The following is a 69,685-nucleotide window of genomic DNA, read 5'->3' on the forward strand; positions in this document are numbered from 1 at the left end:
CTATCCCACCTCACCTCCCTCTTGTGTCTGTCTGTTTGTTGACAACAGGATAAGTAAATGTCCTCTACACACCAAGATCGAGTGTAAAATTAATGCTTTCCTTTTCATCAAAAATGTGGTTCTGAAAATAAATAATAATATATGGAGATATACCATATCTCATAGAGCTGGAAGGGACCTTGAAAGGTCAGTGAGACGGCCCATCCAGCTCGGCCTGGCCTGAGAATGACCAGTGAAGGAGAGGGACAGGACCAAACAAACCACATGATGACCCCGTTCAAGGAGGTGAGCCAGGGACCAAAGCAACCGCTGTCATGGCTGACCTGCCAGCCCAAAGTGTCTGGCCAGGACTGATGAGCCGCCCTGTATCCTGAGAACCCCAACAAAAGCCGCGTTTCCCAATCTTCACGATCCCATCTTGTCTCCCCCTTCTGTGTCTCCCTTTCTGTGTCTGACTGTCCTTCCCAACTCAGAATGGCACAACAGAACTAACCCTTTCTTCCCACCAAGACAGACTGTTTGAAAGAATATGAGACGTTCACCAATATTCACCCCATTCTAAACGAGACTCCTGTAGGTTTTGATTGTATGCTTTAGACAATCACTCAATTCCAGTTTCAATGTTTTGTGCCTTGTTTTGATTCTTTTGCTTTTGTGTGTTTCAGTTAATACATTTCTCACCTTTGGCATGACTTTGACACTGTTTGCCATGGCACTAAGCGGGCTGAGGGCTCTGGACACCAAACCCTGAACCTGGTATAACAATGTTTAATGTTGTACAGTGACTGGGTCAGGTAACACCTTTGACTCTTTGGGTCCATTTATTCAATCTAAAATAATACAGCCCCTCCCCCTTCTTTTCCCCCTCCACTTCTCCCTCCCCAGACAGGGGTGGGGGGCAAATGTGAGCAATGGAGGGACTGGGTGGCCCACAGAACAGGGGCTGGGTTTGTATTCTATACAGAAGCAGGGAGCAGGTCCCAGTGCTTCTTTATGGCTGGGCAGGGTGGGTTGAGCCTGGCTGGGGAGGAGATGCTGGTCCCTGGCTCCATCGTCCTGCTTGGGAGAATCCCCCAGTTTACTCCAATGCAGGCACCGATCCAGAGCCCCGAAGTGCTCACTCTGTGATGCCCCCCATGTGTCACTGGGGCAGGTAAGGGAGGGGCCAGTGTGGAGGGGCCCCACGGCGGAGCTGACTGGACGCAGCCCAGATACCTAGGAAATGTGCCACGGTGCCATTTATTGGGGAGTTTCCCAGTTTTTCCCTCCCTCCCCCAAACCCTCACAAACTAAAAGCAAGAGCTGATGTTGTGAATTACAAGGGAGAAGCCAGGAAACACAGAGCTCAGTGCTGCGGGAGCGAGCTCATCACAGTGCTGTGGGGCAGTGCAGATGGTGCTCCCCTTTGCCCTGTGATCTCCCCTGCCCGGCCGCCCCCTCCTGTGTCTGCAACAGCATCTGAGGGCGAGGTGGCTGGCAGGATCCCAGGGCCTGGCTTCACTTTTGGATGCTGTGGTAGAAGCGCCCAACGCCGGTCCCCTCTGCTCCATTGATACTTGCTCTGCTGGGTTAGGCATGAAAGGGCATCTCTGCCTTTATCTGATCTGTGGTGTTTACTTAGCACCTGCCACTCCCAGGCCTTGCCACAAACACTGCGAATTTCCTGAAAACGGAAACTGAAAATTAAATTCTTTGAGTGTGATGAGGACCCTGCGCAGGGGGCAGAGGGAGAACGGTTGGAGCGGGGAACTGGCAGAATAAAGCCAAGGCCAGGGAGGACTGGTTAATGGAGGGTGACTGGACTGGGCCTTGGCAGTTCTGGGGTCAGTTCCTGGCTCTGCCGGAGTCTCCCTGTGTCACCTCAGCCACATCACTTGGGCCAGATTTTCAAAGCTCCTTAGGCAGGGCAGAGCTTAACCCCTAGCTGCCCTGTTGCCTGGCGGAGTCCTCAGCCCTGAGTTCGGTGCCCAGGCTCCCCTACAAGGCAGGGGAGATTTAGTAGGGTTACCATATTTAGTGCCTCCAAAAGGAGGACACTTTAAAGGGGCCCCAGCCCCGCCCCCAGCCCCGCCCCAACCCCGCCCCCTCCCCAAAGTTTCCGCCCCCTCCCCTGCTTCCCGCGAACATTTGAGTCGCGGGAAGCCTGAAGCAGGTAAGGGGGGGTGTGTGTGTGAGGGGGTGTGTGTGTGTGGGGGGGGGGAGGAGGCGCGGCCCACCCCCGGCACCGCAGGTCCCCAGCCCGTCCCCCGAGCCCCCGGCCCGGCCCGGCACCGCCGGCCGAGCTCCCGGCCCGGCACCCGGCCCCCCCGAGCACCGCCGGCACCCGGCCCAGCACCCGAGCCGCTGGCCGAGCCCCCCGGCCCGGCCCGGCACCGGGCCCCCCCGAGCACCGCCGGCACCCGGCCCGGCACCCGAGCCGCCGGCCGAGCCCCCCGGCCCGGTCCGGCACCGGGCCCCCCCAGCACCGCCGGCCGAGCCCCCGGCCTGGCACCCGGCACCCGAGCCGCCGGCCGAGCCGCCCGGCCCCGGGCCCCCCCCCGAGCACCGCCGGCCGAGCCGCCCGGCCCCGGGCCCCCCCCCGAGCACCGCCGGCCGAGCCCCCGGCCCGGCACCCGGCACCCGAGCCACCGGCCGAGCCGCCCGGCCCCGGGCCCCCCCCCGAGCACCGCCGGCCGAGCCCCCGGCCCGGCACCCGGCACCCGAGCTGCCGGCCGAGCCGCCCGGCCCCGGGCCCCCCCCCCGAGCACCGCCGGCCGAGCCGCCCGGCCCCGGACCCCCCCCGAGCACCGCCGGCCGAGCCGCCCGGCCCCGGGCCCCCCCCCCGGCACCGCCGGCCGAGCCGCCCGGCCCCGGGCCCCCCCCCCCCGGCACCGCCGGCCGAGCCGCCCGGCCCCGGCCCCCCCCCAAGCACCGCCGGCCGAGCCGCCCGGCCCCGGGCCCCCCCCGAGCACCGCCGGCCGAGCTGCCCGGCCCCGGCCCCCCCCCCGAGCACCGCCGGCCGAGCCGCCCGGCCCCGGGCCCCCCCCGAGCACCGCCGGCCGAGCCCCTGGCCCGGCACCTGGCACCCGAGCCACCGACCGCATGTCCGATTTTCCCGGACATGTCCGGCTTTTTGGGATTTCCCCCCGGATGGGGATTTGGAGTCCAAAAAGCCGGACATGTCCGGGAAAATCCGGACGTATGGTAACCCTAGATTTAGGTGCCTAGAAAGGGATTCTCAGAAACCAGCAAGCTGAGCAGGGAGCTGCCCAAGCCAGCCAGGAGTGAAATGCAGAGCAGAGAGACAGGGCTTAGGGCCCAGATCCACAAAAGCACTGAGGCACCTAATTCCCATTGATCTCGGCCTTAGGTGCTGGGCTGGAGGAGGCACATGTCTCTGTTTGAGATGCTCAGATGTGAACGCTCTCTTGGGGGGGTTCGGGGCCTAAGCCAGGTCAGCTTGTTCTGAGAGCGTAAAGCCTCTGTGAGAGCCCATAGCCTGGGGGGTTGGACACTAACCAGGGTGAGGGGAGACCCCTGTTGGAAACTCCACATGGCCTGATTTGGAACAGGACCTAGGCTCTGGGCTGCACTGGAGACCCCCTCCCCCCACGCTGCCTCTTGTGTGGGGCACCACCCTGCTGAGAACACCGGAGGCCCAGGCCTGGCTGATGAGCTATGTGCTGGGGAACACGTAGCTGGAGAATGGCACCAGGGCTGTGACTTGTGCTGGGGCTCTGAGCCGCTCGCTAGCAGTGAGGCGGTGTCAGGACTTCGGCAGCTTTGTGCGTGCCCAGCAGCAGGGACTTAGGCACCAGTGGGGCTAGTTGGCAGCTGAGGCTTTGAGGATTTTGGGGGTGCCTAATGCTAGACTGAGGTGCCTAAAGAGATAGTTAGGTGCCTAAATCTCTTTGTGAGTGTGGCCCTCAATCTCTGGGTGACTCAGTTCCCCAGACAGTAGATTGGGGGCAGCACTGGGCTACCTCGCAGGGGTTCTGGGAGGATAAAATCCATTGAGGTCTGTGAGGTGCTCAGACACTATGGTGGGTGAGGGCCGTGTAAGGCCCCGGACAGATCCACTCACCTGTCCTTTGCTGCCCACCCACCCCTGGGCAGGATGCTCAGATGAGGGAGACAAGAAAATCTTCACTCCAATGGCAGTAGCATGTGATCCAGCTAGAAACTGGCTGAACAGCCGATCAGGGCCTGGTTTGGGTGAATAGTTTCTCAGTAACATAAGTTTGGAGCTCACAAGAGGAGAGGAGGGGACTCGTGACACAGTTTTGACAAAGTCCTGAGTCACACAGAGTGAACCAATCAGCAACATGACCAACAGCCATAGAGCTCCCAAAGCACAGTGTAACAAACCTGTGTCCTGCAGCTACTCCATGGCCCACATGTACTTGTGGGGAGCTAGGACAAGAAACTCAGCTCCTTCAGCTCCAAACCACAGGTCTGTAGCACCTGTGCTAAGGGAAAACTCCCTTAACAAGCAGCAGCATCAGGCCCGTTATCCTGGCACTATGAGCTCTCTTACACGCACGCACAGCTGGTACATTACAGGAGCCTGGCGCCAGTTTGTTCTGCTCCCGTGGATTCCACTCATCACTAGCACAGCCTGGTTCTTTGCCCAGCAAAGTCTGATCAGTCTATTCTGTTCACCAGCCCCCGATACGAGAACAAGGGGTCAGTGAAATTAAGCTGGGACATTGAGAAGGAACAGAAGAAAATGCTTCACACAGGTCCAAAGTCAGGCCGAGGATGAGCAGAGGCAACTCCCATTGCTCTGGAGCCGTTTCATCCAGCACCTTGTGCAGAGTCTCCAGTCCTCAACCACTTATCCCAGTGAGCTCGTGTGTCTCCAGTCACTAACCTCTGTGGCCCTGGTCAGGAAATTAGAGCAGTTAGAGGAAAAGAGCAACGGCTGGTGACAAGCATCGCACTTAGTGCTGGACATGTAAATGTGAAAGAAGTCATTAGAACCACTGTTCGGTGGTGCACATTTTCGATGCTCTTCATTGAAAGGGAAGAGAACAGACTGGCATCTGGACGAGGGGCAGAGTTAAAGAGATTCAGTACCTTGCTTCTGAAATACAACCTTCCTTCTCCATTGACAGGCCTCCCTAGTGTTCAGGAGGTATTTTGATGTCTCTCTCTGTTGGAGCAAGGACTGCTAAGTATTTGAATAAAATCGAAGGCTGGGTGCCCCGCAGTCATTTGACACCCTGCACTAAGGGCATCAGAACCAGTGACCCACCGTAGCAGCATAAATTCCAAAGCTAGGAACGCTGGGAATTAGACTTTAACTAACTGATCTTGGGTGCTGAGGACATACTTGCATTGGGTATGTGACACCCAAAAATGCAGATAGGTGCCTGGGGGATTTTCAAAGCACCTGGCAGGTTAGGTGCCTAACTCCCAATGGGAAAATCCCACCAGGCACCTGTCTGCTTCTCCAGTGCCTAAATACCTTGGGGAAATCTGTCACTGGCCCAGGAGCATGCAGGGTACAAAGCTGAACTCAGTCACCGGGCCCCAAGGCTCACAGCCAAACCACTGGAACAGCTTTCTGCCCAGTTTTGACTGGCTCTCTCTTTTTTCGCTAAAAAGTGCTAAAAACACCCCACCCCCTCCAATAACAGAAGTTTTTACCTCTGCTGAACCCCTCTCTTTTCTAGTGTGTTGTCACTCAGGATCCCTTTGTCAGATTCATTTAAAATTCTATTGTAATTTTCTACCTTAAGCCCAGATGCAACATACCAGTTTTGAGAGACAAGGTGGGTGAGGTGATATATTTTATTGGACCAACTTCTGGTGATGGAAGAGACCAGCTTTCCCGCTGCACAGAGCTCTTCTGCAGGTCAGGGGTAGTTTTTAGGGCGATGTGACTTGTTGTCCCTTATTCACCCCAATGTTACCCCAGTTTTACATTGGAAGGGCTCACACTGGCCTAAAACTGGACTAACACAATTGTTATCAGGCCTTTTGTGTGCGTTTTAGAAGGGGTCAAAGTCAGGCTTGTAATGGAAATTCAGCCAGAACCTTAACAATGGGATTGTTCCATAGCTAGGAGCCCCACCAGCAGGGGGCGCTTGCCAGGGGAGGTGCACACATTTATCTCCGTTTGCTCCCAGGCACTGATACCCTTGTTATCTAGGTAGAGCTACAGGTTCAACTCTGTTAATAAGCGGTCAGATACCCAGGATCAATCAGGTTACTAATCAGAGATTATTGGTCGAAGATGAATCAGCACGATACAGGAGTGTAAATACATCACGGATGCGGGGAAGTAGTACTGCAGCCTGAACCATTCCAGCTACCTGCCAGAAAATCCCCCCTTGACCAAGGGGCGCTGAAAAGGCTGAGAGGCACCGAATCACACGTGACAGACGTCAGTCACCTCATTTAACACCCGACCAGAAAGTGCTCGGATCCCCTGGGGCCGAAGTCAGGATCAGAACTTGGAGAGAATCCAGCCTGGTCTGGGAATCACAGAAACCTGCCTGGGTCTCAGGGGAAGAATCTCCCAGTCACGTACTCAGGTTTGTTCTTAAATCATAAGACAAAACTCCACTTCAGCTGTCCCTGTGAGGCTCCACTCTGCTAGCTGCTCTGCCAGCCGCTTAGCAATATAGCTTCAGGCTCCCCCACTAATTAACACAGTCTCAGTGACCTCAACTTTTAATAACTTTAGCTCTTTCATGATTTCAGCTCTTAGCAATAGTAGGGGAGCCCTAGTGCTAGTGCACCATTGGCCCAAAGTGAATTCAGTTCAGCACTCAGTAACTAGACTTCTAATGGAATCAAAGTTAGCTCTGATATTCAATAGCAAAGAGAGGAAGTAGTGCAATTGGTGTTTCAAACCCTCAAAGAGGTCCCATACAATCCAATATAAATTAGAGAATTTTTTCACTTCAAGGTCCCAGAAGCAAAGGCAAGGTTTTCATCCCGAGGCCAAAAGACCAAAAACATCAAGACACTTGACCACAGCCTTGGATAGACCAAGAGACTACTAACACTTGGACCACAGCTCAACTGGGTTTTGGAACCCATGCCCCTTGTCAAGCAAGTGCTACTTAGGTAATGGTGAATGACTCACTCAGTCCTTCTGTCATACAACAGTTCCACTGGCCTTGATTCACAGAATCAGGGTAACAAAACTTTATTCTTCCTGCCCCAATAATAGAGAAACTGGGGATCCCACACCAGCCAAAGTAACCACTTTGAGTTGCTGTGGTTTCATGCCAGGCGAGTGGGTGTGCCTATGCAAACCAGATCAGCCCCTGGAGTTCTTTTCCACACTCGCCATAATTCACCACCAGATGTCAGGGTAGAGCTCATCCGGACTCTGTTTACAGACATAATTAGGGGGCTGGGGCACATGACTTACAAGGAGAGGCTGAGGGAACTGGGGTTATTTAGTGTGCAGAAGAGAAGAGTGAGGGGCGATTTGATAGCAGCCTTCAACTACCTGAAGGGGGGTTCCAAAGAGGATGGAGCTCGGCTGTTCTCAGTGGTGGCAGATGACAGAACAAGGAGCAATGGTCTCAAGTTGCAGTGGGGGAGCTCTAGGCTGGATATTAGGAAAAACTTTTTCATTGGGAGGGTGGTGAAGCACTGGAATGGGTTCCCTAGGGAGGTGGTGGAATCTTCATCCTTAGAGGTTTTTAAGGCCCAGCTTGACAAAGCCCTGGCTGGGATGATTTAGTTGGTGTTGGTCCTGCTTTGAGCAGGGGGTTGGAGTAGATACCTCCTAAGGTCCCTTCCAACCCTGATATTCTATGATACATTCATCCAGAATCCCAGAACGCACTGGTTGTCGGGGACGCTGTACATCTGTGTCCGTGCTGCTGAGTGCGACTGTCCCAGGCACAAGGCAGGGAACGAGCTGGTCCATCCAGCTACGAGCTGAGACGAGCCCCTCGCTGGGGGCAGATGCTCTGAGAGGGGAGGACTCAGCCCAGCGTCACAGTGCACAGCAGGGAACACGTTCAGCCGCTGGGGCGGCCACACCATGCTCACGAAACACATAATTCTCACTGGATTTTCCAAACCACCCGGCATCCAGCAGCTCCCCTTGTTCCCCAGGGGGGACGGAGAAATCCTCATTGTTCCTGTTGTGCGCTGTACACCTCTGGAAATCTGGCTTTGCCCAGCTGGTTCCCACCAGGGAACTCTCCAGAGAATCAGCCCCAACTACGAAACTTTTAACCCCGATGTCCCCAAACCATCACCAGTTGATATGTAAATGAGCTCCAGCCTCATCCTTTTGCCCTCCAGCAGATGCCAGCAGAGAGCTCCCTCTGGTACCGTCCTTCTCTCATGGACTTCAGGGCCCAGGGCTCCCACTCCTCTCTCCTGGCTCTGCCCCAACTGAGTCCCCCTCCCTTGTATCCTCTTTTCCTGGCCCAGGCCCAGCTGGGGTCAAAAGTATCATTAAGTTGCCCTATCACGCCCAGCGGGGAGCGAGCTGCTAGCTCCCAGGCCAGGCTGAGTTTGCCTGTGACACCTCCCACAACCAACCACCCCACTGCACACACAGTGCAAAGAGAGGCTGAGAGGCACCGAATCACACGTGACAGACGTCAGTCACCTCATTTAACACCCGACCGGAAAGTGCTCGGATCCCCTGGGGCCGAGGTCAGGATCAGAACTTGGAGAGAATCCAGGCTGGTCTGGGAATCACAGAAACCTGCCTGGGTCTCAGGGGAAGAATCTCCCAGTCACGTACGCAGGTTTGTTCTTAAACCATGAGACAAAATTAATGTCCCTTCTCCTCTCACGCCCGATTTCTCACTGTCTTGTGAACTGTTCGTCTTGCTCCCTGTAGCGGGGTGGTCGCCCCGCTCCTGCCTGAAGGGGAGAAAGCTGGGCTGATTGGGGAAGGAGCTGTGGTCAGCTCAATCGGGGGGCCCTGCTGGCCCTTACAAGAGGGCTGGGGCCAGAAGCTGAGGAGACTCTCTCTCTTGCTCTGAGAGAGAAGGAGCTGGCTGCCTGGGAGCTGAGGAGGGGACCTGAGGTGGAGCAGTGCTGGGGAAGGGCAGAAGGAGTGGGGGAGCTCCAGCCTAGCTAAGACCCAGGCTGGAGGCCGAGTTAAGGGCCCACAAAAAGGGAACTGGGGCTGCAGAGGGGCAGCCCAGAGATAGGCAGAGGCAGCAGGTCCAACCCCCCTTGCCGGTGATGAGTGGTTAACAGACGGCGTCTGCCCCAGGGAGCAGGGGCTAGATGGAGACTGGCAGTAGCCACTGAGGCAAGGTGGGGATAGGGGGTTGGGGCTCCCCTGGGAGGGAAGAGACGGAGGGGTTACTGCTGGGGGCAGAACCCTGGTATACAAGGGCACCAGGGTCCGGGAGGGATACGGGGGCCAATGGCAGGCGAGGCATCAGCCGGCAGAGGATGCTCCGGAGCTGAAAAAGAGCTAATTCCCTGGACAGCCAGCAGGAGGCGCCGTGCCGGTGAGTCATTGCCCCACCACACTCCCACAGCCCTATAATTACTGCCTAATAATGAACTATTCTCTCCTAAGCCTTTCACCACAGAGCTGGTTTAAATTTTATTAGAGAATATTTAAAAGAAATAAACGATACAGAAAATTTGAAGCGTTAGTTATTGGTCATTGGGGGTAACATGCAGAGTATGGGGGTATGTTGGTGTTTTGGGGCTGGGCAGCACACATAGTATATACACACTGCAATGTCCCCAATGAGGGGTGGGCAACCGGTGGGCGGGATCAGGAGACAGTCGATAAACGGTGAGGGTCTATCACCCATACGGGAGGTAGAGACAGTCATGGGTATAAGTAAGCGGGCTGGGTAATGGGGATGGGGTGACCCTCACGTGGCGGGATTCAGCTAGGTTTGGTGGGTTTAGGGCTCAGGGGATAGGGTCCAGCAGGGGGTGTGTGTGGGTGCACGGGGTCTCCCCGGCTCACTCTTGGTATTGGCGGTGGCCGGTGATGTGCTCGATGTAAATGTCCCGGGACCAACGGATAGTGTCCGAGACCATGAGGCGTCTCATGAGCCGCGCGTAATGACGGCCCACCCCACAGGTCCTCAGCACGCGTTCGTTACACGGGTCCCAGGCACCCAGGGCCCCAACGAGCAGAGCGTCGACGTGCACCTCGTAGCCCTTAGTCCGCAGGGTGTCAGCCAGGGGGGCGTATTTTTCGATCTTGCGGGCTCGGGCTTCGCGGAAGGCCAGGGTCCTGTTCTCGAACGGAATCGTTACGTCGATCAGGATGATCTTTTTCCCCACCTCGTCCGTGACGACGATGTCCGGGCGCAGCGGGCTGTCGGTGCCGGGGACGGCGCGGTTGACGGTGATCTCTCCCAGACGCGGATTGATGGCCTTCACCAGACGGTCCTGGACGGCGTTGTGGCGTAGCTGCCAGGCTCTGGCGTGGGGCTTGCAGCAGCATAGGACGTGGGGCAGGGTTTCGTTGACGTACCCGCACTTCCTGCAGCGTTTGTCCCGGTTCCCGTGGCGGATGGCACCGTTGAGCGGGACGCAATTCGGCCGGGCGCGGTGAATGAACCGCCAGTCGGCGAACCGGGTGAAGCTGCCTGTGGGGAGGAAGTGGTTGCTGGAGTCCCACTTGCTGGTTACTTCAAAGACTTTACCCTGGTCCGGCTTTTTCTTCAGGGTGTCCACGTAGAGCGCGTGGACGGCGGCCTTCAGTGATCTCTCCAGCACGCCTCTGGCTCCGGGGGTGACGATGATGTTGTCCTCCGTTCCGATCCGCGGTATCAGGACTCCCAGCTCCTGCCGTTCCTCGTTCCATTCCCAGCGGCAGCCCAGGCGCTTTCCCAGCCGGCGCGTGGCAATGCGGGCGCGGGTCCAGAGCGAGGCGAAGTCTCCCCTGTCCCGGGCGAAGTCGCCATCCAGGGAGCCGCTCATGAAGGTGGCCACATCTTGGTCGGAGGGAGGTCTGCCGATTCGTTTCTCGGTGGCGGCGTGGAGGGCGGCCATTGCAACGTTCTTCACTTTGGCGTCCGGGCACGTCAGGAGGCGGAAGGCGTGCGTGAGGACCGCAACGTCACGGAGGTCTCCCATGCGGGGGACGCCGGCACCACCGTGTCTGTGCTTGATGTATATGAGTTCGTTGCTGGCTTCCCGGGGCAGGGACATCCAGTTTTTGACCAGCTTCCGGATGGCGTTGTCTGCCTTGTTGAGGGGCACCTTTGCCACGGCAGATCCCCTCAGGACGAAGGCGATGCGGGGGATCAGGAAGGTGTTGAGGGCGTTGATCTTCTGCCACGGCGCCAGTAGGGATGTGTCGATTTTGGCGACGTCCTGCAGGATCCCCCCGATGGTGTCTTCTGGGGTCTGCTGGACGCGGAAGCCTGTCGGTGTGCCGAGGTGTTGGTACGCCTGCCCCTCCGCCAGAGGAATGACGGACTCGCCCTGGATGAGGAACTCCGTCATCAGTACCGAGTCCCTCTTGCTCCCGTCAACGTGGAGGGACGCGCACTTCTTGGCGTTGAAGCGGAGTCCCGTCCAGTCCGCGGCTCTCCCGATGGTGTCGAGCATGCCCTGGAGCCTCTCGGGGTCGTCCGCGATCAGGACCAGGTCATCCGCGTAGGCCAGGACGCTCACCCTCTCGCCGTGCAGGTCGAAGCCGTCGCCGCCGTCGGAGATCGCCCGCAGGAGCGGCTCCATGGCGAGGTTAAAGACGATGGGGCTGAGGGGGCAACCCTGCTTCACGCCGCTGTGGATCGGTATCTCTGCGGTCTCCCCTTCTACCGATCGGATGGTGGTGCTGCAGCCCTCATACAGCTCCCGGATCAGGTGGAGAAAGGTCTCTGGCATCCCAAACTCCTGTAGGGTGTCGAATATGTGATGGTGGGGGATGGACCCGAAGGCGTTGGCCAGGTCGAGCCACGCTATCGAGCACTGCCTCCGCGTTCTCCTGGTCGTCTGGATGACGGTCTGGAGAAGGAAGTTGTGCTCGTAGCACCCCTCCGATGGCATGAAGCCCTTCTGGGCGGGGCTGATGGCTCCCCCGGTCGTCGCCCACTCCGTGATCCTGGCTGCCAGGCAGCTGGCGTACAGTTTGTACATGGTGGAGCAGAGGGAGATGGGTCTCCAGTTGCTGGGGTCATCCCGCTCGCCCTTCTTGGGAATCAAGACGGTCATGGCCTTCTTCCAGGAGGTGGGGGATCGGCCGAAGCGCTTGCACAAGTTAAAGATGTTGGAGAGCAGGAGGCAGCCGGGGTCTCGCTTCTTGAGGAGGCTGTAGGGGATGCTGTCTTTTCCGGGTGCAGTGTTCTTGGTTCTGGAGAGCCTGGCCGTCACCTCTTTAGGGGTGAAGTCGGCCTCCAGGCTATCCGTGTCAGGAATGCGGGGCAGGGGACGGAGGCACTCCGGGCGCTGCGCGTCGTTCCTGGGCACGCCGCCGAACACTCCGAGGAAGTAGTTGTAGAGGCGCTCGGGCGGGATCGTGCAGTACGATGGGGGCCCGTCAAGGATCTCTCTCACGGCCTTGAGGCGGTTTGTACGGTACATCTTCTGGATCCTTGACGCGGCTGCTGGGTCGAAGCGGCGGCCGGTGTTCCTCCTTCCAGCTCCCCTGGTGTTGTTGTCACGGTGTGGGGCGGGCCGTCTCGGGGCAGGCCGGGTGGTCTCCTGGTTCGGTGTCCTCCTGAAGGCAATCTCCGCGGCCAGCTCGCGGGTGAGCCTGTCGACGAGTGAGTCAAATTCCGCGAAGGAAGCTGTCGCTTGGAGCTCCTCGATCCAGGCGGCCTGCCAAGGCGTGGCTGGCCTAGTCTTTGGCCGCTGGTCCTCGGGCTCCTCAGTCGGCGTGGGTCGCGAGTTTGCCGTGTGGTCAAGGGGTTGTCTCACTTGTGGGTCGGGGGACTCCTTGGTTGGGTCCCGGGGCGTAGTCGCTGGTGGGGTAGGATCGTCACTGGTTGTTGGCGGAATCTGGACCGGGTCAAGGGGGGCGGGGGTGACGCCAGGTCTTCCGTGTGCGGCTGCTGTCTGGGGGGTTGTCACGGGAACGTGCGATCTTCTGGCAGCAGGGACCGGCCTGGTGGCCTCTGGGGCCGTGCCGGTCCGCCGGACGATGGGGGTCTGGTGCCGCGGCCCGGTTGTGGCGTTGGCTCCTCTGGCAGCAGTAGTTTGTGGAGCGGGCTGGGGGGTGGACCCCGTTCCCTCGGCAGGCGGGGTTCGCGGTGCAGGTTGAGAGGTCGCATTAGCTCTTCCTGCGGTTGGCGCCCGTAGGGTGGCCTGGGGACCGGCGTCGGGTCCGCGGGGGGCGGGATTCCGGGCGGCCACGCGTGGCGGGGCGCTGACCCTTCTTGGGATGGGGTTGCGCTGGTTGGGCGACGGGAGGGCGCTGAGACGCCTCAGCTCAGAGAGCTTACGGGCTACCTGGGTGGATGTGAAAGGTGTCCAGCTGGCAGGGGCTCGGTTAACGTTGCCTGCTGTGGGAGGTGCCGTCTCGATGGTGGGGCCCTGGTCCAACGGCTCGGAGGTTGGAGTGGGTTGTAAGGTGGCGGTTGGCGGGGGTGCCCCGTTTCCACGCGGCGCGGGAGCAGCGGGCCGGGGCGCAGGGGGGCGAGAGGCCGGAACCGGAGCTGTCGCTGAACGGGCTCTCTTGCAGCTGGCCTGGTGTGCCTTGCATCTCTTCTGAGTTTCGAAGGGCAGGTTGCAGAGGGCGCAGCTGAAGGTGGTGGATTTGCCATGGCACCTCTTCAAGTGCCTGGTGACTCCTCCGAGGAGGCGGAAACGCCGGGGCGGCGAGCAGATGGGGCAGGTGAGCGCATCAGCGGCAAGGGGGTATGTGAGGTAGATGGTGTCCTCGTCACCCCCCTGTGGAGCGGGGGTCTCAGTGGTAGTAGAGGTTTCTCCAGTAAGGGTGTCCCGCTGGGGGTCGGGCGGGGACTGTTGGGGACCAGGGGGTGTGACTGGTGCCCGCCGGGGGACAGGGGAGCCATCTCGTGGTGGCTGGAGCTGCTGGGGAGCAGGGGGCGTGTCTGGGTACCGCAGGAGAACCGGGGAGGCGTCTCGTGGTGACTGGGGCATGTGGCAGAGTTCCCTTGACAGCCGGGGGACGTGGGGTGGGGAGTTCAGCGGTTGCGGCTGTTGTGGGGCGGTGTGGGGGTCTCCCGTTGGCTGGAGCAGCAGGAGCGTGGAGGATGTCCCTGGCGGTTGGGGTGGCAGGGGAGTGGTTGGGGGGTCCCCCGGTGGCTGGAGCAGCTGGTGGACAGCGGGGGAGTCGCTCTGCAGCTGGAGTGCCAGGTGATGGGGGGGCAGGTCTCCCAGGTTCTGCGGCAGTCGGCGGGCAGCGGGTCGGGGTCCTGTCTGCCGGGGCGCATCAGTGGGCTCCTCGGGCACTGTGAGCGGCGGCGGCTGGAGCGCAGGGTGGGAGGCCCCCTGTAGCTCGGGCGGTGGCGGCTGGGGCAGGTGGTGGGGATCCCCTGGCTGCATAGGCGGCAGCTGCGCGGGGCAGGAGACCCCCGGGGGCTCAGACAGCGGCGGCCGGGGCGGGTGGTGGGGATCCCCCGGCTGCATAGGCGGCAGCAGCGCGGAGCAGGAGATCCCCAGGGGCCAAGGCAGCGGTGACTGGGCCACGTGGCGGGGCTCCTCGTGTTGCCCGAGCAGCTGCAGCTGGGGAGCGGAGCAGGAGTCCCCTGGCAGTGGGACCAGCGGCGGCTGCGGGGCTCCGCGGGGCTCCCCGGGCTGCCCAGGCAGCGGCAGCTGGGGAGCGGGGAAGGAGTCCCCTAGCGGCCCGGGGCGCGGCGGCTGCGGCACGCCGCGGGGCTCCCCGGGCTGTGGAGGCAGCGGCAATCGGGGCACGGGGCAGGGAACCCCTGGCGGCGGTTCGGGCAGCGGCGGTCGGGACACGCGGTGGGGCTCCCCGAGCTGCCCAAGCAGAGGTGGCCAGGGCGTGGGGCAGGAGTCCCCCACCGGTGGCTGGGGTAGGAGCAGCTGGAGCACGTGGCCCGGCTCCCCAAGGTGGACACGCGGCAGGGGCTGGGGCTCGGGGCAGAGATCCCCCGGCGGCCGGAGCAGCAGCGGCTGAGGCGCGTGGCGGGGGTCCCCAGGCTGCGCCAGGGGGGGCGGAGAGGGCGTGGGGCACGGGTCCCCCGGTGGCATGGGCGGCCGCTTTGGGGAGGGGGGGCAACCCCCCGGCGGCATGGGCGGTGGGGGAGCCGCGGGAGAGTCCCCTGGAGGGGGTAGGTGCTGGGGCTCAGTGAGAAGGATACCTGGCCCCAGGGGCAGCAGATGGCCAGTGGGGCTCCTCTCCGGCAGCTGGGACACATGGGGACGGACTCCTGGCGGCAGCAGCAGCAACCGGGCAGCAGTGGACGTCTCGGGCAGCAGGGGCGTGGGGAGGCTGTCTCTCCGCGGCTGCGGCTCTTCCCGCGGCAGGAGCGAGGTGGGGCAGACTCCCGGTGGTTGCAGCTGCTGGCGGTCGGCTGCAGGATCTTCCAGCGGTTGGAGCACTGCAGGGCGGCCTCCCGGCGGTCGGAGACTGGGGTGTACGCTCTCGGTGGTGTTCCTGCAGGCTGGTCCTCGGATGGAAGAGCTTTCTGCAGCAGCATCTTGGGGGCGATTCTCCTTGTCTTCGCACTTCCCTCTGGGTCTGCTGGTTTGCCATGGCTCTGAGGCACCGAGAGTCTTCTTTCGGGTAGTGGTCTGAGAAGATCTCCGGGGAGGACCAGGCGTAACAGCCGGGAGCCTGTGTCGAGCAACAGGCTGTGCTGGGACAGTGGTCAGAGCTTTAGGTTGCGTGTTAGGGGTTGCAGGATGCATCCCAGGGCACCATGAGCTCTTCAGGATGGCTGATACAGTGTATCAGTAGAGATTCAGATTAAACTGATATAGATCTAGGTAGTAGCTTATCATGTTCAATTAATAAAGATTAAACTGATAAGAACAGGTACTACGCTTGATCTTAGCTCATACAGCCAGCAGGAGGCGCCGTGCCGGTGAGTCATTGCCCCACCACACTCCCACAGCCCTATAATTACTGCCTAATAATGAACTATTCTCTCCTAAGCCTTTCACCACAGAGCTTTCTACATATGAATTAACCCTGTGATCCCTCTCGGGGCACAGCACTGCTCCCAGTGGAGCTAGTGGGATTTGTGCCACAGACCTCAAAGGAGCAGGATTCCCCCTTTCACAGCGGGGAAAGTGCAGCACAGAGAAAATAAGTGACTTGCTCAAGATTGCACAACAGCTATAGACATCGAGCTCACAATAGCAACCAGGAGTCCTGGCTCCCAGTGCAACTGCTCTAAATTCAGATTTTATTACTTAATGAAGCAGCAGTAACATGCAATGCACAGTCACTGCTGTTCTACTTACAAAATACACTCTGTGCATTACCCTACTTCGCCACTGGATGTCACTGCTGTGCTAAGGAGGGAAACGTTACCCAGACTGGCCACCAGGTGCCACTGTTGCTCCATCAAAAATACCCACTGCCCCATCTCCTGGGGAAGGGCAGCCAATCAGAGCTGCTGCAGGAGACAGGCAGGACTCTCCCCCTCCCCCCAGGAGGCAGAGGAGTGTTTGGGTAGGGGAGGGGGAGAGGGGTGAAGAGCCCCCCCAGAGCCACAGAAGGAGAAGCAGTGGGACTTGGGGGGCAGAGCTGATGTGGGGCTGGGAGTGTGCAATTAATGGCTGGGCTGGGGGATGGGCAGATGTGGGGCTGGGCAGGGGACAGAAAATGAATGAATTATAATGTGGGGGTCTGGGGAGAAGCTAGAAGCTCCTTTCTACCCAGCAACCAGGAGAGCCAGAGTCACCTGCTCTGTGTGTCTGGGAGAGCCGGGCACAGCCATTGTCTCTGACACACACGCCGGGGCAGGGGGAGTTCAGAAACCAGAGCACCAAACCCCTCAGTATCATCCTCTCCAAAATATCTTATGATTTTGGGGCCAAACCTGTGTTTTTTTGGAAAAAATCTCATGATTTCTTGTGTCTGATTTGCAATTTCTGAACGTTGTGGGCTGGTATCCTGCTCCCAGCACCTGGCATCCCCACACTGCAGCTGTCACAGGCTGGTCACAGGATTGGTAGCGACACATGGGATGGGGTCTCCAGCGTAGGCCCAGCACCCCCAAGGCCGGGCCCTGTAAGCTGGTTCCCAGGATGGGTGAGGAGCCACCGGCTTTGGGGCAGTCATGGTTCAGCCCGTCCTACTGACTGACTCCTTCCCACAAGGCAGTGCTCTGCACAAGACCCTGCTCCCAGTGATGGTGCTGGGCTCTCAGAGATTGGAGCGAGTCCAGCGGAGGGCAATGGACATAATTAGGGGGCTGGGGCACATGACTTACGAGGAGAGGCTGAGGGAACTGGGGTTATTTAGTCTGCAGAAGAGAAGAGTGAGGGGCGATTTGATAGCAGCCTTCAACTACCTGAAGGAGGGTTCCAAAGAGGATGGAGCTCGGCTGTTCTCAGTGGTGGCAGATGACAGAACAAGGAGCAATGGTCTCAAGTTGCAGTGGGGGAGGTCTAGGCTGGATATTAGGAAAAACTTTTTCACTAGGAGGGTGGTGAAGCACTGGGATGGGTTATCTAGGGAGGTGGTGAAATCTCCTTCCTTAGAGGTTTTTAAGGCCCGGCTTGACAAAGCCCTGGCTGGGATGATTTAGTTGGGAATTGGTCCTGCTTTGAGCAGGGGGTTGGAGTAGATACCTTCTGAGATCCCTTCCAACCCTGAGATTCTATGATACATTCGTCCAGAGTCCCAGAACGCACTGGTTGTCGGGGACGCTGTACATCTGTTTCCGTGCTGCTGAGTGCGACTGTCCCAGGCACAAGGCAGGGAACGAGCTGGTCCATCCAGCTACCAGCTGAGACGAGCCCCTCGCTGGGGGCAGATGCTCTGAGAGGGGAGGACTCAGCCCAGTGTCACAGTGCACAGCAGGGAACACGTTCAGCCGCTGGGGCGGCCACACCACGCTCACGAAACACATAATTCTCACTGGATTTTCCAAACCTCCCGGCACCCAGCAGCTCCCCTTGTTCCCCAGGGGGGACGGAGAAATCCTCATTGTTCCTGTTGGGCGCTGTACACCTCTGGAAATCTGACCCTGAGAACTGACCCTGCCCCGTTTCACACCATCCTGCAGTGTGTCAGCCTTGGAGCAGCAGCGACACCTGGTGGCCAGTCCAGGTAATGCACAGAATGTGTCCTCCCCCCCTCTACCCATCCCTAGGATGGGAGCAGCAGTGACAGCTCGTGGCTAGTTGGGGGGATGCACAGAGCGTATTTCCCATGGAGCAGCAGTGACTGGTGGGAACACGTCCCTGCTCTTCCTCCAGGCTTCCTGCTGTCCTGACGCCCCCAACCACCTCTCTCCTAAAGCCAGCAGGAACAGAGCTCTCGTCCTACCACCCTCACCTATAACGCGGTGAGATTTTTTGGCTCCAGGTCCAGACCACCCGTACTCAATCCGCCGGGTGAGCATGGGACAGGCCCCGGGGGACAATTGCCACATCATCCCCATTGAGGGGTTCTGGGACATGGGCGCAGAGGTAACACTGGCACGGCCCGAGGTGGTGGACCCAGACCAGCTAGTGCCCGATGCCTACATTTCCCTGAGGGGAGTGTTCGGGTCCCCCGTCAAGGTGCCTGTAGCGAGGCTACACCTGAAATGGGGGGCTAAGGCACCTGCCAACGCTGCGGCTACGTGGCCAGCCAGCCCCTGAGCAAGGCCTGTGTCCAGCTGGAGGGGCTCGACCGCGGCCTGCCCAAGCTGGGCATCGGCAAGCACCGGCGCCTGCGGGACCAGCTGCAGGATGGGGAGCCCCTCACCCAGGAGGAGCGCAGGCGTCTGGGGGCCCCAGCCGGGGGGGAGCTGCCGGAGCAGCAGGCGCCCCAGGGAGAGCCGGGGGCGCGGGGTGCAGAGCTGGGGGCAGATGAGGAGCCATGGGGCAGATGGGAGCTGACGGGGCCCTGGGACCTGGACTTCTGAAGTGATGTGGGGCCTGTCCATGGCCACGTGCTCCTCCCCCACCCCACCATGGCAACGTGCTTTCCCCACCCTGATCCCCCCCCATTCTCTTCCCCCAGCCTGCTCTCCTCCCATTCTCCCACCACGGCCTGGGCTTCCCCCTGTTCTCCCCGGCCTGCACTCCCGCCTCCCTCCCCCAAAGGTCCCTGCCCCATCCTCACCGGCCTGTGCTCCCCAGCTGCTGGGATCCCCCCACCCCCTCACCTATTCTCTCCACCCTGCCGGCCCCCCCTGCTGCCAGATCCCCTGCCTGTTTCCCCCACTGCCAGCATTGCGCTCCCCACCCTGTCGTGTCTGGCTTACAACACTCCTGCTAACACATCCCAGAATGAGGTTTGCTTGTTTTGCAACACTGCTAACTCATCTGTTCCTTCCTAAGTGGAGGACTTTCATAGAATCATAGAATCTCAGGGTTGGAAGGGACCTCAGGAGGTCATCTAGTCCAACCCCCTGCTCAAAGCAGGACCAATTCCCAACTAAATCATCCCAGCCAGGGCTTTGTCAAGCCGGGCCTTAAAAACCTCTAAAGAAGGAGATTCCACCACCTCCCTAGGGAACCCATTCCAGTGCTTCACCACCCTCCTAGTGAAAAAGTTTTTCCTAATATCCAACCTAAACCTCCCCCACTGCAACTTGAGACCATTGCTCCTTGTTCTTTCATCTGCTACCACTGAGAACAGTCTAGATCCATCCTCTTTGGAACCCCCCTTCAGGTAGTTGAAAGCAGCTATCAAATCCCCCCTCATTCTTCTCTTCTGGAGACTAAACAAACCCAGTTCCCTCAGCCTCTCCTCATAAGTCATGTGCTCCAGCCCCCTAATCATTTTTGTTGCCCTCCGCTGGACTCTTTCCAAGTTTTCCCCATCCTTCTTGTAGTGTGGGGCCCAAAACTGGACACAGTATTCCAGATGAGGCCTCACCAATGTCGAATAGAAGGGAACGATCCCATCCATCGATCTGCTGGCAATGCTCCTACTTATACAGCCCAAAATGCCGTTAGCCTTCTTGGCAACAAGAGCACACTGATTCATATCCAGCTTCTTGTCCACTGTAACCCCTAGGTCCTTTTCTGCAGAACTGCTGCCTAGCCATTCGGTCCCTAGTCTGTAACGAGAATGGGATTCTTCCGTCCTAAGTGATCTCCAAAGCTTCATTTTTTTTCTCCAGTTAAAACAACTTTTAGGTTAGAAATTTGAGCCAATTCACACGTCGAAGGGGCAAAGGTCCAAACTTGAGATGAGACATTTCTAAACGATTGAAAGGAAACGGTTTGAGGGATTGGAACTGAAGAAAAAGTTCGGCTCATGGAAACATTGGAGAGTTTCGACTTTTCAGTCCAACTTGAGACTGGGACAATTTTTTCCAAAAATGTTGGGGCCAGGGGAACCTACAGCAATTCTGGACTGATTGGGCTGCCCCAGGTTTTGCTGGGTCACAGATTGCCTGGTTCAAACCCCCGGGGTCGGAGGTGATGAGAAGAGTTTTACAGAAATGATTCCTAGTAAATCCACCTGTAGAATGGAATGGCCAATAGGAACCTTTCGTGGCAATTCCCTCCCCGTTCCCTAGCGGGGATGCAATTTCTGTTTATTCTCTAGAACAGCGTTTCTCAACCTGGGGCTCCCGAGCTAAGTTCCCTCAAAGCTGCCCAGCCGCGCAGCAGGTGATCAGGGGCCGCGCAGGCAGGGAGAGGCGCCTTTCCCCCAGGTGCGGAGCTGCCGCAGCCAGGGAAAGGCACCTCTCCTCTGGCCCCAGAGCTGCCCTGATGGGAGAGGCGCTTCTCCCCCGGCCCTGGGCGGCTGTGGCGAGAGAGGGCTGGGGGAGTCCTCTCTTCCCATTGCAGCGCTGTGGGAGCCTGCACCCCAAACCTCTCATTCCCAGCCCCACCCCAGAGCCTGCACCCCTAGCCAGAGCCCTCACCCCCTGCACTCCAACCCTCTGCCCCAGCCCTGAGCCCCGTCTCACACTCCAAACCCCTCGGCCCCATTCCTGCCACAGATCACCTCCATATTGGGGCACATAATAAAATTCATTCTGCACATGGACATAAAAAATTAGAGGGAACATTGGTCATGTCCCAAACGGGGGTGGCGAGGCTATCGTAGGGGGGTTGTGAGATCTAGGGGTACCATATTTCAAGGACACTGCCGGGGGGGTATAGCTCATTTTATTACAACTCAGCAGCAACAAGCGCGATGAAGGGAGGACAGTTTACAGCCAGGCCAGAGAGAGACGAGGACAGAGCTGAAGCCAATGCTGGCTCCTACCAACCCAGGTCAAGTGACCAGCTAGGCACCGGGGTGGAGTGCGCCAGCGAGGCCCAGACAGATGCGGCTGAGTGAGCTGATCTCCTGCCTGGGCAGCGTAGGGAAGCCACTGGGGGCTTCAGAGCCATTGACTGCAGGGATAACGCCGACACGCTTTACTTAGCCTTCTCTGAGCAGAGCCGGCCTTAGGATTTATGGGGCCTAACGCCGTATGATTCAACTGGTGCCCCTGGGCCCGACTTGCTCTTAGCAACACAAACAGAAGCTCACAGTACTGGAAAACTTGCCAAGTGCACTTCATTCAAAACAGTTTCATTGTGCCGCCTTCACCCCAACCCCTGCACTTCCCTCCCACCTGCGCCCCCAACCCCAGCCCTGCACTGCCAGCGTGCCCCGCCACACTGCCCCCTGCTCAGTGCCCCCACCCCCTTATGCCCAGCAACCCCTGTGACGTTGCACTCAACGTGATTTTATGAGAAGATGCTAATGAGTGTGAATATAACGTAACTGGAATATGCTTCATGCGAATGCTCTCGATTGCTGCTTTTCTGCTCCAGGGCCATCCCCCTCCTCCCATTGGTTTAGTGCCAATTTCCTCCTGTTGACACTGGAATATTGCGGTTGGGCAGGAAAAGCAAACGCCACCTGCTTTTATTTTCCTTTAACTTTCCCTCCTCCCAGCCCGGTTGTGTGTGCGCCTCTCCCTCCTCCCAGCCGGCTGCTCCTGATCCCTGCTGGGGAAGGGAGGAGAGGAAAAGGTGATGGTCCAAAGGCGACCCTGGTGGCTGGGCTCAAACTTCAGAGAGGAGGGCGGTGGAGTGAAAAGGAGACTGGAGAGAGATTGCAGGGAGTTGCCGGCGGGGCAGGGCACGTGGGCAGAAGAGGGGAGGGGCAGGTACACTGGGGGGCTGCTCAGAACAGCTGCTCTCCCCTGGGGCCACCAGCCTGCTCCCCAGGAGGCCCTAGCAAGTTCGCTGCTCGCTCACTGAACCAGACAAAGACACCCCCCACCCCGCTCTTTTCCCTTCCCAGCCAGGCTCCCCACAGCCATCCCCAGCCCGGTTCCTCCTTCACCCGCCGCTCCCTGAAGTCCTGTGCCCAGCTCTACCCCCAAGCTTGGCTCCCCCCCTCTCTTCCCAGCCTCTGGTTATCCCCCCCGCTCTGTTCCCAGCCTTCCTGGCCCCCCAGCCCAGCTCCCCCCAGCCTGGCTTCTCCTCTGCTCCCCACTTCCTGAAGTCCTGTGCCCGGCTCTACCCCCGAAGCTTGGCTCCCCAACTCTCTTCCCAGCCTCCGGGTACCCTCCCCCCCACTCTGTTCTCAGACTTGCCCGGCTCCCCCTGCTCACTCACATGCAAACTTTTGCTCCTAGCCCCGTGATGCCCAGCCCGAGCCAGAGCCCGCAGGCCGGCTGAGGAGTGAGTGGGCAGAGGGGAGGGGCCAGGGCGTCCGGTCGGGTCGGGGAGAAGCCTGCCGGCCCAATGTGGGGGAGCGGCCGGAGAGGAGCCTGAGTCGCAGCCAGCGAGGGGGGTGCCCCACATTTTCAGGTGCCCCACGCAGCCGCGTATGCTGTGTATGCCTAAGGACGGCCCTGCCTCTGAGTATGTCCAGTGATTTGCTGTCACTTTGTGGGGGTGGGAGTGGGGTTGTCACAGCCTGAAATATTTTCAAAGTGGGGCCCACCCAAAAACAGTTGGAGACCCCTGCTCTAGAGTGGGTTTACTGCCCTTTAGGACAGTAACATTTTCCATCTGGTTCCCTAGGCCGGAGTGGCTCAGCTCACCACTGTCCCAGAGTCCCCCCTGCTATCTAGTCTCGGATTCAGAGAAGAGGCCCTGCATTTAAACACCTGACAGACTCTAGCAAAGGCTGGGGAAGTGACTGTCTTTGAGCTCCGCTCTAGCTCAACTCCCAGATCTGGGCTGGAGCAGAAAACCCTGAGGTAGGTTCTCCAGCCGGGGCCGGGCACAGAGTTGGCCAGAAAGCTTTCGATAGAACAGTTTTCCATTGGAAAAGGCCGTTTTGTCAAAAGTAAAATGTTTCAGGGGGGACGTGTCGGTTTTGGTAGGGAAACATCTCAATGAATTATTTTGACATTCTCATTCTGGGCGCTATTCCTGGCCTTCTGGCTGAGTCCCTTTCTGTGACTCAGTTTCCCCCTGTGTATAGTCAGCTTATTGATACTGACCTTTCTGAGGCACTTTGAGATCTACAGATGAAAAACACCAGCTAGAGGGGAAGGATGGCCCAGTGGTTGTTGGGCACTAGTCTGTGACTTGGGAAACTCAGGCAAGTCTCTGCTACACTACAGAATTCCTGTATGAGCTGGGGCAAGTCACTTTAGGCACCTAGCTTCCCTTGAAACCAGTGATGTTGCCTGAGTCTGCAGAGAGCCTGAGCCAATTGCTCTGAAATCAATGGAAGTTACGTGCTTCAATACCTGTGAATTTCTAGGCTTCAGTTTCCCCATCTGTAGAATGGGGATAATAGCACGGGCCTAGCCCGAGATGTGGTGGGAGGATAAAGACATTAATGAAGCCTGAAGTGCTTTGAGCTCTACTAATGAAAAGCACTGTGTAAGAGCCAGAGATCATTTATTGTGCTGGCTTTAATGACGCTGGGCTAAGTCACGCTAGATGGGAGCTGATCCCCACGGCCTTATTTTTACAAGTAATGGTAACTTGCAGCTTGGTCTGGAGTCGTCTGAGCGGCTGATTCTCCTCCGGCTATGGCAGCGTGCAGCTGATCTTTATGATGGTTTTGTAATACTCATGGGAGGCTGGCTTGAACTCGTCCACCAGCGGCTGAAGCTCCCGAATCACTGTCTCCAGTTGGTCTCTCTCTATGCCGCCCAGGATCGCGCTGAGAATCAAGTCGACACCCGCACCCAGTAACACGCCAGCCATGAGGCCTATCACAGAGGCACTGATCCTGGCCAAGATGGTGCTCATTTGGCTCAGGACTCTGCTCACCACCGGCGACGCCAGGTTGTAGAAGATCCTTATGGCCACGATCCCACCAAGGAAGCTCACCCCCTTGGCCACATTGCGCAGAATCTGCATCTTCTTGGCATCAGGCTCCTGGAAATCGTGAAGCTTTCGGTAGAGATCTGGCTCCAGTTCGCTCTTCAACCTTGCATCGATGGCCTGCAGCGTGTCTTGGATGGACTGTATGGCTGCGAGGAGTACGTCGCAGTTCTCCCGGACGGTGCCGTTCCTGTTCATCTTAATGGGGTGCAACTTGAACTGACAGTGTGTGTTTAAGGCTCCAATCAGCTCATTGGTGGCATCAAAATTGAGCTCTATGCAGTTGATCAGGTCCTGGTGTAACCGCACCACCTTTTCCCGCCTCGCTGGGTTGCCAGGGTACAGGATATCGCTCAAGGCCATTCTTGAGAGAGCTGCCAGGAGAGGAAGAGGAAGGAGGCGTTAGCCAGCACTCCCCACTGCACCCCCCTCCCCCCCGCAAATCACAGACTTGGCCAGTGCAGAGTCTCACCTTCCATTAAAACAAAAAAGTCTCCCGGGCTCCGATCCCCAAAGGTCTTTAGGTGCCTAATTCCCGTCAGGCCGTGGGAGTTCTGCGCCTAAACACCTTGGAGGTTCTAGGGCGGAAGGACTCGGCCAGTGGGTCCCGCACCCCCGAAAGCGTCACACCCCCAAACCACGTGGTCTTCTCCCCCCACGTTACCTCCCCACATTCCCCCGATCTCTGTCCCAGCATCCACCCCCTGCACCCCAACACCTTCCAGCACCCCGAATCCATCCACCCCAGGAGCGCGGCAGCATCCCCCATCTACCCGGCCACCTCCTGCCCCAGCCGCGGAGCTGCCCAGTTCCCGGCAGTTGCATGACTTGCTCCCTCCCCCCTGCTGCCCGGGGGACCCAGCTGTGGGGCAGAAGCTGCCGTTTCTGGCTGTCTGCAAATTAGCCCATGAAGTAATTTGCTCAAAACGCCAGGCCTGGAGCTGGTCGCAGCTGGGCAGCTTTGTTCTGGCTTCAAGGGGCACCTGGGGATAGTTTCATTTTTCGCCTCCTCCCCAGAGCTGGGCGCAGTCTCCAGTCAGGGTCTCCCGCTATCCGGAGGGGATCCCACCTCCCGGCTCCCACTCGCTATTCACCCGTTTCCCCAGCCCAGGGTCGCGCTCACCCGCTTGGCCACAGCATCCCCTGGGGGGCTCACGGGCAGCTGGTTCCACAGGACACCTGGGTCCTTCCCAGAGCTGCAGCTCGCCAGGGTCCCCCTTTGGAAAGCAGAACTCCCTCCCCCGCATCGGTTACAGACAGGGCAGCTCCCCCCTCTCACAGCGACCCCCCGCCTGTGGGTGACCGATGTTCTTTGTCCCTAGACATGGCACCTTGCCAGGGGCTGCATGAAACCCCCGTTGTTGGAGGAGCCCAGTTCGCCAAGCGATCTGGGGGCTCTCACTGCACGACCCCTGCTCCGATTCGTGCCTCCTCCGATGGGGCAAGTTACCTGCTCGCTGGGCGGGGGGGAAGCCGAGGGGCCGTTCGCCTGGGCAGAGGTCAGCTCGGGTCCGCGGGCAGCAGCCTGGGCTCTCCGGAGAGGATCCCTTTGCTGTGACGCTCCCCGCACGCCGGAGCGGGGACTCTCGCCTTTATAGGAGGCTGGTCCTTGCTGTCACTTTCCAGTCAGCCGCCGAGATCCCATTGGCAGACCCGGAGCCAGCTGTGGTCAGGAGCGCGGTGCCAGTGGATGTCACATGGGCCTTCAAGTGGCTGCTTCGTCCTGCGGCTTCCAGTTCCCCGCGTGGTTTCCAGGAACTCGAGTCTGGCTGGTTTCCAAGCCCCGGTTTGCGCCTCAGTCACGAGGGGCAGAAAGATCCAGGATCGAATCAATCCATGAGCCCGGCCGGGCCCCCGCTGCGAACGCCTGCTGCTGGCAGTGCCCGGGGGAATTACTACCCCGCCCTTTGGCTTGTGCCAACTTCCCCTTTCTCCCCTAACGGGAGCTTTATAAGGAGAGGCGGAGAGCCGGTGTCGTCCGCTCCTTCGCCCGCCGGGACAGCAACCGCGCCGAGGAGCTACAGGTGAGAGCCCCCGTCCCCTCCCCCTCCCCCTCCCAGTCCGAGCTGGCGGCGGAGAGCCGGGACACCCCCCCCCCCCCAGTCTGAGCTGTTGGAGTGAGCATGCTCAGTACCCCCAAAGTAGCAAACCGGGAGCGAGAGCTGTTTGTGCCGCTACAAGTTTCCGAAATAATCTTCTTCAGCGGGCACAGATCACTTCCACCCGGCGTCATCACTGATCCACACCCACGCATCCAGCTGCTGCCCCAGTCTTGGGGACCCTGGGGACCCTCTCCGGGTGCAGCCCTGCCGAGAGCTGGAACCCCCAGCCAGCCGCCGGCCCCCGGGGTGCAATGCAGCCCTTGAGGGTATGTCTGCACTGCAACTAAACCCCTGTGGCTGGCCTGCCGGGCTGCAGACTAGCAGTGTAGACGTGCAGGCTTGGACTGGAGCCCAGGTGGTGGGACTGTGCCTGGGGGGACGGTCCCAGAGCCCGGGCTCCAGCCTGAACCCAGATGTCTGCATGGCAATTTTTAGCCCCCCAGCCTGAGTCACACCAGATGAGGCTGTTCCACGGGGCTTTTAGTCCAGTGTCGACGGACCTGAGACTCCCCCGTCACTTCGACACTCCCTGTCCCCGGGCTCCACCCCAATGGCGGGCTGCCTCCGGTTCGCAGTGTCGCTCTCTTGGGGCCCGCAGCAGCTACGAAGTGGGTAACGGACTGACGTGCTTTGCACGCCCCATCTAGCACAGCAGTGCCCCTGTACCTCACCACTGCCGCAGGGACAGTTCCTGCCTGACAGCTGTTAGTTAGAGAGGGGGTCATGCCCTGGAGCATGAGAGTGTTTAATCTTATCAAACTTAACAAAAAAGAAATTCTTTTCTAATGTCATTCTGGCTCTCCTCATTAGCCATATAAACGTCAGATCCCTTTCTGGGTCTTTCAGGGCTCTCTGCATCAGCAAGATCATGAGGCAGTGAGTTCCACAGGCAATTCCCAGGATTGTTGTGAAACAGCATTCCCTCTACTCCATTTCATAGGGGCTCCCTGTCGGTTCCATTGCACATCCCCTTGGCCTTGCGCTGGGGATCCTGGAGGGGAAACTCTTTAAGCCCCTCACCTGTGCTCTCTGCTTTGTTTCCCAGCCTCGTGATGCTGTCCCTGTTCTCCGGCACAGAGAGCGAAAGAGAGAGGCTCGTGCGCGCCAGCCAGTCCCTGCTCAACTCCCTGGAAGGATGCATCTCGGGCACCCACGCTCTGCTCCGCATCCTCAACCAGCACCTTGACACCAGCGTGTCCCTGGAACCAGTGGGGGGCAGCGTCGGCGTGGGGGAGAACCTGGAGCGCCTGCTGCGGGCGGCATGGGAGATGCACGTCACAGCAGAGCAGACGGACAGACACGTGCGGAAGAACACCAGCCGGGACCTGTACGCCCGCATGGCCTCCCCTCACACCTCACTGCAGGAGAAGGGGGCCATCGTCCGGGACTTCCACCAGGCCACCATGGGGATCTTCGGCAGCGTGGGTGGCCCCATGGTGGCCGTGCTACTGCAAAACGCCGGCCTCCCGGAGCGGCTGGAGGCGGCTCTGCGAAAGTTGCAGGCCTCCCCAGTCCTGCACCTGCCGATGGACGCCCTGCGCCAGAGCAGCGAAGAGATCGCCAGGGCTGTGTCCGCTTGTGCCACCCTTGGGGGCCCAACTGTGGAAACGGCTGCAGAGCCCCCCGAGAATGGCCCCTTCTCTGGGACCGGCGTGGTGCAGAGTCTGGGCGAATACCTGCCCGATGTCCTCACGGGGCGTCGTGCTAGGAACGCCCTGGCAGCGGCCGCTGGGCACCTGGAGGAGGCGCTTCGGGCACTGGCACCGGCCTGCAAGTCTTTCCAGTTGGCAGCTGCCGCGGCTGAGGTCTACATGGCCCTGATCACGGACCAGCAGCCGGGAACGGGAGAGGGGCCGGGCCAGAATCCTGCCGGCATCGCCCATTGACCTGAGCAGGCAGTGCCGTGACAGCGCCCCCTCACCACAGCTCACGCACGGGCAGGCTTTGCCCCGGGCTCTGTGCTGGTTAACGAGCCCGGCAGAGCCCAGCATGTGGGGCTGGCAGCCGGGAACTGCAGCTAATAAAGGGAACTGAGCAAAACCCCAGGCCTGAGTCTTACTGGTTTGTCCCGGCTGGTGTGCTGGCCCAACGGCCTTAGAACCAGACTCCCCGCCCGGCCCCTGGGGAAAATCAGGAGTGACTTGGGGAGAGGGGGGAGCAATGGGGCCAATTCCCCTCTCTGATGTAAATCAGGAGTAACTCCATTGATGTCAAAGGGCCAATTCCCTTTCACTCTAGTGTAAATCAGGAGTAACCCGGGGGAGGGGGGTGGTCAATAACCTGAACCACAAACGAACTGGTTACGGTTATTTTTCCTGCAATTTTTTTGTGTGGGGGCGTTTGCTGAAAAAACAAAATAATAAAAAAATCCATTTTCAAAACCCCTTTCTGGTAAAAATAAAAACCCAGGTGGTGGTTTGGGTTGAAAGTTTGTGGTTTCGGTTTTTTAAAAACTTCCTTTTTTAAAAAAAAAAAAAGAATTGAAAACCTGATTTTTCTTTGTTACTTCAAAACTGACACTTTGGTCCCAGCTTTGGTTCCAGGGTTTTCCCGGGTTTTGCAAACTGCCTCATTTCATGTGCAAACAGGGAGCCCAGATCCCCCGAGATCAGGGGCTTTGTCTGGGACCCCCCAGACCGGGCAGGACGGGGGGTGGCCAGGGCTGGGTGTGAGTCAGAGCTCATTCCCCAGTGGGGGCTCCCAGCCCCTGGGGGGGCGGGGGTCAGGTCTGGGCGTTGACCCGGCCCGTGGTACTTTGGGTTGGGCTGGGCCAGAACCCACCCGCCCGCAGGGCCCCAGGGTGCAGCAGGGGGCTCCGGAGTCGCACTGCAATGGAACCAGCAGCAGGGAACAGATGCTGGGGTCAGGGAGCCACAGGTCCAGTGCTCTGGGACAGTCGCTGGGGGGCTGTACAGGGGCCAGCCCCCCCTTAGGGTCTCACTCTGTCGCCAGGGGAAGCCACTTGGCTTCACCACCTCCTGGGACCCTACCTCGGTGCTTGCAGCCCCCTCCCTCCAGCGACTCCACCTGAGATGGACTTCTAAGGGAGACGTGTACCCCCAAAGGGGGCACTGCCCCCAGCATCTGCTGGGGCTCCCAGCCGGTGGGGGAAGGGCAGGCGGGTTTGTTAGGTGGCTGCACCCAGCATGGCCAGTCCTCGGTCAGCCCAGAGAGCCGGAAGCTACAGCCTGGGCCATGGGCAGCTCCGGGCCCCAGCCAAGTATGTCCGACCTTGGCTCCCGCTCTTCTAGCTGACTTCTTGCAAGGGGTGTGTGGGGGGGTCACCCTGGGTGTTAGTTGCTAGATAGGCAATGTCCCAGCAGGTTGGCTTTGCCATTGTCTTCATGGACTCGCCAGCGACACGGGCCCCAAATCAAGACAGCCAGGATCAGCCGCCCCTGGGTGGTAGCTTGTCCGAGAGAAAACAGCCCTTTCCAGCCCCTAGGGGCCAACGTGGCACATAGGGGAAACTGAGGCACAGACAGTCTTCATACAAAATAATGCGGACACTTCCCACTGCGCTACTCTGTGCAGGTGCAACCTGAGACTCACAGGAAACGCATGTGAGCAGAGCTCCCACGACTGCCAGCTGGCATGGACACAGCCACGGGACTGAGTAACTCCCCTGCCCCCATGTATCTTGGGTGTGGAGCAACATGCACACACACACACACACACACACACAGAGCAGGGCTCGTCCCCTCCAGCAGACACACATGCACACACACACACACAGCACCTCTATGTCCAAGGGGTTGCTATGTGCATCAGATAAGCCGCCAACCCCCCCTCCCTCCCAAAGATTCCCTCATGTGATTGGGGTATATGCCCCAGCCTGCTGGGTGAAGTGGTGTCTAATGGTTAGAGCAGTGGGGCTGGGAACCAGGACACCTGGGTTCTGTCCCGGCTCTGGGAGGGGAATGGGGTCTAGTGGTTAGAGCAGGGGACCGTGTTCCAGGACTCACTGCAGCCGGAGGGTTTTGGGCAGTTCTGCCAGGGTCATTACACGTTTGCGGGCCCATCTTCCAGTCCCTGCCCGGCCCACTCGCCCTATCGGGTGGCAATGAGGAGGCACCGGGCACCTGATGGTTGGGGGAGAGGAGAGGGGAGGAGATCTGAGGCCCAGGATCAGGACCCAAGCCCATGTGTCCACCTCTGGCTTGTTGGCTCTGGGCCATGGCCCAGCCCCTCACCCACGTTCCCTGCCATTCCCCTGCGCTGGGCCCACAGCTTGAAGTCTTGGGATTCCCCAGCCTGGCCCCAGGTGCTCCGTACACTGGCTGGAGTCACCCTGGGGTAAATCACGAGTAATGCCATGGGGACCAATTCCCCTCTCCCTCACCTGGGGGTAAATCATTTCTGTAGCTCTTCTCAGAACCCTCCCCAAATGTCCAATGTCCTGTTTGACGTGTGGCTCCCCACCAGAGCTGGACGCAGTCTCCAGTCAGGGTCTCCCCCATGCTGTATCCCGAGGGGACCCTACCTCCCAGCTCCTACTCTCTAATCCCCTGCTTTTCCAGCCCAGGGCCGTGCTCCTCCTCTCACCCAGGGAGCTCTGTCCCAGTCGGTTCCACCAGGATCTCTGGGTCCTTCCCGCATTGCTGCTTTCCAAGGTACAGCCCCCCCACCATGTAACTCCTACCAATATCAGTTGTGTCCCTCTCTTAGCCAGTGCACTGGGCGCTTGTGGTGGGTTGATTCTCCTTCAAAATCTTGTGATTTGTCCCAGGTCACAAGAGGAGTTGGTGGTAGATTCGAACCCAGATATCCTGGATCTCTGAACACAAGGCTGGCCGTTATCAAAGAATCTGTAGCAAATTAGGGATGTTAGCGACTTACTTTCATGGGCAGTGCTATGGCCAGTGGGAGATGCCCCCCCTTAGACTGCACAATCATTGGGAGACGCCAACTCTCAGAGTGCTCTGCCGTTGGGTAGAGCGCTTGGCCGTTGGGGGAGACGTCACAGCTCTCTGATGCTCCTTTCATCAACCGTGAGTGTCAAGAAGAGTTGATTTGGCACCAACCATTGGGGATCTGCCAAGCGACACGTCTAAGCCTCGCTCCTGTACCCGATGTGACCCCCACGCGACGGGAACGGCGCCGGGCGAAATGAGGACAACCCACCAATAGCAGGTAGTTAGGCCGGGGAAGGAAGGACACTTTCTACAGCCCAGAAACCCTGATCCCCGGCTGGGAGGGGGTTAAATGCCAGAGGACGTTGGGAGAAGGACGAGGTGGGGAAGGATCGGTCTGGATGTGCCATTAACGTGGGCGGAGATTGGGGGAGAGCCTGGGGGCCACGGCCCCCCAAACTGGATACGACCCACAGGCGACGTGTGGGCAGGCACCTAGATTTCTCCCTGGCAGTTGGTCCTGCTCCCTCCCCCCAGAGGAACATTGGGAGGGGTGGTGGGGAGGTGACGCCAGGAGCTCTGTCCCTGCTGGTCAGTTCCCCCCTGGGCTGGGAACAGGGAGGGCAGCAGACCAGTGACCCGCGGCAGAGCTCCACTTTGTATGGACCCATCTTCTGTTGTGGAGGGAGAGAAGCTTTCGCGCGGCTGTTGGATGGACACCAGGCTAAACAACTCCAAATGCCGGTCCCTCACCTGTGCTGTCATGCACAAATTAAGGTCTCCCAGGGTTTGGTTTGCTGACTGAGAGCCAGGCCCGCCTCCTGACTATCTCCCATTTCTGGGAAAGGGGCAGCTCAGACCGTTACTTTCGGTTTCCATCAGAGTCAGATGGAAATGCAGGCTCCAAACTGGCTCTTGGGACTGTCACAAGCTCCCTGTCAATCAGACGGGGCTGTCTGAGCAATTTAAGATTCTCCATTGCTTGCACTTGCAAACGCAGGCCTTGCCTACACTAGAGTTTTGTTGACAAAAATATTATCCATGACCAAAAAGCATTATAACAACATCGGTAGTGTATGTTCACACTACGCTCTGTGTGCTGACAGAGCTAGGGCCAGATTAACTTTTCGTGGGCCCGGTGCCAAACATATTGTGGTTGTGATGGGCCCCTTCCAAGTGTGGGCCCAGCATGACAGCACCACTGATGCCACAGTAAATGTGATATTGCCGGGATGGGGATGAAAACATTTATTCAAAAACAAAATAAGATATTTGAAGCCACACTGAGACCTCCACACACCCCAGAGAGAACAAACTGAGCTAACATCAATGTACCCAGAATACCATCCCAGGTGAAGTGGTTGGAGTGGACCAAAAAGAAACCCCAAGCAAGGAAATGGTCTGGTGCCAAAACCCCGAACTCTCTGCCCCCACCCCCTGCCTGGTGCACAAAGAGAAACATGGGAAATTGGTCCCTTCCAATCTGTCTCCTGCTTTGGAAGACCTGAGGAGATCAGGCACTGGGCTGATTCTCAGCCATAGAATCACAGAATCGTAGGACTGAAGGGACCTTGAGAGGTCACCTAGTCCAGTGCCCTGCACTCATGGCAGGACTAAGTATTATCTAGACCATTCCTGGCAGGGGTTTGTTTAACCTTGAAAATGTCCAATAATGGAAATTCCACAGCATTCCTGGGCAATTTATTCCAGTGATTAACCACCCTGACAGGAAGGTTTTCCTAAGGTTCACTCTAAACCGTCTTTGCTGCAATTTAAGCCCATTGCTTCTTGTCCTATCCTCAGAGGTTACGAAGAACAATTTTTCTCCCTCCTCCTTGTAACAACCTTTTATGTACTTGAAAACTATTATCATATCCCCTCTCAATCTTCTCATCCCAGTGTTTTCAATCTTCCCTCATACGTCATGTTTTCTAGACCTTTAATCATTTTTCTTGCTCTTCTCTTGACTTGCTCCAGTTTCTCCACATCTTTCCTGAAATGTGGGGCCCAGAATTGGACAAAATATCCAGTTGAGGCCTAATCAGCGCGGAGTAGGGCAGAAGAATTACTTCTTGTGTCTTGCTTACAACACTCCTGCTAACACAACCCAGAATGAGGTTTGCTTGTTTTGCAACACTGTTGACTCATCTTTAACTTGTGATCCACTAGGACCCCCAGATCCCTTTCCGCAGGACTCCTTCCTAGGCCGTCATTTCCCATTTTGTGTGTGTGCAACTGATTGTTCCTTCCTAAGTGGACTATTTTGCATTGTTCTATATTGAATTTCATCCTATTGACTTCAGACCATTTCTCCACTTTGTCCAGATCATTTTGAATTTTAATCCTATCCTCCAAAGCACTTTCAACCCTCCCAGCTGGGTATCCTGTAGAGAGCACACAAGCATTATACGTGTACTCACTATGCCGTTATCGAAACCATTGTTGCAGATATTGAGCGCAGGGAACAGAACCACGTTGTGTCGTCATTTGCACCAGTGCAGATACGGTCTAGAATGCTGCTCTTCTGCCTCAGTCGAGTTGTCCACCCGCGTTGGACTGGTGTGAATGACTTTGCGATGTGCAGGCAATGGAGAATCTTTCATCCCTCAGACAGTCCCGTCTGATTGGCTGGGAGCCTGTGACTGTCTCAGGAGCCAGTCTGGAGCCTGCATTTCCATCTGTCTCTGACGGAAACCGAAAGCAACAGGCTGAGCTGCCCCTTTCCCCGAAATGGGAGAAAGCCGGGAAGCCACCCTGGCTCTCAGTCAGCAAACAAAACCCTGGCAGACCTTAATACTGGCACAGAAACACAGCTGAGGGACCGGCATTTGGAGCTGTTTAGTCTGGCATCCATCCAAGAGCCGCGCGAAAGCTTCTCTCCCTCCACAACAGAAGATGGGTCCATACAAAATATTCCCTCACTGTGATGAGGTCCCCGGGGTGCAACATGAAGTGTGGGGCTGCTGAGCCCCTATTTCCCACCAGCCTCGGCTGCCTCTCACACTGTGCTGCTGATGTCAAGCCACACACCTCTGATAGGCCCTGCACTTACACAGCCATCCACAGGCAGGGAAATACCCAACTGGGTTACATGAATGCTTCTCCCACCCACTCATGAACCAACAATAGAGAGGTTCCAGCAACTCCCCCTTCCCACCCACCCCCCTGCAGCTTCCCAGCCTTGCACCTCACAACGGTAGCGTCTTGCCCTGGTCAGAAGCCTGGCGAGTGTGAGTTCATTGCCCAGTTCACCACGTCTACAAAGGAAAGTGGACGTGCCCCACCCTTTGTGACCTGAGTAGATTTTCCAAGCACTTCAACCAAAACACACTGGTTTAGGTAAAATAGAGAAGAGATTTATTACCACACAAAGATAGATTTTGAATTATTATAATTGGCAAGTGTAGAGATCAGAGCTGGTTACTTAAGAAACAGTTTACACTGAACAAACTAAACAGGATTTGAATCGAGCAGTGTCTCACCCTGACAGATGGTACAAACAGGTCACAGATCCTCAGTACGTAGGCTGGGACTCTCCTCCAGCTTGGGACCACCTCCCCCAGTTCAAAACCTTTGTCCACCAGACGTGTTTCCAGGTGTTGAGTAGTGGGGGGAGTGAGGCCAAGTGATGATGTCACTTCCCCTCTTTATAGTTTCTTCCAGCTTGCTGAAAAGATCTGTGCTGCACATGGGGGTCAGTCAGTCCCCATTGGTCAAGCAGTCTCCATGGCTTACGTGATCTCTCTGAGAAGTCTCCTCTGCACACACTCTCTGGGACAGTGGATTCTTTCCTTGGTGGGTGTTGATGAGCCATGAACTGCTATCTGGCTACTCCATTGTTGTACCCGAAAGGTTGGTTGTGGGGGTTCCCAACCTCACAGTATATTTCAGTAACACATCCAGCAAAACTTCATAACTTCCCATGCAATGCTAGCACATACCAGCCAACAGGATATTAATGTTCAACAGAGCAAGAGTTTTAAAAATGATACCTCACAAGGCAGACTGAGTACAAAACCGATCCTAATGACATGTCAGTGGTGAATAAAGGGGTTCCAGGGTACTGCTTTGAGGTACACTTGTCATTAACATAAATCCCCTTTGGACCTCACTGTGTGTCTGTGCAACACCCAGCAAGGACCTTGATCTAAGTCAAGGTCTGTGCAAAGACTGCTTAGCCAACCCTCTGTCCCTCCAGCTCCAGCGAAGGGAGGGGAATGGAGCTGGGTAGACCACCTGGCCCGGACTGGGGAAGCTTGAACAGCTGCTGCCTCATCACGCTGGGGCTGGCTAAGAGCCCCAGGGGAAGGGAGCCGGGGGGAGCTGGAAAGAGGGAAGCTGCACTAGAGGAACGGCAGTGAGGGGAAGCAGAGAGAGAGCTTGGCCCCTCTCTCCTGCCGGGGGACTGCACGAAGGGGACTTGTCTGGTGGAAAGGGGGTGGGAGCACAGCCTATAAATAAAAGCACCAGGTGGGCACTGCACCTAAAGGTCTCTGTGTGACATTCTCAGCCCAGCGGGACAGGAGCCAAGGGGGGTCCTGCAGGGACGCTGTTACACTAGCACAATGGGGTTGGGTCCCTGATCTCAGCCGGCGCTGCCCTGGTGCACATACTAGTAAAGTTGTTCTCGGGGAGGGTTTGGAAGCGTCTGGCTGTTAAACCCCAAACAGAGACTGAATTCTAACATTGCTCCTGTCGGATTTTTGTTTTATTCCCGAGCTGCAGCTTGAGCTCCTGCTGCTGAGTTTAGACACTGACTCGCGTGTTGAGGCTGGGCTGAGGGTTGGCCAGGTGTCTGGGAATCACGGGCACGGCTTAGACTGACCTGGGGCGTGCAGACTGGAGTGGGATTGTTTAGGGCTCTGATAGTGCTTGGTTCAAATGATGCTATGAACCAATTTGTTGCCACAGATTTGCTCTGTATTCTGCAATCAGGACCCAGCGTGCGTTCTGTCTCACTGCTCTGTACTCATTGCCCGTGGTTTATTATTCTGACTCTTGCAGACACACTCTTACACTTTAAGAAACTGATGGGACCTGGCACTTTGTGCATCTGATCTTCGAAAAACACAGATTAAGGGGCATCGGCTGCACCCCAGCAGGTTGAGTATTTCTACATTGGGAAGGGAGCAGATATTCAACTGGACACCAGGAATATCCAGAGTTGTCATAATTAATCATTGCAAAAATGTGGGAAGGGACGTTGAACCTCAGCTGCAGGGCTTCAACTGCTCTTAATGATAGTGGGGGGGGGGCAAGGAATACTATGGGGAGAGGTTCTCCCACATCTGCTACTGTGAGGTTATTACATCTTCCTCTGGATCTCCAGTGCTGGCCTCTGCCAGAGACAGGAGACTGATGTAGACGGACCTCAGCTCTGACCCCATCTGGCAATGGCTACATTCCAGTGATGAATTTGAGGACCAGATGACTTTATTTGTTACACTTTCAGGGCCATGGCTTGGGATCTAACCTTCCTCCAGACTGCCAGTCCTGCCCAGTGCCTGGCTAACACATTGGCACTCATGGCACTTGGGCACCGATCTGTGTTACTGGAAGGTGTTAACGGCTCCCCCGTTTACTAAATAAAAACCTTGTGTGATTTTAGGGGTAGGCTTTTCTGGAGACCCCTTTTGATGAATTGTCTGAGGGATCCAACCCATGGGGGTGGCAGGCAGAGGTAGAATATAGTGAGAAAGAGGGTTTCCCTAATTTTGCTTTTGTTTTTTCACCTGGGAAAATGTGACAAAAGTAAATGATGCTAGAGTTTCTGAGTGAGCCAAGGTGGGTGAGGGAATGTCTTTCATTGGACCAACTTCTGTTGGGGAGAGAGACAAGCTTTGGAGCTGCTGTTTGAAGAACGGTAAGCAGCTCCACGGGGTGTTCCCTCGCCTGTGTTTCCTGGCAAGAGAAGGGCTGCCAGAGTTTTGTTTGCTGACTGAGAGCCAGGGTGGCTTCACGGCTTTCTCCCATTTCTGGGAAAGGGGCAGCTCAGCCTGTTGCTTTCGGTTTCCATCAGAGTCAGATGAAAACGTCGGCTCCAAACTGGCTCTTGGGACTGTCACAAGCTCCCTGTCAATCTGAGCGATTTAAGATTCTCCGTTGCTTGCACCTTGCAAATGCAGGCCTTGTCTACAGTGGATTTTGTCGACAAAAATATTATCGACAATCAAAAAGCATTATAACAACATTGGTAGTGCATGTTCGCACTACGCTTTATGTGCTGACAGAGTGCATCCACACTTGGTGCTTTAGCATCAACACTGAGAGCAGTGCACTGTGGGTAGTCATCCCCAGGTCTAGGTTGGATATTAGGAAACACTATTTCACTAGGAGGGTGGTGAAGCACTGGAATGGGTTCCCTAGGGAGGTGGTGGAATCCCCTTCCTTAGAGGTTTTTAAGGTCAGGCTTGACAAAGCCCTGGCTGGGATGATTTAGTTGGGGATTGGTCCTGCTTTGAGCAGGGGGTTGGACTAGATGACCTCCTGAGGTCTCTTCCAATGCTAATATTCTATATTTCTGTGATTAAAATGCCAATAGGCCGGCCCCAGCCTCTCCGAGCTGAGAGAGGCCGTCATGGTCACCAAATGATGATCCGAGAATGGGCCCGGCCGAATGCTGGAGGCGTTGGCCCGCGACAGATGGAAGCATGGTAAATAAATTGGGTCCAACCGGGAGAGGTGCGACCGATTGTCCTCCCCCCGGACATAGGTAAAGGTGCTATCATCGTCTGGGTGGGGGTCACACCAGGGAAGGATGGTCCACGATCTCCCTGAGGACGCCCGCGGCAGCGTAGCAGCTCTTGACTCCTGAGCGGTCCCGGTCCTCAGGGGTGGTGTTGAAGTCCCCACCCAGGACCAGGCACTTGTGAGGATCCAGAGGGCTGAGGAAGGCCAATGCCGACTGATAAAAATGCACCCGTTCCGGGCCTGTGTTCGGGGCACAGACTCAACGCCAGCCCCTCCGCACAGGCCCGGACGTGCAGCAGATGACCCAGCATGACCTCGGCGACCCCCAGCACCTCAGGCCGTAGCTCGGGGGAGAACAGGGTGGCCACTCCAGCCGAATGGGCGCTGAGGTGGCTGAAACAAACTCTGTCCCCCCACTCCAGCCGCCAGCTAGCCTCGACGGCTGGGGCCGTGTGGGTCTCCTGCAGGAAGATCACAGAATACCCCCCTCCCGAAGGAAGGAGAGCACCTGGCACCTGCAGAGACCCACCCTACAGCCCCGGGTATTTAATCTAGCAAAGATGGTAACTGTCATACAGAGGGCTGGGGTGGATCCTTATGGGCAGGGGAGTCAACGGCCCCCAGCGGGCCCCACAACAACCTGGTTTCGACCTCGAAGGTCAGCAGGGAGTTGCGGAACTTGTGGGTCCACTGGTAGCCGTGATGTCCTGCCTCCTGGTCCCTCTGCCCTCCCCCAAAAGGGCCTTCATGGCCCAAAGACAGTGATGGAACTCCCCAGCCAGGGCGGGTGCTACGATGTTTCACCCCCTAGGCGAAACTTCCACCTTTTGCCCCCCTCCCCCGAGCCCAGACAGACAGAATGGATTTTGAAGATTTCCCTCAGTATTAGAACTGAAAGAAATATAGACCACTCACCTTAGTCTTTGCCCCATAATGTTAAAACTTGTTGCAAGAGAGAGATCTCTCTTTCTTGAACTCAAGTGGATTGTGTAAGGGGTAATTGGAAGCAGAGATTATTTGTTCTGCCAACACAAGAGGACAGAATTCCTCAGAGCTCTGAATCTCAGGTCAAGCACAGGCGCGAGTGTCATTAAAATACCAGTTGCATCTCCCAGCAGCAGGAGGTAGTTAGACACCAATATATGGTCTTCAAATATTGTTCAAGTTCTTAGACATGTTGATGCTTCTCTTTGTCTTTCCCTCTGTTTTATGCAGTTCATATATCTGAGAATCCCCCCTAGCAAGAAGCACGTTCAATCACAAATACACTTAGAGGAGCACGGCAAGATTTTAATCCCTATGTGCCAGGATTAGAGCTGTGAATACTGTTTCTTTCCGAGCAGCAGGACTAGATGTCTGTATGTCGCACAGCCAAAGGGCAATGAGCATTCTGCTGCTCAGTGAGGAGAGAGAAGGAAACATTTGAAGCAGCGGCATGAGAGGGTCCAGGACTCCAGTAAAAAGTCAGGAAATGCACCGGCATGTGCCCGTCCCATTCAGAGCTCGATTGGGCGCTGTCAAGGGCCCTCAGCAAAGAGCCTGTCATGACACATGCCATTTAGCTGAGCCCTGGCGGGATCCTTATCAGGCAGGATAACTAGGGTGATTCTGCAGCTGGGAACAGTGAAGATCCTGCCAATGTCCCTAAAGGCCAGGATGTGACCTCAGATTATCTCAGGACCACCAGTTTGGATAAGGTATCAGTGAAAACCCTGGAGAGGGGGATGTGCCTGGCCAGAGACTGGAAGTCCAGGTGGTTACTGCAACTCTCTAACCCCTCCCTCCCATTGTTTTCTAGATACATTGTACTTTCAACACTGAGGATGTTGTAGGTTATGGCCAAATCATTTATTGTCCTGGATATTATGCCATGCATTGCTGTGTGTGTGTCTGTGGGGTAGTGCAGACTCCACAATGTTTGCACAGCCTCCTCTACCTTCCCCTCCCCTCCACCAGCCTCTGTTGGGCACAATCCAAAGTGGATGCAGAGCATTGGGGGGAAACGGTTTCTGCAAAGCCAACTTTGCTGTTTATCCAAGAGTTCAGAGCAGGGCCGGCTCCAGGCACCAGGCAACCAAGCACATGCTTGGGGTGGCACCTGGTAAGGGGTGGCCAATCTTGGGGTGGCGGGGGAGGGGAGGGGCAGTGCGGCGCGGCATTTCGCGGGGGGGCGGTGGGGCGGGGGCGCTCCGGCGGCGTGGCGCTCGGCGGGGGGGGTGGCGCGGACCGCGGTGCTCCGGGGGGGGGTTCCGGCGGCGCGGCATTCTGTGGGGGGGGGGGGCGCTCTGGCGGTGTGGCGCTCGGCGGGGGGGCAGCGCGGCGCGGCATTCCAGGGGGGGGGTGCTCCAGCGGCGCGGCGCTCGGCGGGCGGGCTCCGGAGGGGCGACGATTGGCGGGGGGGCGGCGCGGGCCACGGTGCTCGGGGGGGGGTCCGGCGGTGCGGCGCGGCGCTCGGCGGGGGGGGGCGGCGCGGGGCGTGGCACTCGGGAGGGGGTCCGGCGGTGCGGCGCGGCGCTCGGCGGGGGGGGCGGCGCGGGGCGTGGCGCTTGGGGGGCGGTTCCGGCGGCGCGTCGCTTGGCGGGGGGTGGGCTCGGAGGGGTTCAAACATCGCTTGGATCAATGCTCTCCATCCTAGCTCAGGCTTTGGCTGGTTTCCTTCATTTCCCCCCAGTCCTGGTAGCTTATTCTGGGAAGTTTCTCAGGCAGCATGAATTCTCAATGGCCTTTCGAGGAGAACTGGGAGTGCAAACCTGCTAGGGCCTCCATAATAGCCAGGTCCCTACTAAATTCAGGGCTCACTTTGACTAATTTAAGAACCCATGTTTCCATCTGAAATGTCATGGTATTGTAACCATGGGGGTCCCGACCAAAATGGGAGAATAGGGGAGTTCAGAGGGGTTTGTAGGGGGGCCACAGCATTGCCACCCTCACTTGTGTGCTGCCTTCAGACCTGGGCTCCAAGGGCAGGAGCCAGCAACCTTTCTGAAGCTAGAGGAGGTTCCCAGATGTGCAGGTGGGTCCCTGCTGTTGGGAGCACCTCGGCTCCTACCATTTTCGGGGCATCCAGAAAAATGGACCCCTGAGCCCCAGAAGGAACTGCAAGGGAAGCCCCGAGCCCCAGCTGCAGATGCCGGGCAGAAGCCCGAGCCCAGGCACCCAGAGCGCCGGCAGGAGTGGGGAGGGGCATGAAAGCTCTGAGCCCAGTGCCCCAGCACTGGCTGCAGCCACAGGAGGCCAGAAGCTCTGAGTCCGGGCACCCAGAGATGGGGCGGCTCTAGCTTTTTTGCTGCCCCAAGCACGGCAGTCAGGTGCCCTTCGGCAGCACTCCTGCGGGAGGTCCCCGGGCCCGCGGATTCGGCGGCATGTCGAATTACCGCCAAAGCCGTGGGACTGGCGGACCTCCCGCAGGCATGCTGCCGAAGGCTGCCTGACTGCCGCCCTCTCAGGGACCGGCAGGGCGCCCCCCCTGGCTTGCTGCTCCAGGCACGCGCTTGGAGTGCTGGTGCCTAGAGCCGCCGATGCCCAGAGACGTGACTGGAGCAGAAGCTGACAAGGCCAAAGCCCTGAGCCCAACGCCGGGCCGATGCAGCGCTCTCACTTCTGCATTGCCTCTGCAGGTACATCTGATATCCCCACGGAGAGGAAGTCCTGTCCCTAGCCCGGCAGACAAACAGCTAGGAGGCCCCTACTGGGTTCTCTGGCTGGGGGGATCCCAGCAGGACAGGGAGATCGGATTTCACGGGGCAGGGCTAATTCGATCTAGCCAAGAAAGGCACAACAAGAACCAACCGCTGTCAGCTGCAGCCAGAGCAATTCAAATAAGAGGCAAGTCACCCATTTTTGACAGCGAGGGAGACTAGCCACTGGAACAAATTCCCCAGGGGAGAGCTGGAGTCTCTGTTTCCTGGTGTCCTACCATCACAACTGGGTGTCATTCTGGAAGGGGCCTTTTAGTGAGTTACAAGCAATTGGGCTTAATAGGGTGCTGAGAGTGTGACATTTCATAGCTCGTGAAATAGAGGCCAGATTAAGAGATTGAATTGTTTCACAACCGATGCCTCTATGAAAACTCAGTGTGGGGTGAGGAACAGACTCTGCTGTTTTACTGGGTGGCCTGTTTGCTCTCCAGAATCAGTATGAACAAGTGGGGAGATCCAGGGTGCAGCTCAAACATCCAACCAGGCTGGCCGGGGGCAGGCCTCAGGCCTGCCAGGGAATGGTGAGTGTGGCAATGACTTCACAAAGGCCTCTGGCAGGAACTCAGCCTATTGGGCAAAGATGATGAGGTGGCTGTAACCTCACAGAGCTCCCTTGACAACAGCCAAGCAGGACAGGGATGCGGGGCAGGGGGATCCTTGGAGACCCCTGTAGCCTTGCTGCAGCAAGCCTCCATCTCGCGGTCTCTCTGTGAGGACCAAGAGACGGTTGGTGTTGAGATTCTGTGGGATTTTTTTCCATTTGTGTGTGGATTTTTTGGAAAGAAATCGTCATCTGTGTAGAAGGTAAGAAAAAATATAGGCTCTATGTATGAGATAGGGGACTCTGTCCTAGCAGATTCTCAGGTAGCGGTAGAGAGGTTTGATATCTCTGTACTGGGCACTGGCGCAACCACTCCTGGAATATTGTGTCCATTTCTGGTGTCCACAATTTGAGACAGATGCTGATAAATCAGGGTTCACAGAAGAGCCACAAGAATGATGAAAGGATTAGAAAACCTGCCCTGTGGTGACAGACTACAGGAGCTCAATCTAAGAGAAGGTTAAGCGGTGAGCCCATGGGAACAAATATTTACTAATGGGCTCTTCACTTTACCAGATAAAGGTTATGAGCAGACAATGGCTGGAAGTTGAAGCTAGACCAATACACACTGGAAATAAGGCGAGCATTTTTAACATCAGAGTTTGGAGCAATTCAATGAGGGTTGTGCTGGATTTTCCACAACTGGCCTATTTTAAAATCCAGATTGGGTGTTTTACTAAAAAATCTGCTCTAATTCCTATGGGAATTATTTTGAGGGACGTTCTATGGCCGATGTGAAACAGAAATTCAGACCAGTGTGGTTCCTTCTGGGCTTGGAATTTATGAATCTGAGACTTGCTGGGGGCATTTGGAATTTGTCCCTTTTTGCTTCCCTCTTCCTCCTTCCCTCTTGACTCTTCTCTTTTCTCTTCTTTCATTTCTTTCCTCTGCTCTTCTTCCTGGGGAGGGGAGGGCTGTGCTCCAGCTGTCACTGTAGGAGGCCTCACAAAGAGGTGGGGCTGGAATTGTGCGCTGATGGTGATCTCCACCATAGTGATCTCCTGTGGTGACTAGTGCTTTTTCCCGTGTGTTGAGAATGCTCGGCCTCCAGGCCTGAGAGTCTCCACACTGATCGGCCAAGTGTGGGGCTATTGCTGAGTTAATTGGGAGGAGACTCAGGCACTCTTGGCTGAGTGCAGTGAGGCCTAAGGCTCAATTCAGTGGCATTTCTTTGTCCGTCGCTAAGGCGATAATTTTTGAAGGCTACATCCAATTGATTCCAAAATTTCAGGGAATTTCTAGGTGGGAAGAAGCTTGTTGATTTTGGTGACAATTGGAAAATAACATCACCAGAAAAGCCTGATTTCCACCTGTGCCCCTTACCTTGGTGCTGTGAGCTGAAGGGCATTGTGACTTGAGAGTGAATTCAGCCAGTCAGTGCGAACTCTCCAGAGGTGATTTGCATGAGTCAGTAAATGAACCTGCGGGTTTCTGTGGGAGCGATGCCCAAGGCAGGCCTCAGGCTTAGGGTTGATGCTCAGGGTTAGTGGAGTGAGTGAGCGACAGGTGGCTGAGTTACCTCTGGGGCCACAGTGGCACTGCTCAGGTTCCTCTGCCTGCTGCACCATCTGGAGCAGGGGAAGGTTTTGTAGATTTGAAACGTAGAAACCAGGACGCGCAGAAGAGGAATGGCTTAGACAATTTGGCAATAAAATGTAGGTTTTGTGGCAATCTCCTGTGCAGTTGCTACTGGTTCAGGGATGGAGACAACATTCCTGCTCCTCTTACCACTTCTCAGCAGGGGGTTGGACTAGATGACCTCCTGAGGTCCCTTCCAACCCTGATCTTCTAAGATTCTATGATTCTTAGTTTGGCATCCATAAAAGAGACTAACTAGAGTTCCGTACACCTGGATTTTTAAAATGTAAATTTAAAAACAGTTTGTTTCTTTAACAAACCTATTGGAGATCAGATTTGAAACTATGACAAGCTATGTTAAGGCCTGGAGTTGCTCTAGCCTAGTAAACTCATTTAAATAAATACATATATGAAGGAGTCCATGTTTGCTGCCAAGTTTCAGAGGAAGTCAAATCACTGAACTGTTGGAAGTCATTGGCTAAGCACCTGGGGGTCCAAAAGTTGTTGAAATAGCCAGAAAATTCGGCAGCAATAGCTTCTTCTGCAGGTGCAGAAAGAATATTTTCTTCATTTCAGTTGATGCAGCTACTTCATTCCAATTTAAAAAACTGATTGGGAGTTGAAAAAGGATGAAGGCTTCTATTCTTCTTGTAATATATGAATAAACAGTAGAGAGAAGGAGATGTAAGCTACTACTTCGAAAATCTGGATGGACGATTATGACCAGGAACAATCAGTTCAATGGATTAACTAGAGATACGTCTTTACCTCCGTTTGTTTGAAATGAAAAAGGAAATGTTTCAGTCAACCTTTTTGTTTTTATGTATCCTGCAAAACCAGCAAGTCAACATGTTTTAAATGTTACCTATTCATAGAATCATAGAAGACTAGGGCTGGAACAGAGCTCAGGACGTCATCTAGTCCACCCTCCTGCTCAAAGCAGGACCAACCGCAAGTTAATCATCCCAGCCAGGCGTTTGTCAAGCTGAACTTTAAAAACTTGTACGGATGAAGATTCCAGCACCTCCCTAGGTAATGCCCCAAACAACAACAATCACTCATTGTCCTTTAGCGCACAAGGGCTCTAACACGCCTGACGGGCTCAAATCTCTCTCCTGCTAGGACTTAGAGAATTTTCTCCATCCCCATGATACAGAGGGAAAGAGAAAAGAAGTGACTTCTCTTTGGTCACACACCAAGGTCATGCTCGAGCTAGAAAGAGAAGCATAAGAAAAAAGTTGTATCCAAATGTTTTGCATTTCAAACTAACTGATTTCTTGAACAAAGGAAATTTGATGTGTGGTTAGGGAACTGAAATGATACATTCTGGTCTCCACGTGTTTCTAGATGTTGTGGATTTGGTTGCCCTGGTAATAGCATCTTGTGTTGCTATGGCAACTGAGTTAGTTTATTAGGGGATAACCCAGCCAGTTTTGCCTGGTTTGGTTAGTTCAGTGTGTGTAAATAAATGGTTGCTTTTTAAGGCTTACAGTTCTCTGGTCTCCAGTAATTTCTTCCTAAAAACTGTTGCCCCCAAGGATACAACACTAGATTGATGAACTAGTAGATCCATCCCCTCACACCTCGTTTTTATGCAGAGATTGATGGAGGAAAACCAGTTTGCCTGTTTTGTGAACTCCCAATGGCTTTCTTGAATTTCAACGAACTAGTCGATTGAACTGAACTATTTGAATAAACTGCAATGAAGAACTGAAGGAAATATTTTCTACCTCTTTCAAGGAAGCTATTGCTGTCCAAAGCTGGGTTAGCTTTTCGGCTAACTTTGCTTCCAGGGCCTTAGCTATCACGTCAGTGGTGTGACGGCCTTAAAAACTTGGCAGTGAACATGTTCCACTTAATGTTATTTTTTCCTCTTCTATTTAAATTATTTAGAGACTGTCATAAATTTCGCCCTTAATTTAAAATAGATGATTTTTTTCTTGTCAAGCTGGGCCTTACAAATCTCTAAGGATGAAGATTCCACCACCTCCATAGGTCACACTCAGAGCCAGGGAGACTGGGAATAGAGCAAAACCGCCAATGAAAGCCAGGAGTCCAGACTCCCAACCCCCTGCCTCAGTCACTCAGAGCCAGGGAGACTGGGAATAGAGTCCCGCTGGCACTTCCCAGCTCTGGAAGGGAGTGTTCCTCTAGTGGCTAGTGCGGGAGCCTGGACAAAGGCTCTGTCCCCGACTCTATCCCTGACTCCCTCGGCGACCCTGAGGCAGTGGCTTCTCCTGCCAAGGCCTCTGTTTCCATCAGTGGGGCTGGGGACACTGCCCTAGATCCGGGGCTGGCTCTGGCTTTCTTGCCGTCCTAGGCAGAAAAGCCACCCGCTGCCCCCACCCGCCCCCAGCGCGTCAGGGGAGGGGACCGAGCCCGGCCGGGGCTCTCCGCTCTCCCCGACCGGCCGGAGCACCAGGGGGAGTGCGGCGAGCCAGGCCGGGGCTCTCCGCTCTCCCCGGCGGCCGGAGTGCCGGGACGAGGGCGGAGAGCCCCCGGTGGCCAGAGCTCTCTGCTCTCCCCGACCGGCCAGAGCGCCGTGGGGAGGGCAGTGAGCCCGGCCGGGGCTCTCCGCTCTCCCCGACCAGCCGGAGCGCTGCGGGGAGGGCGGCGAGCCCGGCCAGGGCTCTCCGCTATGCCCGACCGGCCGGAGCACCGGGAGGAGGGCAGTGAGCCCGGCCGGGGCTCTCCGCTCTCCCCAGTGGCCGGAGTGCTGGGAGGAGGGTGGAGAGCCCCCGGCAGCCGGAGCGCCGGAAGGAGGGTGGCGAGCCCGGCCGGGGCTCTCTGCTCTCCCCAGCGGCCGGAGTGCTGGGAGGAGGGCAGCCAGCCCGGCCGGGGCTCTCCACTCTCCCCGACCAGCCAGAGCGCCGGGAGGAGGGTGGTGAGCCCGGCCGGGACTCTCCGTTCTCCCCGACCGGGGCTCTCCGCTCTCCCCGGCGGCCGGAGCGCCAGAAGGAGGGCGGAGAGCCCCCGACGGCCAGAGCTCTCCGCTCTCCCCAACCGGCCGGAGCGCCGGGGGGAGGGCGGCGAGCCCTGCTGGGGCTCTCCGCTCTCCCCGACCGGGGCTCTCCGCTCTCCCCGGCAGCCGGAGCGCTGGGAGGAGGGCAGAGAGCCCCCGGCGGCCGGAGCGCCGGGAGGAAGGTGGCGAGCCCGGCCAGGGCTCTCCGCTCTCCCCAGCGGCCGGAGCGCTGGGAGGAGGGCAGCCAGCCCGGCCGGGGCTCTCCGCTCTCCCCGACCGGCCAGAGCGCCAGGAGGAGGGCGGTGAGCCCGGCCGGGGCTCTCCGCTCTCCCCGACCGGGGCTCTCCACTCTCCCCGGCGGCGGGAGCGCCGGGAGGAGGGCGGAGAGCCCCCGACGGCCAGAGCTCTCCGCTCTCCCCGACCGGCCGGAGCGCCGCGGGGAGGGCGGCGAGCCCGGCCGGGGCTCTCCGCTCTCCCCGACCGGCCGGAGCGCCGCGGGGAGGGCGACGAGCCCGGCCGGGGCTCTCCGCTCTCCCCGACCGGCCGGAGCGCCGCGGGGAGGGCGGCGAGCCCGGCCGGGGCTCTCCGCTCTCCCCGGCGGCCGGAGCGCCGGGACGTGGGCGGAGAGCCCCCGGCGGCCAGAGCTCTCCACTCTCCCCCGACCGGCCAGAGCGCCGCGGGGAGGGCGGTGAGCCCGGCCGGGGCTCTCCGCTCTCCCCGACCGGCCGGAGCGCCGGGGGGAGGGCGGCGAGCCCAGCCGGGGCTCTCCGCTCTCCCCGACCGGCCGGAGCGCCGGGACGAGGGCGGCGAGCCCGGCCGGGGCTCTCCGCTCTCCCCGGCGGCCGGAGCGCCGGGACGAGGGCGGAGAGCCCCCGGCGGCCAGAGCTCTCCGCTCTCCCCGACCGGCCAGAGCGCCGCGGGGAGGGCGGCGAGCCCGGCCGGGGCTCTCCGCTCTCCCCGACCGGCCAGAGCGCCGCGGGGAGGGCGGCGAGCCCAGCCGGGGCTCTCCGCTCTCCCCGACCGGCCGGAGCGCCGCGGGGAGGGCGGCGAGCCCGGCCGGGGCTCCCCGCTCTCCCCGACCGGCCGGAGCGCCGGGACGAGGGCGGCGAGCCCGGCCGGGGCTCTCCGCTCTCCCCGGCGGCCGGAGCGCCGGGACGAGGGCGGAGAGCCCCCGGCGGCCAGAGCTCTGCACGCTCCCCCGACCGGCCAGAGCGCCGCGGGGAGGGCGGCGAGCCCGGCCGGGGCTCTCCGCTCTCCCCGACCGGCCGGAGCGCCGCGGGGAGGGCGGCGAGCCCGGCCGGGGCTCTCCGCTCTCCCCGACCGGCCGGAGCGCCGGGGGGAGGGCGGCGAGCCCGGCCCGGGCTCTCCGCTCTCCCCGACCGGCCGGAGCGCCGCGGGGAAGGCGGCAAGCCCGGCCGGGGCTCTCCGCTCTCCCCGGCGGCCGGAGCGCCGGGACGAGGGCGGAGAGCCCCCGGCGGCCAGAGCTCTCCGCTCTCCCCGACCGGCCAGAGCGCCGTGGGGAGGGCGGCGAGCCCGGCCGGGGCTCTCCGCTCTCCCCGACCGGCCGGAGCACCGCGGGGAGGGCGGCGAGCCCGGCCGGGGCTCTCCGCTCTCCCCGGCTGCCGGAGTGCCGGGAGGAGGGTGGAGTGCCCCCGGCGGCCAGAGTTCTCCACTCTGCCTGATCGGCCGGAGCGCTGGGAGGAGGGCAGCGAGCCCGGCCGTGGCTCTCCGCTCTCCCCAGCGGCTGGAGCGCTGGGAGGAGGGAGGAGAGCCCCCGGCGGCCGGATCGCCGGGAGGAGGGTTGCGAGCCCGGCCAGGACTCTCCTCTCTCCCCGGCAGCCGGAGCGCTGGGAGGAGGGCGGTGAGCCCGGCCGGGGCTCTCCGCTGTCCCCGGCGGCCGGAGCGCTGGGAGGAGGGCAGAGAGCCTGGAGGGGGCTCTCCGCTCTCCCTGGCGGCCAGAGCTCTCCCAGTATCACAGGGCCCCACTGGTGATGGGGAACGTTGGGAGCTGCCTGTGCTGTGAGTTGCTGCCACTGTGTGTGGACGGCTGCCCCATGCCCTGGGGTGGGGTGTGTGGTGTGGGGGAGTTGCCTCAGCGGAGGGGAGGTGGGCAGGGGAGCAGGCAGGCCCGTTAATGAGAGGCTGCCTTGAGCCCAGACTCACGGCTGCTGCCCACTCGGTTCCAGAATGAAGCGGCTGAAGCAGATGCTGAGGCGGAAGGCTGGGGAGGTGGCTCTGGAGTCAGCAGGGAGCAGCGTCCGGCTTGCCCGGGAGGAGAGCGGCCCTTCTGTCCCCACGGGCGGGGAAGAGGCTTGTGGCCTGGCAAACCGGAGGAGCTCCCTGAACTGCTGGAGGAAAACATCAGCTCCCTTAGCAGACCCTGAGGCACCTTCTGGTCCCAAACGGAGGTGGCCCAGGGTGATGCTATGTCGGAGGGACCCCGGAGAGGGCGGGAGCCGGGCAAGGTGGCTCTGCGGCTTCCTTTACAGGAAGCAGAGGAGCCAGAAGCCCAGCCCCAGTGACCGGCAGGAGCCATCCACCACCCTGCCCATGGAGGAGCCCCCAGCCGGCCCAGAGCAGGAGCTGGGAGACTCTGGCATGGGGGCCAGGAACTCCACCTACTCCCGAGGGGCCAGCAGCCCCTCCGTGGGGTCTGACAGCCCTGAGGGCAAAGGGTCCCTCTTTGCAGGTGAGGGGAGACCCAGGGGACAGGGGGAAGGACGGGGCGGTGGGGGACTAGTAACACCCTGTGCCCATTGGCTCACCAAGGCGCCAGGACTGAGCCACGGGAGCCCCGCTGACACCAGTGGGAGTGGCACAGCCACCCACCCTGCGGCAGGGGATGCTGGGCACAGTCGGGGGAGCTCCAGCCTCCCCTGGTGATGTTGGGGGGTGGGGGCTGACGGCCACGGGGCCCTGAGGCTGATGGGGCTGAGGGCGTCTCTGGGAGGGGCAGGGTGGGGCCCTCTATGCCATGGGGTTCCTTGTTGAGGATGGGGGACATGAAGCCATTTCTCTGCACTGCATTCCCACAGCAGCAGCATAAATGATCCTTTCTCCTTCTCTCCCTGGTGCAGAGACCCCCAGTGCCCAGCTGGAGGAGGAGGAGGAGGAAGAGGACTTGTCCCCTGAACAAGAGATCATGAGGGTCATCCAGGGGCACCTCCAGGGCAGAGCTGAGGTACAAAAATCCCCCCGAGTCTGTCCTGCCCCTTGTTCCATCCCCACCCACGCAGGGGGGTCTTGTCCCAGAGAATCCCTCACCCCCAATGGGGGGCACTTCTCCCCTGTTACCTGGCACCCCAAAGTGGGGGCATTTGTCTCATGCAGGCCAAGGTGTCCGCTCCCCGCAGACACTGTCCCAGTTACAACCCCAGTCTGCGCAGGGCGACACTGGGTTCGGGAAGCGGAGCGGCTTTCCCTGTCCAACCCCATGGGGTTCCTGAGCCCTGGAGCTGCTCTAGGTGGTGTGGGAAGGTCCCTACCTAACCGTCTCTCTCTCTCCCCCACCCCACTCCTAGTTGCTGGAGGACAGGGCCAAACAGCTCTGCTTCCTCGATGCTATCCCACGTCTGTGCTTCTTCGCACAGCAGCAGGGACGGGACACCCTGGAGCTGCACATCTCAAAAACGGCCCTCGTGGAGAGCATTGCGGTGAGTGGGACCCCGTGCCCGGCCCCTGGGGAGAGGGACCCAGATATGGGAGGAAGAGTTAGTGGGGCTGGAATGGGGAGCAGACGACAGTGGTTCCTGGGGCTGAGGGCTGGGGAGCAGGGAAGGGGGAAAATCTGACACCGATCGGGAGCTGGCAGTGGGGGAATTGTAAGGCCGGAGGGGAGGGGAGGGAGGAATTGGGTGGGAGAGGGGGAAGGAAGTTTGACGGATGGGTGGAATGAGGGGCCCAGCTGGTTGGGGGTGGGGGGGTGACACTGGCTGTTTCTGCAGAGCACTTTGGTCTCCTCCCTGGGAAGCGCCTGTGGGTCTGCGGGGCCTGAGTCTCACATGCGATTTTATCTTCTTGGGGTCTCTCAGGAGCTGATTGAAAATCTGCCCCTGGTGCCAGAGCCAACCTCCGTCATCTCCAGCTCCATGGCCGCGGTTTGCAGCCTCAGGTACCAGGACCCCCCATCCAGCTGCCCTAACCCTGGTGCTGATCGGATCCGGAGCCGGGAGTCCCAGATCCTCTCTGGCCTAGATTACCCCCAGCTGTGGCTGTTCGCATCCCCCAGCAGAGGAGGTGGGAACTTCCCCTCTTTCCTGGCTGGGGGGTGATTTCACTCCCATAACGTTAGAGTGGCCGTAGGGAGGGGATCACTGCGGGGGAGGGGGGTCATGTCCCTGTCAGTGCTAGCGCCACTCCGGTGCTGCCAAGTATAACACGGGCTCCTCTCTCCTGCCAGCAAACTGAAGCCGCCGCTTGCCCTGGAGCTGGAGTCACGCCTCCTGCGGGCTCTTGTTTATAGCGTATTTGCCATGGGCACTGGGCAGGATGGCATCCACGTCCAGGTAGGTCATGATCCTACTTCTCCGTCCCAGGAGCAGGAGCCGTCTCTGGTCCCTGCTCCCTCGGTTTGATGGAGCTGCTGAGAATAGGGGAGAGGGGAGCAGAGCTGGGAACAGGCCCAGGCAGGGCAGAGGGGGGACAACACAAACTCTCAGGGAGGGGCCCTTCCCTCCAGGGGGGATTGTGTTACCCCTCTGTGGCTGAACCCAGCCTTCCCTCTCCTCATTCTCTGCTCTGCTGCCTGGACTCTCCCGGGGATCCTACCTCCCACCATAGTCTGCTGGGTACCAGGCCCTGCGCAGAGAACTGCTAAGAGCAAGGATTGAAGAGGCAGCAGGCATCCGGCCATGAACTCTTGCTAAGTGTCCCTGGAGTGATGGGAATGGCAGAGGCCAGGATGTGCCTTTTGGGTCTGGCCAGGCCTCCCCCGAGACCCCCCCGGTCCCGTGATTGGTGTAGCCCCATGTCCCATGACTGACGGGTGCTCCGTCTTCTTGCAGGCTCTGTACAACACCTATTTACAGGGCCTGGACACCATGCTCGGGTGCCTGCTCACCGAGACCCCCACCACAGACAAGCTGCAGCACCTCTTGGAGGTGAGTAGAATGGGAGGGTCTGGAGCGGAATTTCCCCTGAACCCCGTTGGAGGGCTGCAAAGGAGAGACTAGAAGAGTCACATTTCCATTGTGTCCTCCCAGCTTGGACCCAAGCGGCCACACGTTCCCAGAGCTGTCAGTGCAGTGCCATGTTGGGACCCTTACGCCTCACGGGGAGGGGGCGCGGGGGAGCAGGGGAAGAAGCTGGGAGTGTCAGCCAGAGCTCTGCATGGCAGCATTACGCACTAACAGTGAGCACCAGGCCTGGCTGGGGACTGAGAGACTGAAACCCCTGTGAGATGCAGGACATGGGCCTCTGAGAAAAGTCTCTGGCTCCTTTCTAGGGAGACCTTGAGATACAGGAGGAGCCTCAGGGAATCAGCTCTTCTGTCCTAGGGACACTGCAGTTCCCGGAGGCATTGTCCTCACGGCCGCTCCATCCATCCTACCAAGGCCTTTGCAGCTGGGGTCTGGGGTCCAGGGCATGTGCCTTGATCCTGATGTGCTGTTCATGGATCAGGAGTTCAGAGCAAATAGACCAGCCCCAAGACCGAACATTGTCCCAGCGTGGAGAGACAATGAGCTTGTGCCCAGCAAGACATGGGCAGTGTCATGAACCCCCACATGAGGAGTCAACTATTCCCCCCTGAGCACAAGGTCTCAGCCCCATGGGAGGGGGAGAGGCTCGTTTGTAGAGCATGTACGCCTGCCCGCTGACCCTCCCCTGCCTCCTTCTCCCGCAGCACGTTCATTTCTGGCTCCAGTCCGAAAACACCCAAGAGAGAGTTAGAGCCATACGGTGCAGCGCTGCCCTGCTCCAATTCGCCACCTCCCTGCCCGGATTTGAGGTAAGTGACCTTTGACCCCAGCATCCTGCAGAGTCAAGACTTGAGTCAAGTTCCTCATCCCCTGGCTAATTGGTCGGCCCTGGGTCCGTGAGGGACTGCGTTCCACAGGCCACGGGCTGGCAGGGTCGTGCCTGGCCTCAGGGCCCTTGTTATTCTGGAGCAGCCTGGCAGTGAGTGCTCATAGAGGGTCCTTGCCCTGGTCCCTTTGCTTCAAGCTCCTTTGGGGTCAGAGAGAAAGAGGGCTCTAGTTCCTCTCCCTCAGCGCCTCCTACAGATGGATGGGAGCAGAGCTCTGGCCCAGAGGAGCTGAGGAGCAGAAGGGAGAATGTTGATGGATTCCCCTCTTCTCCTCCCACCAGACCTCCTCCGATTTCCCTAAGGCGGGCAACTTTGTCCTGCAGCTGGGTCTGTACATCTCGGACCCAGCCAACAACATCAGCCAGCAAGCCAGAAGCGGGCTACATTGGCTGCAGAGGCTCCTGCTGCAGAGGAGGGGTAAGAAACCCAGCTGGGCAATGGGGCCCCATAGAAGTGAGTCCCTTGGCGACTAGCTCCAGCTGCCCATTGGGACGCCAATAGAACTAAGGTCTCTTCTGTTAGACCAACTGCAGCAGGGCAGAGGGACCTCAATGGAAACAAGGCCCCTGTTTCGGGCCCCCCACTTGCTGGCCAAAGGACCCTACAGAAAGAAGCCCCCTCCTCTGAGACCGACCCCAGCTTAGATGATGTCTCACACTCATCTCCCTAATTCAGGGAGAGAGGAAGGGGACGAACATGCCAGGGAAATTGGCTGCTTTACCTCAGAGCCTGGCTCCGTCCCCCAGCCCGGGGAAATCAGCCCACCCAGGGGGCAGCCAGCCGGTGAGGGGACAGGAACGGAGCTATTGAGACACGTGGAGGGAAAGAGCCCACCATGAGGGCAGGGGCAGGGACCACAGGAGAAGGACACAAAGCTTGTAGGATGTCACCAGTTGGGTAGCTAGGGCCAGATCCTGACTTCAGTGGGTGGGTTCTCAGTATTAGACACCACTGTTAACAGGCGCCCACTCCCAGAGCACCATGGCCATAAGGGTCCATGATTGCTGTGATGAATGAGACAAATCCCCCTTCGGCTACTTAGCCGCCTGGTCCATTGGGTGCCCCAAGGACCCCGGCCAGTGTTCACCCAGCAAAGGGAACAGAAGGAAACAGGCACTAAAACCGGATGCCAACCCTCCCCAATGGGTGTGTATTTCTTCCCCAGGGTTGAACATCCAAGAGGCGAGCGATCTGTGGTCCCGGGACAGGCTCCAGGACACCGAGCACCTGGCCTAAAGAAATATGGCCAGGGTGGGGGAGGTAAGGACTCTCCGCTGGTGCATTGCAGCAGCTCAGGTGTGGAGCTGTCTCCCCCTGCAGTTAGTGTGTTATGGAGAGGGAGGGATAGCTCAGTGGTTTGAGCATTGGTCTGCTAAACCCAGGATTATGAGTTCAATCCTTGAGGGGGCCATTTAGGGATCTGGGGCAAAAATCTGTTGGATGATTTAGTTGGTGTTGGCCCTGCTTTGAGCAGGGGGTTGGACTAGATGACCTCCTGAGGTCCTTTCCAACCCTGATATTCTATGCTACTTATTTCCAGCTGACAGTGTTCGGCTGCAAGAGGCCGAGGACTCTGGGTTGGAGCCTTGCTAACGGTCCAGGCTTGTGTGTGTTCCAGGGATGTATATCTACGTGGCATACAAGGGATCCCCTGGGGGGTTGAGTTAATGGAGGATTGTATCTCCAGGGATCCGGCTCCGCTCACTCTCCCTGGCTGACACCCTGGTGTCTGAGAGGGGAGCCCCTGGGCCAGAGAGTTGGGAAGCTCACACCAGCTATTGCCAAACCAGATCCGTGTTGGAGTCCCTGCCCCCTGTGGAAGCACAGGCTCGGTGTGGGGTTTGCACAGCACCATGGCGAGTCAGGGAGCAGAACCTGCCCCTGCGCTGGGCGTTGGGGTGAGGGACACCGAGCCCCTTTCCTGGGCTGAGTCACTGAACCATGACGCTCGTGGGAATGTCAGTGGGGGGAGGAGCGGGAATGGAAGCAGATCTAAAAGGCCCTTTCCTCTAGCGGGTGAGCTGCAGGAGATATTGCTGCTGGGAGCAGTAGGGATCCTTTGTTGTCTGTGTGAGCTGGTCCCAGAGTGCGCAGACACATTCCCAGCATGTCATGGCACCTGCGGTGAATCCTGCTCCAGAAAGAGCTATTCCTCAGTGCCTGCAACCTCTTACTGATGGGGGTTCCTTGGTCCATGGGACCCCAAAGGTTGGCTGCCCCAGGACTCTTATTCACCTTGTGAGATACTAGAGGGATTTGGAGCCTGGTTCTGGGCAACTGACAAGGGCTGTGGTGCTGTTGGTTTTAGGTCTTTGGACAGATCTTTTGAGAAGGCCAGAGAAGATCTTTCCTCCAGGCGGCGCTTCTGGCCATACATGACCCCCAGATCCATGTCAGCCAGGCTGGGCTGGTGCTAACGTACTCCATCCTGGGGGAAGCTGGCCAGCTGATAGGGGATGAGGTAACCAAAGAAGGATCAATTGGGGAGGGAGCCCCAGGGCCTTTCACCTCCAGGCCATTGAAAGTCATTCCCATCCCATCCCCATGTGCTGACCTGGGAGCAAGGAGAGGATGAACCCAGGCAGGTGCCATTGGTCGGTGCCAGCTTGTCCCCTGAGCAGCTCAAAGCAGGGCAGACCCAGCCATCCAGCAAGGCTATTTCCTAACATTCATCACATCAACACGACACGCTGCCATTGCTCATACTGGGGGCTGCCAATTCCCCATGTGACCACTGTGAGCCTTTCCCACCCCTCAGGGCCTCAAGCCGGTTCCTAGGGCTCTGGGATCGTGTTATCCCAGCCACCCCCTGCTCTGGGAGAGCTGGAGGAGTCAGTCAGCAGAGGCTGCTCAAGTGACCCATTCCCCAGAGCCACTCTCCATGACGTCATCTTAACAACAGGGGCGTCCCTTGGGAAAAGGTGTCCACATCCTCTCACCTCCCGGCACTACTGCCCAGAGCCTCCCAGCCCCTCAGGTGGAGGGGGAGAGGGTGGCTGAGGGGATTCTGGGGAGTGGAGCTGAACCCCCAGCTGGGTTGGGAGGTAGAACAGCTCTCCCGGGGGGCCTGAGAGGAATGGGGGCAGGAGTTCATTCCACAATGGTGGAAGTGGGGTTGGAGGTCACTAGAGAGGAGACAAGATTTTGTCTCGGGGGTTCGGTGGGGGAATCCGTCCCTCCGACGAGGGGAGGGGTGGGGTGGAAATTCTGCCGGTTCCCGTTGCCGTTAATGCCCTTCATTGCCAAGGGTGTCAGAGTCTCTGACTGATTCTTGTTCCCTTTCAGCAGGAGGATGTTAGCGCAACAATCATGGCGCACCTGTTCTACATCCGGTGCTTGCGCCAGGTCCCCAAAGCACTGCAGGGGCTGTGCGCAGTGGGACAATTTTGAAGTCCCCTCTCCCCCCTCGCATGACCAGAAGCTCCCACTCCCTGCCGCAGGTACTGCTCTGTCTCACTGGGCCTGGGGGAGAAGGGCTGGGGGGAGTGGACATAAACTCCACAGCACTGAGAGAAACCCAGGCTGAGCACCTCGCTCTAACCGCCATGCCCCTCCCCGAGCCCTGGAGCTGGGGCCAGGCCAGTTACGGTCCCTGCCCCCATGCCCAGAGGCCAGTTTCGGAAGCATCAGGCTGTCAGGGCCGTGGGGCTGGCCCAGAAATGAGAGCATCCGCAGAGCCAGGGGTTATCCTCAGGAACCATTGCAGTCTGGGAGGGGTGGCCCGACGTGGAGCTCCTCCCCTGCCCTCATTGCTCAGAGCTTCCCATGGCCCGTGTCACCCCATCGCGGTGAATGTCTGACCATCCCTCACCTGGGGCCCAAGCCACCCAGCCAGTATCTGAACCCTTCCCAGCCAGGAATGAAACTCCCCCCTAGCACCTTGGGGCAAGGAAATCTCCTCCCCATCTGGCAGGAGGGGTCTGAGACACAGAGGAAGGGCTGTGCTCCTGGTCACACACTCCTGGGGGTAGATCTGGGAACTGGACTGGGTCCCAGGCTGGTCCCTTTCCCCCAGGGGCACCTTCGCTTTCTGCCCTTTATTCTCCCCTCCTGCTAAGGGGTCTCTGAATGTGAAAGGAACCAGGAGGGCGCTGGGGTCCTGGCACTATGCCGGAGTGGGAGCTCCCCTTGGCTTGGACCCCAGGGTCAGAGACATCTTTGTCATCTTGCTCTCTTTCTTTTATTCCTAGGAAGGGAATCTCCCAATGAGGGGTCTCTAGAGCTCCAGCTGGACAGTGCCTAGGAGAACCTGTAAATCATCCTGGTTCCCGCCTGCATGTACCACCCTGCCCTGCCCTGCCCTCCGGTTCCTCGCTCTTGACTCTGGCTTGACCCTTGGCTCCGGTCTCTGGTTATGACTTCAGCGTGACCCTTCTTGGCTCCAGATGTTGGCTACCCACCCTGGTTCCGTATTCTTCTTGCCCTTCTCTAGTCCTGCTCCAGGCCCCCCACTGACCCGCTCCAGCATTGCCTTCTCCTCCTGATCTTCCCCAAGCACTCGGACTTTGACAACCCAGCTTTGACCCTCGGCCTGTATCTGGACTCTGGCTTGACATTGACTTGGCTGATCTTTGGTCTCTGACTACCCGGCTACGACCTCTGGCATGGACTTAGGCACTGTCTCTGCTTCTGCTTCTGCTTTGTTGATGGACTCTGATCTCGGTTTTGACCCTGGTGTGTTCCTGGACCTTGATTCTAGCACCACTCTTAGCCTAGGCACAATCCTGCACCTCCCTGCGACCTACGCTCTAACCACTGGGCCTAATTATCAGACGCAGCACATGACGTTAGGTGGTGCAACTTTTTGCAGAAAAGCAGGCTCTCCGCAAGTCAGTGGCCCATAGGCAACAGGGACACACCGCACCAGGTGTGAACAATGACCTCACTACATGAGCCTGGCCCGATGCTGCCCCTACTGGAATTGTGCAATGGAAATGACTGAAAATTTTGGAGTTCCTTTAACCAGCTTCCGCCCCTGGACCTACTCCACCATTCTTGACTCAGACACCCAGCATTCCTGATAAATGCCCGGATGACACGGGTACCTTTGAAAGAAATGGGGACTCATTACCTCTGCACCGGAACTATGACTGCCCTATTTACCTACAGCCTTGGTTGAAAGTTGTCTTCCCCAGTATTTACACATCGTTGGAACCAGAATTAGTGGCTCTCCCTGCGCACGGTCCTGAAAACCGGTCCTAAGAGTTTATGAGCAAACATGCGTTTCCCACGGGTGCCCAGGCCCTTTCTGGGAAGAAGAAATGTGGGACTCTACTACGCCTCTCTTTAGACAATCAGGCCCTGAAAAAAGTGATCGTTTGGAACCATTACCCCCTGCTGTGAATCCCACGACTGTTGGCTCACAGGAAATCTGCAAAGTTGTTCATCAAACTTCATCTGTGAGGATTTCCAATCTACCACTCATTTGGGCAGGGGACAAATGGAAACCAGATTTCAACGCACACTATGGACATTTTAACTGTCTGATTGGCCATTGGAGCGGACTAACGGTCCCCTGGCCTTGCAACACGTCATCAGTGATGTATTTGGGGACATAGTGGAGCCACACAGTGCCATCTATTCAGGTGACAGACTTCTCTTTCTGGAGAACCCAGAGCAGCACACGCACCACACCCAAACCTGGAGAGGTTTCGGCAGCATGGTCTCAACACGGAATTGGAAAAGCGTACCTCCAGCCAACTCCCCACAGAGGTTTTGGGGTACATCCTCTCCCCAGAAGGTGTTACGATTGATCCAAATAAAGTGGAAGCCATTCATCAATGGGACGAAGTTTGAAGTCCTCAAGAAGAGCAGTGCTGCCTAGACTTCACCCGCTTTACTGCTGCTTCCGCCCAGGGTTCTCAGAGCCAGTAACCCCCACCAGAGCTCTCCTCCACATAACGGCCACATTCGTTTGGTCACCCAAGTTCCAACAAGCCCGCAAACAGCTCAGAATTGCCTTCCCCACTGCACCTATTCGGAGGCTCAGCGTTCATCATGGAAGTAGACGCATCTACTATGACCACCAGGGCCTGCTTCATTTGGTGGTGCCAGATGTGCGCTGAAATTCAGACTTAGCTTGACTTACGTGACTTCTGCGCTTTCACCAAGGCACCAGGCACCAAACCTCTTGGCATCTCAGGCCTCTGGAGACCCTGCCCTGGCCATGGGCAACCATTGCCAGGAATTTCACTGATTCAAATGGCCACAGGATGGAACCGACTCTCATAGATCACCTGACCACGATGGCGCGCTTCATCCCCTTGTGAACGTGTAGCGTCGATTGAGAGGACAGATCAGTTCCGAGTTTGCAAAGGCCAATGACACCTTTCTTTTGGTCAATGTAGCTTTCCCACTGATTTCATGCCACACTACGAACGGCCTCTCCGAACTTCCCAGCTATCGACCTGGGTCACCGTCAAGAAGAACGAAGGGAACCCCTCAAGGACACTAGGAAGGAGTTCAGATAGTGTCCGGACTGCTGATGACAAGAGGGAAGCCATTTGCTGACGCGAGGTACAAAGTCCCTGGCAATCACTGAATCCCTAAGTCCCATCTGTTGCAGCAGTTCCTGACTCATCCCCCTTGGCTGACCTTCTGATCCCATCCTCCTCCCCTGGGTCTAGGGAGCAAACTCTGGGTCTCTTCCCTCACTCTGCACAATCCAGGCCCATAGTGTCCGAGCCCCTCACAGACAATGGGACTCTCCTCCCTTCTCCTCCTTGTGGGGGGACTAGTACCGCCATTTTACAGACAGAGAATGAAGGTGATGAAGTGACCTCTCCAAGGTCACACCTAGCAATGTGGGGAGAGCTGGGAACTGGAGTGGGTTCTACAGGAGTGCCCTCTCCACAGGGGCAGCTTCACTTTCTGCCCTTCGTCCTCTCCTCCCCTCTTGGACCGACTTTGAAGGGGGCTCTGACAGGGAAATGAGCAGGGGTATCCTCCCCCCTCTGTCTTCCAGGTTCTGGGATCTGTCCATGTCGCCTACAGCAATGCAGCCTGCAGCTGGCCCGGCTTGGGGAGCCATAACCTCATCCTGTGAAATCGAGAAGTACTGGCTCTCACTGATGCGTAGATGGAAAACCACACACCCCACCCGGAGGTAGAAGCCACCCATTGCCAGGTTGTCCCGAGGAGCCATGATTCCTCCAGGAGCTGGGGAAGGGCACAGTGATCAGTTTGTCAGAGGTAGGGGAAGATCGTGTAAGGAGAAGGGCTAGGAGAGGAGGAGCATGAGCTAGGCTCTGTATTTGGGCTTGGCAGGGATCAAGAGAAGGGACAGGGGCTGTTCGAGGGCGATGGTGAGGTACAAGGGGTGTCGGAGGTGGGGGCAAGGCCCGAAAAGTTCAGCTACATTAGATCAGTTGTGCCAGAGAATCACCGGTTGAGGTGACTGAAAGCTCTGAACTAGGGCTGGCCAAAATCCTCCTCCTCAGATGGGACCATCCCAAAAGTCTGCAGAAGCTCAGCCTCTGAGGTGAACGTTGTGGCCCAAACGTCTCTCTGCTCTGTACCTCACAGGATTCCCACCGGCTGTTCCAATCCAGGAGGGAAACTATGCCACCGAAGTCTCACAGCTCCGGTGCAGCGAAGTGCCACTTAAACCCGCTGTGATGCGCAGACCTTGTCCTGGCTGTCTGCACAGGGCTGAACTTCACCCCTTCAGAGTGTAAGGAAATAATTGGCTGAAGGGCTTTTTCTGGTCGGATGTGGTTCTAGTGGGAAAGAACCATGGGCATTGTTAACCTGTATTGCGCCCAGGACTCGTGCTTCAATGATGCCGAGAAGTGCTGATGCATTGGATTTTTTCCCCGCTTTTAATCTACTCTCTTCCTCTCTTTTAATGGGTATTCTAAGGGCACCCTGTGCTTCATGTGGGCATTCTTGGGGGGGCAGATTGCATCAGACCTGCACCGGAATAAAGAACAGTGAATGAAATATGCAGATACTAAAGTTCTGCAGCCAAATTCTCAGAAACTTTCCTCTTCAATGTAGAATCAGGATTTTGTTATTAATTGATCTTTTTCAGGTGCTAAGCAGATGCTACCCTGTCATAAGAGGAAACAGAAGCAAAAACGGAAAGAATGTCACTTAAACCGATGATCAGATGCAGAGAGTGGAAACACGGCAAAGCGAACAAATGAATACTGTGAGTAAATAACCTGAAAGCAAATGGGGAAGAAAACCTCATCTGGATAACTGTGGCTCTTGGGACAAAAATCAGGTTCCTAGTACGTAGCCTGGCTGAGATCATCCCTTTTCCCTGGATCCCAGACCTGGGATTCAGATGTCATTCTCTGTGTGGTGTCCTGATTTTATTCCTAGGAAAAGGACCCCCAAAAGAGGTGTAAGGATCCTGGACTCTAGTGTCTGCAAGAAGCTTCAGCCACCTTCACAGGTAGAAGTCACTGTCTTTCCTACAATGCCACTAGTGCCCTTTCTGCTCTCCAGGTCTGCTCCCTGCAGCAGGATAGAGACACCCCTTAACTCCCCGAGTCCTGGTTTCCTGCCATTCAAGGGGCTGGGGGCTTCCATTGCCCCCATCCCCGCCATCAGAGACTTTTCCTAGGGGAATCTCCCTAGAGCAGGGAAGAAATCTGTTCTTCCCTTAGAACCAGTCTGCTCAGTAAATCCACCCACACTGACCTCATCTTGGCTGCTTTGTTTATCCGAGATTAGTGGTATCTTTGGAAAACCCTTAGCGTGCGGGGGAGTGAGGTGGAATAGGGGATAGAGGAGCTCCAGCAGATTCCCCTGAAGAACACCACCCTGTCTTTCTCTGGTCAGGCTCAGACTCGCCAGCCATTAGGAGGTGAAGACTGGATGGGAGCTGCTGGATCGACCTTGATATGCCCTGTCCTTGTGTGGATGAAGGACCTACATCTCAGGGATGGCCAGCAGCAGATGTAAGAATGTGTCCAAGAATAGTCTGAACAACCTACACTGATAGGTAAGTAAAGTCATGGCCACATGTAGACACCACAGGAATTGGGGGGGGATGGAACCAGGGTCCTTCAGCACAAGCTCCGCTCACTCATTGTCAACCAATCCAGCTCCACCCACTAGACCACGCCCCCTTCCAAAGTCACAGAACCCAGGAGCCCGGATTCTCAGACCCGGGCCTCACATCACAAGGCCAAACCTCCTTCCATTATGGGCGCTGTAGAAGGGATCATTGGCAAAAACCCCTCCTCATTCCCCCGTCAGAGACTGCAGCCACAGGTGACCAGTGAAAGAGCAGAGATCTCCGCTGTGGGAACCCGAGGGGCTGCGCATTTGGGTTTCACAGGGAAGGCCTCTGGCAGCCACTGACAGAGTGTTCCTGGGAGGAGATTTTCCGTCTCTAACAAAGGGTTTCTGTTCCCCCAGATCTCAGCCGCTCAGCAGAATGCGGGAGAGCCGAGTGCTGATGGGCTAAAGGGGTCACAGGAGTCACCGTGCGGCTGTGCAGCACGTGCAGTGTCTGCAGTCACCAGGGGCCAAACCCTGCGCTCCAGACAACCCAGGCTAAGGCTCCGTGGATTGCCAAGGGGACTTTGGCTTGGGGAATCGGTTGCTGGTGCCTGTGTCCACAACTGGGATGTTGTCATGAGGCTACTCAATGGTCCATGAAGAGCACGGGGAGAATGGGCATTAAAGAGCGAGGCTGGGACCTGTGCGGAGCTGCTGCAGTCGAGCATCCACGGGCAGAAGAGAGACGATGGGAAACTCGCTTCGATGGCTGGCTACAGCCGCAGCAGCTGTCTCATAAAGCTCTGCTCACGCTCCAGCCAACAGAGGCAGGACAAAGAGCCACCCAGTGAGAGCCTGCGTTGCAATTCGCAATACGCGGTTTTTCAGAGGATTCTGCTGCCCTGACTGTCTATTTCCTGTAATGTGCACATCCAGCCTACCTGGCTGACCTCAATGGGAGTCAGGTTCTCCGTGCCCACAGGACAGGGCCGGTCTTACCGTGAGGCAAACTGAGGCAGCCGCCTGAGGTGCCAGGCTGTGGGGGGCCACTAGGACCCAGAGTGTAGAAAATTGTGTCTGCTGCGGGTGCCTATGTATTCTCTCTGCTCGAGATGCACAGAGATGGTGGAGTGCTGTGCTGGAGGAAGGAGGGCACAAGAGACATAACAGGCAGGCAGGAGAAAAGGTGAGAGGGAATAACAGAAAGCAGCAGGAGCTGCAGGGAGAGAGAGGAGGAGGAGGAGCCTCTTATGTACCTCTCCAGCACCCCCAGGAGCCTGGACTGATTAACACCAGCTTCTCAGGGAGCTTCCTGTTTCCTGCTGCTTCCCTGAACCCACTTGAGGAGAACAGGCAGTCAACTGAAATAGTAGGAGCCAGTTAGGCCCTTAAGACGCTGATATCTTCCCTCACTCAGGCCCTGTTACCAGCCTGCTTATTTGTCCCCTTCAATTGAGTGTTGAGAGCCACTGTAGCTGGCACAGAAAAACAATCTAGTGAAAGAAGAAAACGCCCCTCTGGGGCAGCATTCAGAAAAAGAAAGGAAGCTTTTCTATCTAAGCAGGAAGGAGCTCTCCTGAGATACATAGACACAAATGTTCACGGTGAGCCTTCCGGCCCCAGTGAGGATGGGAGTAGTGAGGAGATGCCTGATCATCCAGTTAATCAGAGTGCAGGTGACCTGGCAGCTACTGCAGCATCCATATCTCCATCTCAAATGGGTGTAACCAGGCACATTCCTGAAGAAAAGTGTAGATCAGAGAAGAGTGTGGTGGAGGCGCAAGAAACAGCTGCTGCTGAGTTTAGTTCCTTAAGTCTAGATGATCCAGGACTGTGGACCCACTTGAGCAGTAGCCTGAGGGACTTCCTTGTACTGCCTGGGCCACAGCAAGTGAAAAACTTCATGTTCCTCAAAGACAATGAAAATAGTAACTTCCATCCAACACATTACTGGTGTGAAATCCCCAATGGTGACAAAGTGGAGAGGCCATGGCTTATGTACTCAAAAACCCAGAATGCTGCATACTGTTTTTGTTGCAAACCCTTCCAGTCTAATGTTCCAGACACATTGGGTTCTACAGGAACAAAGGACTGGAAAAATCTGGCTAGAAATCTGGCATGCCATGAGAAGGGAGCAAATCACCAGAGAGCATTCCATAGGTGAAAAGAGCTTGAGATGAGACTAAGGTTAAAGACCACCATAGATGATCAGCATCAAGAGAAGATTGCATCAGAGTCTCTTCACTGGCAAAATGTTCTGAAAAGGCTCGTTGCCATTGTGAGAATGCTTGCTACCCAAAACCAAGCACTGTGTGGCACTTCAGATCAGCTGCATGTGCCAAACAATGGAAACGTCCTTAAAATTGTGGAGCTGATGGCGGAGTTTGACGCTGTACTCCAGGAGCATCTAAGAAGAGTCACCACCCAAGAAATGGACACACCCCACGACCTCGGAAAAACAATTCAAAATGACATCATACTGTTACTAGCAACAAAAGTCAAACAGAAGATTGTGGTAGATCTGAAGTCAGCAAGACATTACTCTGTTATTCTGGACTGCACACCTGACATCAGCCATATGGATCAAACAACTTTAATGGTGCATGTTGTAACAACAACAGAACCTAGTGAAAATGTCCCTGCAATGGTGACCGTCGGAGAGCATTTTCTAGAATTTATTGACAGGTTTCAGAGTAGTAGCCGTGTTAGTCTGTATCCGCAAAAAGAACAGGAGTACTTGTGGCACCTTAGAGACTAACACATTTATTTGAGCATAAGCTTTCGTGGGCTACAGCCCACTTCTTCGGATGCATAGAATGGAACACACAGAAAGAAGATATTTATACATACAGACAGGGCCGGCTCTAGGTTTTTTGCTGCCACAAGAAAAAAAATTTTGGCTGCCCCCCACCCCAGCCCTGAGCTCTCCCCCTCCGCCCCCCCCCCCCAACTGCACCCTCCTGCCGCCCCAGCCCTGGGTCGCTGGTAACTCGCTCCCAGGGCGGGTCATTCAGCAGGAATTTTGGATGTGCACAGAACACAGACAGGATTGGTTCCCATATGGTTACAGAACTGCAGTAAAGTGGAACAATTTTCAGCTTGTGTGATTGGAGGATGTCTGGATGCATATTATAAGACTGTCCTACATAAATGAGGAAAAGTTGAGGTGCCTTTATTATTCTTTTGTTCCACTCTTTCTTTCTATGGGGAATTTGCCAATGCGATATCACTGTCTTCCTTTTAAACAAATACAACTAAAACTTAAAAAAAAAAAAAAAAACAATGGCTGTTGAAAATAGCAATTCCAGTCCTAATAACCACTGGGAAGCATTGCTTGCTCAATTTATTCTACTTTTTCTACAGCAAGTTACAGTGGATCAGTATATTTGATTTGGGAGAAATGAAGTAACAGCTGCCCAAACTGAGCTTGAGCACTCCTGAATTCTGAGGATGTTCAAATCTGGAAGGCAGGTGCTAGATTCCCTTTCTGAATATTAGCTATATCTGGAGAGGAAAAGTCAATTTCTGCTTCCATGGCTCAGAAGTGGAAATCCTCCTAAGTGCCTGGTACTGTATCTAAAGCTGCCCAGGTCCTAGTAGAGCCTCCCCTCCCTTACTTTTCAGTTTAAATTCTAGTGGGATCCACGTACCTCCCTTGCTAGGCTTCAGATAGAGAGGTGCACCGTCCATTTAGTCCCCCCAATTCCTTCTTTGGGGGAGAGCCCAGGGCTGGGGTGGCAGGAGGTGCGGATGGGGGCCGGAGCTGGGACAGCTGGGGATGTGGGGGGAGGTAGGGGGGTAAGAGCCCAGAGCTGGGGTGGCAGGGGGTGCGGGTGTGGGGAGTGCCCAGGGCTGGGGCAGCAGGTGGGGGCCAGAGCTGGGGCGACAGGGGGTGTGGGCAGGGGGGAGCCCAGGGCTGGGGGACAGAAAAAGCCTAGAGCTGGCTCTGTCCCTACCACTCACAGCAAGCTGCAGGTTTCAGTTCCATACTCCTTCCCCCTCCCTTTCCTGTTGCTAGTGGCCAAGGGAATGCTGGGAAATGTAGTTCTTTCCCTGCTCCAGGGCTGGCTCTATAGGCAGGGAGCTAACCAAGGAACTACAGCTCCCAGGGCCCCTTGTTGGTTCTCAGCTCCCATGCTGGATTCTTGCGCCCCTTGGAAATCTGCCGCCCCAAGCACCTGCTTGCTTTGCTGGTGCCTAGAGCCGGCCCTGGGAACAAGGCACTTGCTCCGCAGGGACAGCCCCGCGCCCACCCTGTAAACCAAAAACCCTGAGTCTGGAGCATCCAGCCCCCCAGAGGAGCTGGCCTGGAGCTCTCCTCCCTCCTTAGCAGGTGGTACGCTGCCAGCCCCCCTTCCCTGGGAAGGCTGCCTCTCGCCCGGCTGGGTCTCTACCCAGTCAACCCTCTGTGGGTTGGGTCTGCTCAGTCTGTCCCTGAGCCTGAGGCACTGGGCCCGTATGTGGCCTCTCTGGCCACAGTGATAGCAGCCCATGTCTCGTGGGTCCCCTCGAGCGGGTCGGATGGACCTGACGCTGGATGTTCCCCTTTGGTGGGGGTTTTCCGTATTTCCCCACTGGGAGGTCCCATGGTGACTCTCTGCGTTGTGGTGGGCCTGCTCCTTTGGGATTCCTCCCTGTTATCCCCTGCCCCACTGTTCACAAACTCGTCGGCCAGCTGGCATGCGTGCTGCGGGTTCTCTGGTTTTTGGTCCATCAACCATCACCTCAGGTCGGATGGGCACTGCTCATACACTTGCTCCAGTACGAATAGGTCAAGCAGGTCTTCTTTAGTTTGGGCCCCAGCTGTCCACTTGCGGGCATACCCCTGCACCCGGTTGGCCAGTTGTAGGTATGTGACCTCATGGGTTTTAGGTTGACTCCGGAACCTTTTCCGGTACATCTCAGGAGTCAGCTCAAACTTGCGGAGCAGGGCCTTTTTGAACAGTTCATAGTCCCCTGTCTCCGCCCCTTTCAGTCGGCTGTACACCTCCCTGGCTGTGGGGTCCAGTGAGGGGATGAGAAACTGGAGCCTGTCTGCAGGGTCAACCTGGAGCAGCTCGCGGGTATTCTCAAAGGCCGTCAGGAAGGTATCCATGTCCTCCCCCTCCTTACGCTGGGCCAGGAAGCACTTATCAAAGCTCTTTGCAGTCCTGGGTCCCCCCTCACTCACCGCAGCCAGGGCCCCACTGCTCCTCAGCCTGGCCAGTTCCAGCTCATGCTGACGTTGTTTCTCCTTCTCCTCCCGCTGTTTTTCCCGTTCTTCCTGCTCATTCTGAAGTTCTTGCTTCCTTAACTCAAGCTCTTCCTGTCTCATCTCCCATTCACATTCCAGCCACATCCGTTCCAGGGACGGGGAGCTCCGCCGGGACGATCCCCTGCTGGCCGCCGGGGTCAGGGTGCTCTCGGTATTTGCTGGGCTTCCTCCAACCCCTCCCCTAGGTATAGGTAGGCAGGGTCTCGGGATGTCCTTGGCAGCAGTCTGACCCCTCCCAGCCAGGTCAGGCCCCGGGGCCCACGCTGCATCCGCCGGGCGGCTTCTCTCAGGGACAGGGCTCGGTTCATCCAAGCGAACCCTCTCCTCCAGCTGGGCAATGAGCTGTTCTTTGGTGGACCTCGCAATGCGCAGCCCCCTCTGCCTGCACAGCTCCACCAGGTCGGTCTTAAGGCGTTTAGCATACATCCTCCTGCTGGCCACTCGCCGGCCTGCGCTCTCCGCTTTCCACCGTTCCAGGGGGACCCCTAGTGTGCCAGCCCTTCTTCAGGTCACCACCTCTCTGCCAGGGTCGAGCTGCAGACTCCTCCGCCCCTGGGACCGCTCGCTGCGATCCCCCGGGGGACCTTTTTACTGCAACAGTCCTTCTCGCTGGTCCCACACTCCCAGGGGTTAATTGCCCCCTGAACCATCTCTCTCTGACTCTTCAGCCCACCAGGTCCCCGTCAACCCCCCTTCGCCTTACTGCTCCCCAGTCACTTACTGCAGGAAGCGCTGTCCACGGGGTGCAGTACATCCCACCTCTGCCACCAGTTGTCATGGAGTGTGGGGGGACATAAGGCCCTGTACCCCCACTTTCCTGTGATTCACCATGACTCTCAGCCAGCCAGTAAAGCAGAAGGTTTATTTAGATGACAGGAACACAGTCCAAGACAGGTCTTGCACGTACAGACAACAGGACCCCCCTCAGTTAGGTCCATCTTGGGGTCCCAGGGGCACCACAGGCCCATTGGGGTGGGGGCAGAGCCCCGTCTGTGCTCCCTCCATTACCAGCCAGACCCTGAAAAACCTCTCTCTCCCCCAGCGTCTCCTCCCCCAGCCTTTGTTCAGTTTCCCGAGCAAAGGTGTCACCTGGCCTCTAACCCTTTCCTGGGTTCTCACCTTACATGCTCAGGTATTCTCCCGCAAGGCCACTCTCCCATCCCCCCATGCAGACCGTCCTAGCCACACTCCCCTGCCTTCCCAGCCAACACTCCCCACTCAGCATTCAAAGGCCACATTAAGAACAGTCCCAGTTTGTCACACTAGGAGGGTGGTGAAGCACTGGAATGGGTTACCTAGGGAGGTGGTGGAATCTCCTTCCTTAGAGGTTTTTAAGGCCCGGCTTGACAAAGCCCTGGCTGGGATGATTTAATTGGGGATTGGTCCTGCTTTGAGCAGGGCGTTGGACTAGATGACCTCCTGAGGTCCCTTCCAACCCTGATATTCTATGATTCTATGAAAACTATCCCAACGCCCAACCCAGGGACAGGACAACTCCTGAATCATGGGCACTGATGTCCAGCAGTCAGAGATCATGGTGTCACTCAGGCCGTGGCTACACTCGAAACTTCAAAGAGCTGCAGGTACTCCACCTCCACGAGGGGATTACTGGGACACTGTTTACACTGGCGCTTTACAGCGCTGTAACTTGCTGTACTCGGGGGGGGGGGTGTTTTCACTCCCCTGAGCGAGAAAGTTGCAGCTCTGTAAAGCACCAGCCTCAGTGTGCGCATTCATGAAATGTGAATTGTTGCTCTTGGAAGAGTTACAGATTAATTTATGTAAATCAGCCAATGTATGGCCCTGGGGCCAGGGCAGTGCCTCTTTTCCCCATAGCTGCAAAATCCCTTTCCTGAGTACCCCAGGGTGCGGCATGAGGGACTGAGATTGTTTTCTCTCTCTCTTCCTTCTAGGATGTCAGACGCACCTTGAGCAGGTACGTGGCTCTCACTCCCTCCCCCTTGTGCTTCACAGTGCTGGGAAAGGGCTTGGAGACCATGTTAACACCACATCTCCCCAAGGCTCTCCAGCAAAATGTGTGTGGCAGGGTCACATTTTGGATACAAGTCTCTGCGATGAACTTAATCCTGAGGTTTTACCCTTCTATACACGGTGTCAAGTATCAGAGGGGTAGCCGTGTTAGTCTGAATCTGTAAAAAGCAACAGAGGGTCCTGTGGCACCTTTGAGACTAACAGAAGTATTGGGAGCATAAGCTTTCGTGGGTAAGAACCTCACTTCTTCAGATGCAAGTAATGGAAATCTCTAGAGGCAGGTATATATCAGTGTGGAGATAACGAGGTTAGTTCAATCAGGGAGGGTGAGGTGCTCTGCTAGCAGTTGAGGTGTGAACACCAAGGGAGGAGAAACTGTTTCTGTAGTTGGATAGCCATTCACAGTCTTTGTTTAATCCTGATCTGATGGTGTCAAATTTGCAAATGAACTGGAGCCAATGGCAATATACAAAAACCTGTAGGAGAACACTTCAACCTCCCTGGACACACAATAGCAGATGTAAAGGTTGCCATCTTACAGCAAAAAAACTTCAGGACCAGACTCCAAAGAGAAACTGCTGAGCTCCAGTTCATTTGCAAATTTGACACCATCAGATCAGGATTAAACAAAGACTGTGAATGGCTATCCAACTACAGAAACAGTTTCTCCTCCCTTGGTGTTCACACCTCAACTGCTAGCAGAGCACCTCACCCTCCCTGATTGAACTAACC

General features: G+C 57.3%; 2 protein-coding genes across 2 annotated transcripts; one reads left to right on the forward strand and one right to left on the reverse strand.

Annotated features, from left to right (window-relative positions):
- Window positions 1-23,794: 23,794 nt before the first annotated feature.
- On the reverse strand, window positions 23,795-25,828 carry LOC101935911 (single-pass membrane and coiled-coil domain-containing protein 3-like). The gene is made up of 2 exons (XM_065574566.1): window positions 25,694-25,828; window positions 23,795-24,617 (listed from the first exon to the last, which is right to left on the reverse strand). Exon 2 carries the CDS (start codon window positions 24,604-24,606, stop codon window positions 23,944-23,946), a length of 663 nt encoding a protein of 220 aa, XP_065430638.1. The 5' UTR covers window positions 24,607-24,617; window positions 25,694-25,828; the 3' UTR covers window positions 23,795-23,943.
- Window positions 25,826-28,390, forward strand: LOC135976867 (uncharacterized). Its single transcript, XM_065574565.1, has 2 exons — window positions 25,826-26,267; window positions 27,391-28,390. Exons 1-2 carry the CDS (start codon window positions 26,080-26,082, stop codon window positions 28,229-28,231), a joined length of 1,029 nt encoding a protein of 342 aa, XP_065430637.1. The 5' UTR covers window positions 25,826-26,079; the 3' UTR covers window positions 28,232-28,390.
- Window positions 28,391-69,685: the final 41,295 nt, after the last annotated feature.

This window comes from Chrysemys picta, chromosome 20, assembly GCF_011386835.1.
Source record: "Chrysemys picta bellii isolate R12L10 chromosome 20, ASM1138683v2, whole genome shotgun sequence".
Taxonomy (NCBI): Eukaryota; Metazoa; Chordata; order Testudines; family Emydidae; genus Chrysemys; species Chrysemys picta.

Bases quoted from the DNA above. Each gene is read 5' to 3' on its own strand.
- LOC101935911 (XM_065574566.1), bottom strand. From the start codon at position 24,606: ATGGCCTTGAGCGATATCCTGTACCCTGGCAACCCAGCGAGGCGGGAA.
- LOC135976867 (XM_065574565.1), top strand. From the start codon at position 26,080: ATGAGCCCGGCCGGGCCCCCGCTGCGAACGCCTGCTGCTGGCAGTGCC. The intron at 26,268-27,390 runs GTGAGAGCCCCC...TTTGTTTCCCAG, and splicing joins ACCGCGCCGAGGAGCTACAG to CCTCGTGATGCTGTCCCTGT.